The sequence below is a fragment of the Coffea eugenioides genome, chromosome 2 (assembly GCF_003713205.1).
Source record: "Coffea eugenioides isolate CCC68of chromosome 2, Ceug_1.0, whole genome shotgun sequence".
In the NCBI taxonomy this organism is placed as follows: Eukaryota; Viridiplantae; Streptophyta; class Magnoliopsida; order Gentianales; family Rubiaceae; genus Coffea; species Coffea eugenioides.
In genome coordinates, this window is record NC_040036.1 from 39382537 (window position 1) to 39454625 (window position 72089).

At 36.3% G+C, this 72089-nt stretch overlaps 1 protein-coding gene and 1 non-coding gene across 2 annotated transcripts; one reads left to right on the forward strand and one right to left on the reverse strand.

The window, feature by feature from the left end:
• The first annotated feature begins 3975 nt into the window (after window positions 1-3975).
• Window positions 3976-7403, forward strand: LOC113755682 (cytokinin dehydrogenase 6-like). Its single transcript, XM_027299620.1, has 5 exons — window positions 3976-5581; window positions 5876-6003; window positions 6090-6350; window positions 6438-6700; window positions 6785-7403. The coding sequence occupies exons 1-5, from the start codon at window positions 4963-4965 to the stop codon at window positions 7104-7106; spliced, it is 1593 nt and encodes a 530-aa protein (XP_027155421.1). The 5' UTR covers window positions 3976-4962; the 3' UTR covers window positions 7107-7403.
• A 12476-nt stretch (window positions 7404-19879) lies between these two features.
• On the reverse strand, window positions 19880-19985 carry LOC113764238. Its single transcript, XR_003467521.1, has one exon. It is a non-coding gene; the product is annotated as a small nucleolar RNA R71 (small nucleolar RNA).
• Between the last annotated feature and the right edge of the window lie 52104 nt (window positions 19986-72089).

The following is a 72089-nucleotide window of genomic DNA, read 5'->3' on the forward strand; positions in this document are numbered from 1 at the left end:
GATCAAATTTCTAACTAAAAATTGTATGCCCAAGTTATGTGATTAAACTTTGGATAAAATACGAGTAAGAATAATGTTTCTCTTAAAAAAACACACCCACAAACCCTTCCTCCTTCCCCCACCCTTCCCCATCATCAACACGCCACCCTCCTCTTTCTTCCTCTTCCTCCCGCCAACTTACCACACTCCTTTTCCCCACCAACCCATCCCTCTCCTTCATTTGGTCTTTGAAGATTAGACTGGATCTAATATTGGTCTTCAAAGACCCAATCTAAGAGGAGGATTTTTGTTTTTTTTTGGGGGTGGGGGAGAGGATGAGAGAAAGGCGAAGGTGCAAATTGGTAGGGGGAAAGAGGAGAAGAAGGAGAGAGGGGCTATGGGTGGTTGGGGTGAATGGAGGAAAGGATGCAGGTAGGTAGGGAAGAGAGGGAGAAGGAGGAATGTGGCAGGTTGGTAGTGTGGAAGGGGGATGAAGGAGTACTTTTTCGAGGAAAATATTATTCTTTTTTATATTTTTTACCTAGAAGTATGCGCACATAATTGGAAAGTGCATTTTTTCAGTTGAAAATAGGTTGTAGACCAAATTAGGATGTTTTTTATGTGTGAGAAACTATTTCTACCATTTTATATGTCAATGACCAAAAAAGGATATTTTGGAAATGTGAGAGACTATTTCCGTCATTTTCCCAATAGAAATAACCTTGTCTTTGGTTAGCTTTTGATGACTTGGTCTGTCAAGCTTGGTCAAGTTTAAGAGGTAAATTGTCTTCACATAAAAGTTGAAGGTTAAATCTCCAGCTCTTTGTGTGCTACATGTTTATTTGCAACTAATGTTAAAGTTAAAAAAAAGATTTTAAGTGATTAGTTTTTTCTAATTTTTTAATAAAGGAGGGATAAGATTTTAAGGAGTGATAAAGGAGAACAAGGGAATTGAACCCAAGACCTCTAATTTTTAAAAATTTTGAATGATTAGTTCTAGTGATGCAAGCATTGTAATTTAACTAGAACAGTTTTGGTGATTTCTTCTAGTAATTGTGCTTTTGCACTTGTGGAATCGCAAAAGCTAACCAATAGTTTGTTGTTCCATCTGCATGAACAAAATCCAATTACAACTGAAAGAGATGCACGGATTATAGCAAATAAATAAGTGCTTTTTTTTTTTTTTTGTTTTTGTTGACACGATATTTTTTCTTCTACACTTACTTCTAGTATAAAGGGGAAGGGATGGATCCAAAGGGGCCAAAGGAAAGCTCGGAGGGGGTTTAAATTGCCATTAGACTAGACGGATATCTTTATACTGCTGGTGAATTTTTCAGAAAATCTTAGAGAAGAATGCAAATCTCTTGACCTACACCCTAAAGAGTTTTAAACCTCACGTTGGTGGCCAATTACTCTAGAGATGGCAAAGCAAAATATGTGCTTCAATGGCATGAAATCTGTGATGTTCGATCCTCACCACGAGTAATTCTTCGGGTTCATTTACAAAGCATAAGCAGGGTTGGTCGGGTAGAACATATTTTGCAAGTGATCCATAATTTTGAAGGTTTGCCGATCAGCTACAATCATGCCATTATATTTCCTAAAGAAAAAGAATTACAAAATTTTTTTTTTGTAGAAGAGGAGAATTTAACTTAAGAGGAGAAATAGGGAAAGGAAGGAAAAATTTGAATCCAGAACCACTAATTCTTAAAACCTCAAGATTACATAATAAATTTCAAGTTTGCGTACATTGGACTCGTACAACTGACATGATCAAGAACTAGCTTTATGCAGCTGACATGACCAAGAACTATGCATTCATAACCTTATGTGACTTGTCGTTCTAAAGAAAATAAAATGGGATTAGAATCAAATCTCAGAATCTCAAAGCTTTTTTAACTCATTTCTCCATGAACAGACCAATGTCTTATCAACAAACTATCAATGTTATTTCAACCACATCCAGATCCTCATGATCTCTTTATTGCAAGCCAAGAGAATCTAAACAAGGCATGTGGCATGCCACCTTATATGATTCTTTCTAGGATCCTCTTTAATAGAATTTGAGAAAGAGAATGCCTGAGTTAAAAAAAATTTGTTACAACTAGGCTTTTTAACTCCACACAAAGGATAAGAAATGAGACAAGGGGACCCTGATTAAAGTGGAATGAAAGTGGGATGGGGAACAAGATAAGAAAATGTCGATTATCCCCTAATCAATAGGCTTAACCAGCTCATAAATCAGTTTGTGTCCTACTAACTTGTAAGACTTTTTATCTTCTTCTTCTTCCTTTTTTGTTTTTTTTTTTTATAATAAGACTTTTTATCTTCTTTAAAGTTTAATCTCAATGGCATGATGACAAGGATGTTGACCAGGTGGAGACGTGGCAAGCCACCCTATCATGGCCGGCTTAGTGGCAACTCAATCAATTTGTCTAGTTATCATTCGTTAATCTTTGATCTTTTAATGGACCAATAAGATTCTCAAATTACTTCATGACAATTGCCAACCCCCTTTATAACATCCGTGTCCTTTAATCATCAAATCTAAGTTCCACACACCCCAAGATAAAAAGAAAAATAAAAAGAAACTTTTGTTCGCTTACCATTTTTCTTGAAAGTTTTTGCATTACGAATTTTTACTTCGTTTATTATTGAAGAATCGAATTTCTTTCAAAAAAAATATAACACGTGATTTTTACAACGATCGGGATTTTTACACATGATTTTTTTTGGGTGGGGGGGGGGGGGGTTAACAAGTAAAGGGAAAGAGTCAAAGACAAAGAGAGAGGTCCATGAGCATATGGCTTCGTTGAATCGTGTTATGAGCTGCTTCTCATGTAATCAACACTTCAATCATCATTAATACATAGTAAACCTTTCATTTTATGCCCTAAGTCGGCATAAGCCTTGCTGATCTGTTCACTAATGGTCGGTCTCCTTCTAGAGAATAAATGTGGCATGAGGATTAGGTTGGGAACCACCAAGCGAAAAGAACTATTGCTTCTAGCCAGTTCCCATTTCACAGTAAGAATCCATAATCTGAGGAAAGTGGGTGCAATAATCTATTCCAAATTATTACAGTGTTATTTTAATATTCTTGGGTAATGCAAAGCTGGAATCCTGATTGGGACACTGATGAGGGTCACTTTTGGGTTTCCATATTTTGTTGTCCATTAGAATCCGCATAGATTTTACTTTTGTGGTCCCATGGGCGCAGGCGCAAATGGTTTGGAAAATGAAGGCTCTAAGGAATGTCACAAGAAATTTTCATTTGGCTTTTGCTCCAACAACAATACTTTGGCAGCTAGTTGATCTTCTGTTAGAAGAGAGCGCTAGGACAAGAAGGCCAAATATTAGGGGAAGAAAACGCACAAATAAATAAAGGGAGTGACATTTTTTTTTATCTCTAATGCATTTAGGAAACGATTATCGACGGTTCAAAAGAACTTTGAAACTTTTACTTTGACATAATTGCGAAAGAGATGACTCAATATGTAATGTAACATATCATTTTTCTGTTGTTATTATCAACGGTTCAAAAGAACTTTAAAAATTGATATAATTGTGATAAAGATGACTCAATATGTAACGTGACATGTCATTTTTCTGTTGTTATTATTGAGAAAAGGAAATAAGGTAAGTGTACGTGCGTGTATATATACACACACGTATCTATGATATCGTTGAGTTGGTGTCAGCGAAATAATAGAAAATCTATTTCGGAGCTTTCCATATAATACTGAAAATGATGCATCATGGACCTTGAAACAGTTCGATCTAGCTTTCAAAGACAAAATGATCCTCCAGCAAGAAGAGCCACATATGTGAATCTACCCCTGCTGCTGAACCCGTGTTCACAAAGAAAATACCGTCTCTGTGAAAGGCAGCATCTAAATTCTTATTATATTTACTGAATCTGATTTCAGGGCCTATCAGGAAATACTCTAATTTGAAGCAACAAAGAGGGTTCTATCAACATGCAAAAACGCAATACAAAAACAAAGGAAAATTTGTTAATGATGATACATAAGCACTAGCCGGTTTTCAAATTACAAATCAAACACTATCGTCCTGAACAGAGAAGGATTCCAGCTTTTGTTCTTTTGTTGGGAACAAAGGCACCAAAACAACAGTATACACATATCTTCAAAGATAGATCTTAAGATTTTCCTCCAAGATGTCCTTTCCGTGTCCAGTTTTCATCTTCTTAGGCTGAGGACAGTGGCAAAAAGAGGTCCCAAGCATAGCAAATCACAGCTCTTCCCCCAACCAAGCACAAAATTCTTTTGGAAATTCACGTGTCCCGTGGACCCGTTGAGGCCATGCCTGCAAAATGATCCAGGGCTGGTCACCCAGTCCTTCTCATCCAATCTGAAATTAGATACGCGATGTTTGCTTTTCAACAACAATGGCTTCAAGGAATAAAATGATCAAATCAGTGCAATTAAGACACAAACTTCAGCCAGCCATAGCCCATAGGAGGAAGTAAAAGGACCGGAGGAAAGAAGGGTGCACTTTCTGGTGAGGCCAGTACCTTTTGCTATAAATGGTACAGTGATCCTCAAACGTGGTAAATGAGATAGATCAGGACCATGACATCTTTGTCTTTGATGGAAAGGGTGAAAATATGGTTGAAATTGTGTAAAAAAGGGGCAAAGACCGGTGAAATGTTTCTTGCTTGTTAACTTTTCTCTTCAACTTGGCATGTGTGATGGCTTTTAGTTGGCAACTATAGAGTCAAGATTATAAAGAACTAAAAGTAAAACCATCAAACTCCTCCTATAACAAAGTAGGCAGTCTTCTTACGGATTCTTGACACTGAAGATAGGTTGACTCTGCCACCCAAATCTCTCTTTAAATTCCCTCCTCGGGCCTTTGAACCGTGTACCTCTACCTTCCCTCTTACATCCAGAGAACGTACACGGAAATTTAAAAACCTTCAATCCCTGCCTTTCAAGTCTCTGTAGAAGGATAGAAACAATGAACTTCCCATATGTTAGCTTTGCCAAACACAACAACATCCTGTTCATTAGAACTCTCATGATTTTGTTACTGAGTTGTGCAACTATTCGAGTCGATTTCTGTTTCTCTAGCGTCCCAACTTCATTGAGAGCACTTCCTCTTGAAGGAAATTTCACTTTTACAGAAAATGAATTTGCAGCTAGAGACTACGGAAATCAGTACCATTTCCTGCCTTTGGCAGTCCTACATCCGAAATCAGTTTCTGATATTGCAAACACCATAAAGCATATTTGGCATATGGGTCCCCTTTCAAAGCTGACAGTTGCAGCTAGAGGCCATGGCCACTCCACCCGCGGTCAGGCGCAAGCTGACCATGGTATCGTGATTAACATGGAGTCCCTTGGTGGACAAGTAATGCAGTTCAATACAGGACAACTGCCTTATGTGGATGTGTCCGCTGGTGACCTGTGGATCAATATTTTGCATGAAAGCTTAAAACATGGGCTAGCACCGAAGTCTTGGACAGACTACCTTCATCTCACGGTTGGTGGTACGCTGTCAAATGCAGGAATAAGCGGGCAAGCATTTCGCCATGGCCCCCAGATCAGTAATGTCCACCAGCTGGAGGTTGTTACAGGTTTGTATGGGAAAACAAGAACCTTTTGATGCTATAGTTTGTAGAACAAAAGACAGGGGGGTCAAAAGGTTAATTAAGAAGACCGTATAGGTGGTGGCTTTTCATTTGTCCCATCTTATTTTCTAGTAGCGGGTAACTACAGATGCAACTTACCACTTCTCCTAGTCTCATGAGCTGGAAATTGACAAATATTTCCCTAAAAAAAAAACTTTACTTTTTGGAAACAATTATCTAATCATTAAACAATCTTGTTTGAAGTAATACTTATTAAAAAGAGGATGGAACTGATTGCAGGAAAGGGAGACGTAGTCAATTGCTCAGAGAAGCAGAATGCTGACCTCTTTCACAGTGTTCTTGGAGGACTTGGGCAATTCGGGATAATAACCAAAGCAAGAATCTCCCTGGAGCCAGCACCAAAGATGGTAATTATATAATGCAATGATCCTATAAAGAAAGCATCTTAAAGGAAGCTTCAGTCTTATAAAGATTATTTTTCAATTATCACCAGGTCAAATGGATCAGGGTGCTCTACTCAGATTTCTCCACATTTTCCCGAGACCAGGAGCTTTTGATATCTGCAGAACACACATTTGATTACATTGAAGGACTTGTGATAATAAACAGGACTGATGTCTTAAATAGCTGGAGATCATCCTTCAGCCCTCAAGACCCAGCCCAAGCAAGTAAATTCATTTCAGATGGAAGAACACTGTTCTGCCTTGAGTTAACCAAAAATTTCAATCCTGACGAGGTTGACACAGCAAACAAGGTGAGCATACCGTGGCACTATGATCTACTTGATTCTACCTTCTCAGTATGTTAACCAAATGAGTCTCACAGCTTTTTCTCTATGCAGGAAGTTGAGAATTTACTATCAAAGCTAAGCTATATCCAATCAACACTTCTTATGACAGAAGTCTCATATGTCGAGTTCCTGGATAGAGTTCATACCTCAGAGTTAAAACTACGATCGAAAGGAATGTGGGATGTTCCGCACCCATGGCTAAATCTTCTCATCCCCAGAAGCAAAATAAAATATTTTGCTCAAGGAGTTTTCGGCAATATTCTGAAAGATACGAAGGGCGGGCCTGTGCTCATCTACCCAGTTAACAAATCAAAGTAAAAGTCTCATACAAACGTCAACTCAACAACTGAATTTTAAAGGGTCATATTTCTTAATAAAATAATTTGCATATTTTACAGGTGGGACAACAGAACTTCATTTGTTTTCCCAGAAGAAGATATTTTCTACATGGTGGCGTTCCTTTTCCATGCAGTTCCTTCATCCGCTGGAACTAATGGCTTAGAACACTTCTTAACTTTGAACAAAAGAATTTTAGACTTCTGTGCAGTGGCCCACCTTGGAGTTAAACAATATCTAGCTCATTATACCACGCAGGAACAATGGCAGGCCCATTTTGGTCAACGGTGGGAAGTCTTCACACAGAGGAAATCGACTTATGACCCTCTAGCCATCCTAGCTCCAGGGCAGAGAATTTTCCAAAAGCGCGTATCTATTTTATAACACAGATAACATTACGACAAAATGAAAGAAAGGTCTGCAGCAAGACCACCAATTGCTATGCAGCAGCAGGCCGCCGCAAATTATTATTGAAGCAACTAAAGGGTTCCATAAAGCAAACGACTCATCTGTAATTAGTGTAAATGGGTAATTACTAGTTCAATATTGATTATCCCTTCTCAGCAAATATAAGTATAATGCGAGGCTGCGGTAACTGGTTCGAAATTCAACTAGGAATACTACAGTATTATAACTTCAAATGAAAAATCTTATGTATTATATGGGTGTTTGTAGAAGGTATGGGATGATGTAGGCCCAGGACAAACATGTCATCAATTTTTTATACACCCCCCCCCCCCCCCTAAAAAGCAAAAAAAAAAAAGTCTCATAATGCTTTATTGCCTAAAAACTATTGATATTTATTGACACTGATAACACTAAAGAAACAGGGAACCTAACAAGGAGACAAATTGATCAAAGTATCTGGTAAATTGGAAAAACAAAATACACATACAGAGTTTATCCAATTTGCACCACCATGCACAGCGCTACTCGTGACTAAATGACACACACCAACGAAGATAATGATTAGATGCAATGTGGCATTAGGAACACATTTCCATATATAGAATGACAGACTATAAACTTGTATACAGAATATCAACAGTATGATTAGGATGCATGAAAACATTTTGGGCAAAATCATTAGCTGCAATATTTCTATGAAAATGAGAGACAATGTGATCACAACAGAGATGTACCATTTTCAACTAATCTCAAGTGAACAGACGATATTTCCCAAATTCATTTCCTTGATAACATACAAGTAAGACGCCCATGAAGCATGAAGCTAAGAACCTAGTCCAGGTAAAACTTCCAATCAGTACTAGTCTACTAATTATCTTGGCGGGCATATCTAATTATTGAAGCACTATGTTACTCCAGCTTGCTGACTTCACAAACTCAGTGCCCTTACTATTTAGACATTCTTTTATACATGATGATCCATCAATTACACAAGTAGAGAAAAAAAAATATTAGGAGTCCGCAATAAATATGAAAAGCTGATTATTAGCATGAGTAATCAGACACTGGTTAGCAACCTGAGACTAGAATTAAGCAAAGAATAGGTTGTGAGACTACATGTAACTCCATCTACCATTCAGTAGTTGACTTGATTACAAGTTTGTAGCTGCTTATTTTTCCTCAAAAGTTTAACTACACCATGCACTAATTTTACAAATGACAAAAATTGCAATAGACGAAACAAAATATTGCATGAAAAAAACAATATCCTAATGAATAAAGATAAGAAAATTTTCTGCTCGCTGAACAAACTTTCAACATAGGAGTCCCTTAAAAGGATAGTAAGCACATTACATATCTCCTGTTTTGAATAAGAGTTTGTCAATTTGCTATGCTCAGAATATCTATGTTCTTCAGACACCTGCCAGATAGAAAAGACCTAAAAGAAAGCAAAGTATTAGAATTGAGAAAAATAAAAGGAAGGATAAGACGCTAATGTCCTGCATGTATTCGTTTCAACTTCGGTTCAGATGCGATGTTGTAAGCTACAGAAGAACTGACTTTCCCTTAATACACTATATAAAATGAAATACATTTCACAATACATCCTTTATTGGTACTTCGTCCAGCTTCAAAAGAATTAGAGACTTCAAGCAATTGCCAAAAACTCCGAAGTTTAGAACCTCCCAAAGCGTGAAGCCACTTGTCACTCAAATTAAGACTGTTTCACAAAAAAGTTGAAAACGAAAAACCATTGTATAGGAATATGTGATATCACATAGACCCAAGTGAACACTTAATCAGGGCCATCCCAGCATTATTGCTTGTACACTAACTCCTTCCGAGTATTGACCTAAAGGAAGTTTTAATTGTGGTAGAGTACAAGATCATACAAACTGCAACATGATAGCCATCATTAACTAGAATATCCTAAAAAACTACTCGAGAATGTAAATTTCCAACATCTATAGATACCTCTAACAGCAGAAGCTTGCCCTGCCTCAGTACAATCTCACCTTCATGTTGCTTTAAGGGTGACCTTAACACACAATGTTGCTGAACAGGGCAGCAAGTAGAATTCCAGAATGTGTCAGCGTTCATGACAAAAAGGCCAGTATGTTACTGCACAACGAGTTCTGCTAATCAATGATTTCTTTCTTGAGTATATCAGTGTATCATTAGCTTTTTTCATCATGCTGAAACCGGAAAAGCACACTGTGTTTTGCAAGACAGAAAGCAGTCTAATTTATGGAAGCAACAAACACTCAAAACATTTTTAGGCTTTAGCCAGATCAAGTCACTTCCTTCAAAACAAATAAAGCCATTCTTTGCCACAAGACCTTACCAAAAAGAAAAAGGGAAACCTGAAAAAGAAATAGTCATGCAGCTTTGTTCAGAAACCGAGTGAAGGACCATAATCAATGAATAAAACTTTCCCATAGTAAATACATTCAAACACAGTAGTCAGCATAATATCAGCGGCCTAAAATGTTGGTCAGATCACATTAACAAAATGGTATGTGTAAAGTTGCCGCTTTCCAGATTCAAATTATCACCATATCGACTGGATATAGGTTATTTATGCATCTGTTAACAGAGATGGAGTGCATACACATTCTTGTTTGCATTGCATTTCTCAAAAGCTTATCTTCCCTGTATGTGGTGTTTAACAAATGATCGGCATTCTTGCCACAGTGAAATAACATAGAATATGAAAATTCATAGCCAAAATCCACTAATGATCAGAAGGAAATATCATCATCTTTGAATAATCAATAAAGTTATTTGTAGATATACACCCAGTTCAGTACCGATAAATTCTGAAACTTATTGAGCCACTCTCTATTCTCTTTGAGAAGTAAAACATCATTCTTTAAGATCGAAAGGCCAGTTCAATCTTTGGTTTCATAATTGCGACCATCCAAAACCACACAACAAGTAACGACAAAAACACTCTGTACCGGAAAATGGAAAGTCATTAAGAAACAAAAAACTGCAAAGGAAAAAGAAGGTAAACATAGCAGCAGAAAACCAAGAGAAACAAAAGATGACCATGGGATTTAACAAGATTTACAAAATCTGTATAATTTTACCTTCCAGTATACCACAACTGTTTTAATATGAAGATCACTGTGAGGAAAAAACCTCTTAAGAGAATAAACAGCTGAACACAATTATGGTATCTCACTTATCAAAGACAACCTACAACATATTCCAGCAGAAATCATATAATCAAGTTGGCAAAATATAAATTGATACTTCAACATCTCTGCTCAACTATTATTAAGTCAATTTTCTTATTGTAGAACTGTATCCAGGTAATCATTAATTAACTATGTGTTTGACTAAGAACGGGCTCAAGCATTACTTTCAGAGGATGTTCAAGCATTTCTTTAACCAAAAGAAGATGAAGGACAACAGACATAGCCAATTTCATAGTATCTTGACTGAAAAATAAACTAAGGCATGAAATAGACCTGAAGCAATGGCATTTTACAGGCAAAACATAAGTTCTGTTTGTGATATGGGAAAAAACTCAAGAGTTAGAAATTACTCCATTATTAAAATCTCTGAATTGTTAAACCACTGCATTCGGTTCAATTTAAGTATCTAAATGAGCATACGTGAAGGAACAATATAGTGGGTTAACTCGTAGAATATGTCACAAGACCTATACAAAGCAAATCCACCACTGTGTGAAACCTGAATAGCCTGCATGAGTTGATATCTGAAACAAAAGGGAAAAGTGCTGTCAAGTTGTTGAACATAGGAGTTAAACAATGACAAACAAACAATCAGAGCACAGGACATGCCTTTGAAGTAGCAGCATTTTAGAATATTTTTGCAGTTAAAACTCTAAGAACCAACAAAAGAAAAACAAAGTGATGCAGAAACTAATCATTTCACAAAGTTGTCACACTGGATTTAGTGTTACTGTCCTGAGCAATAAGATTGACTCATTCATTTCAAATAGCGAAGATCATTGACATTCTGTCTATGGAAAATTATCTTCAGAAATCAGGACCACAGTTGAGTTATCTCATAACAAAATTTAGGAAGAATATTAAGAACCTTTATCTCCTCTATAAGCAATTTACCCCAATAAGCTTCGCCTAGGGCTATACGGTTTCGAAGATTGTACAGCCTTGTGCATCAGTGCTTTAGTGGTTGTACAATGTCAGGAATGAAGTTCTACAAAAAGTGAGAACTCTGGAGCAAAGAATTAGTGTATCATGATTATCCGATATAATCTATGTAAACATTATAGAGACTTGTACAATGTCAAGTGAACATGATATAATCATGTAAACATGATAGAATGAAGAAGTTCTACAAAAAGTTGAGAACTTTGGAGCAAAGAATTAGTGTATCATAATTGTCCGACAAAATCTATGTAAACATGATAGAGGCTTGTATAATGTCAAGAATGAAGAGGTTCTACAAAACGTTGAGAACTTTGGAGCAAAGAAATAGTGTATCATAATTATCCGATATAATCTATGTAAACATGAAAGAGACTTTGACATGCGATGCCCCCCCCCCCCCCCCCCCACCAAAAAAAAAAGGGCTTTTACCTTAAAGGAATTATTTGGAAAAGTCAGCATCCAAGAATCAACTCAAAATTATTGTTTGATATATCTGTTTAGAAGCTCTATCAGAAGGGTGCTAGAATAAGTCTCAAAATCAAGATGGACAACAAATCAGTAATAAATCCAGCCTTATCAATGGAGAATGTAGTCATTTGCAACAGAGTATAACTGAAAAAGGCAACTCCTTTTAAATACGTTCTAGAAATCAATTCTCAAATAAGAGAACTGAACAAGAAAGTATCAAGTGTTTCCAGACCAGTTAATATAAATAGAGAAGATAGATATCACCACCAACGGCCATATATAATACAACCAAAAATTAAAAGCAAACCCATTAAATCAATCACTAATTCACACATCAACATCAGCTAGGCCTAGTGGTCAAGCAGAGGTAGTAATTAGTCATTGACAAAAGAGCGATATTTCTTAGGAGATGAACCTCCTGATTCTCCAAGTATATACTACTTTTCTTAATTCACACTTTCGAATTTCAAGATAGTTTTCAAGCAACATAAGCATGGAAATCTTTTGGCTACAAGAGAAACCAAAGATGCCATCCATGATCCATCAACCTCCGATACCAAATATGCTCTTATAGAGTTGATTGGACTAATTTCCACATTTTGAACTTTCGAATCAACACTAAATTTTCTCCAAGGGAGAAAAGGAAAAGGGCCCTTCAGGAGAAACATAAAAATAATTCTCAGCAAATCCAATTACACAGGCTCAAATCCAATTCCCGAGATTAACTATATACTGCTTTCCCAAAATTATATCAAAACAAAATAACTTGTAATCAGTAATATCAATAGACTATGACGACACGCAAAATAGTTAAAAGCAACAGAAACTAAATAATTTTAGGCACCATTTCACATAAAAATGCAATAATATGCAGCACTGGCAGTATTACCTCTATTCAAAGAAAAATGAGTCTATGCTTTACTGATGAAATACGAACATCCCAGTTGAACTGAGCCCATTTTGCTGCATGGGTTCAAGAGATTAACTTGCCTAAGGTCGTCTTTGAGATACTCGGAAATGGCAGGTCATCAGGGATTTAAGGGTTGAAAATTTGAAGGGAGATGTTTATATAGGAGTTCAGTTTTCTATTTCTAACGACTACAAAAGTTTGGATAATTTAATTACAAGTAAACCCCCAAAGTTGAGAAAAATAATTTTTGTACCATTCGAAGAAAAGAATTAAGCTTGCAAGTGGAAGACGGATTGAGGCCCTGATGATCTTAGGTTGTGTTTGGATCCGTGGATTTAATGAAGGATTCAAGTAGAGGATTTGAAACGAATGGGTTGGAAATTGTAATGTAATGCTCGCGTAACTGAAGTAATCTATTTGGCTAATAATTTAAATATTAGGGGAATTTACAATTTGCACTAGTTGTGGTAAAAAATAAAAACTCAAAAAGTTTCAGAATAAATATCAAAATTTTCCCATTTTTCCACGAGTTCGTGAAATAGATATTTATGCTGTCATTTATGTTTGTTGCTTTTCAAATCCTAAATTTTTGACATTATCTGTCCATATTTTTCGATACACAAAGAGATTTAGATTTTCTCTCAAGCATACATCTTACTTGCGCTAGTAGACCATGATGAGATTGTATAGATTGGATGATCTCAACTCCGTACACATTATAAAGTCGATAACCAAGGCGAAAATTAGAGAGATATGAAGGTAAAATCAGAAATGACATGTTGAATTAAGTGAACTTGAATTCCATTGATTTTATGTGACTCTTCTCTCTAACTTTTCCTACTATATAGTTTTTATATTTTTCAAGAAATTATTCTCTTCTGGTGGCTTTCTTTTGATTTGATGTGTAATGAAGTCTCTCATAGGTTCCTAATCTCTCTAAAAAATTAATGAGAGTTTTCTCCTTTCCTATGATTTTTTTTAGTTTGAATTTTCTCCTCTTCTAGGGTTTTCTAGTGAAACTTTTTATTTTCTTTGTTAAATCTGAGATTTTTTAGAATTTGTTTGTGAGAATTGAAAATTCTTACGTTTATTTGTCAAACTCAATTTGATATTGGATCTTGATGTAGTTAAATAGGAGATTTGACAATGCAAGACATGCACATATATTGTTGAATTACAAATGATTTTTATCTCAATGTGGATGATATTAGATGCTCAAAGTGTGGTCTTTCTTAATTTTCACATCTGTTGTATCTGTAGATCTTCAAATGTATTATATTTTCTGCACGTTTGATTTTTTTTTTTGTTTGTCACGAGTGCATATGTATTATATTTTCTGCACGTTTGATTTTTTTTTTGTTTGTCACGAGTGCATATATAATGCAATGAGACTGATGTTTAAAAAAATAATCACTAATTTTAATCATTTAAATTCCATCCACTGCTTGATGGATCTCAGTTCCAAACCAAATACTCAAAATTGTAGAATAAATTATGAGAGATTTGGAATTCAAATCCAAATCCCTAAGTCTCACCATCCAAGACCCTAATTTGGGAAAGTGACCAATTTAGTCATTTAAGCTTTTAGCCTAAACTAGTTTTGTTCCTCAATTTTTATTTTAGCCAATCTGTTCTTAGAGTTTAATCTTACATCCAATTTAATCCTTTTGTGATGGTACCACAAAGAAATTTTTTTGGCACAAAAATATCAAGCAATCAATGGAAATTTAGGAGCTACAAGTCAATCCTTTTACACTTAAATGAACAACTTTCATCATTTTTATTGAAATTTGAGACAATTATGAATGACAACAATTGGAGAGAAAAATACACGCATAGTTTAATAAAATAGTTGCTAGCATCTGCTTAATTCTTATTGGATAAAAGGATTGAAGGGTTTGGATTCTGCAAGGATTTCTAGAATTGTACTTTGGAATGCACCAAAAAATGATTTTAGAATGTTTCATCAACCACATATAATAAGTACAACTAATTTTCTTTAGATATTAGTTTTTCACTTGAATAAGTAGCTCTTTACTTGTGTTTTACTTGTAGAAAGTTCATTTGTTGGTTCTACCATCTAATGAGGTAGGAGTTTAATTCGAATTATTCCTACATATTGGCACAAATGTTGATTTCTAAATGTTAAATGAGAATTTTTTTGTGATATTGTTTTCCGTTGGTCCATAAATTGTAGTATTGTGGTTTCTTTTGTGATTCATAAAAAAAAATTGAAAATTTCATGATCTTGGTTGTTCAACTAAGTTGTTATTTGTTTCTTTGAAAGATTAAAATAGTTTGAAACTCTGATAACTACACTCAAATTTCATCATAGTAGGGTGCTTGCAGAATAACCAAACAGTATTATGTGGATGAAATTTTAAAGGATTTTGATAATATAATGTCAAAACATAAGTATCAATTGTGATGAAAGATGGAAATAGGTTTCGATATTTAAATATAGTTAAATTGATGTATAAACCCTCTGTGTAGATGGTAAGTAAAGAGTTTTGGCAAATAAAATAGTGAAGTTAAAGTATTCATTGTACATAAGTTTCAATTCATCAAGGGTCATGGAGTTAATATGCAAAGAATAGATGCAAAGGAAGATGGATTTTGTGTTGACATCACATTTTGATGATTTTGATAAAATACAATGAAGAAAAACTAGTTGTTGTGATAGAATAAGAAATTATTTGTTTTTAAGTTTTAACTGAAAAAATGAACCTCTATTTTTGCAAGTCTACATCCTAGGTTTCGTCCTTTTATTAATCAGTATTGAATTTTCAACTTCTATTTGTAATTCAACATTTTAGATAGTTAACAACTATCAATTAATGGCCAGTTGAATTATCAAATACAAAAAGTATGAAATAACTTACATGAAATATAATAACAATAACCAAGTTCAATTCATTAAACAAAAAGTAGTGAATCCATCCTACACCCATGAAAATAACAAACTTGATCTAAAACTAAATATTGACGTAAGATTATAAGAATTGAGAGTTTAAGGGGAAAGAACTTAGCCAAAAGTGGAAGAAAAGCTCAATTTTCTTCAATCTCTAACCTTCTTCCAAAGTTTAACTACAAAATACATAAACACAATAGTTTTACACTAAACATTAGAAAAATAAGTTATTGTTTAAGATCTACATTATTTTTTGCTTCATCAATAATACCTAGATGTCTCTTCTCCCTTGGTATTATATTTATAGAAAGACAAAAGGTGATGAGATATACGTGAGAAATATTCTAGCCGTCTTTCCAAACCGCTTTGAACAAGCGCCAACCGATTTTAGTACCCTTAATTTAACTAAAATCACTTGGCATGTCTAAGGAGCAATCATGTTAATGCATCCAAATCAAAATTTAAACCCCCTCCCTCTTAATTAATTTATCAGTAATTTTTCTAGAAAAAAGTTAAAATTTTTTTTTTTACAAAAAACTACAATCTAAAAGGACAAGTTCTCGTGTACAAAATTCCCTCGACACTTGTCCCTCCTATGTATTAAAATGATGCAAGTATTAGTACTATAACATCTTCCTTGCCCTTTATATTACTAACTAGATCTTCTGTCGTTTTTGTCTTATTTGTAATTTTTTGCTAGAAAGTATCAAATTTTCAAAATCAGTAATTGGGATGTGGTACAAAAATGTGTCCATTTAGGTAGACGGCCATGGCCGTAGTTTGATGTTGTACGCTTTCAAATGCATCTAGACTAATAATTTGTCGTCGTACGTTTCTGATTCAATCAACAAATTAGGAATAGCTAAAGTAATGCTAAAAGAAAGGATACTCGGCCAATTATGGGTCCAATGCGGACAGCCATGAATATCCTAATGCAACAAAACATGCTAATAGCCATGATACTCGGCCAATTATGGGTGCAAGTTTGACTCTACAATGCTTCACTTTTTTATGCTTTGGTTCGATTGCATATGTGTTTAATATTTGACACCCTTTGGGCGTTTTCTTGCACTCTTTTTTCTTGATCAAGTTGTCCAAAATACTTGATAGATCAACCAAATCTTTTAAATTGTTAAATCCTACTAAACAACCAAATCAAGTGTTCTTTTTTTCTTCCTTTTTTTTTAATAAAAAAAAGCTCAATAGTGGTTATCTACTCACCCCTTGATGAGTTGAACTCATAACCTAAAGGTTATAGGTGAAGCGTCTTACCATCGAAGCTACATTTCATTGTCAATTAAATCAAGTGTTGAAGTATAAGCAAATTCACCTTTATTCAACTTAATCAAAATGCACAGAAACAACAAAAAAAAACTTAGCCATTTGGCTCTTAAACAACTAAAAATACACAAACAAACATAAACACAAACACATTTAAAACATGTGCAAACTAATTACTAAATAGAATGAGAGATTTGAGAAGGTGGTCACCTGGAAGTACTTGCAAAGAGAGAAAGTAACAGTCTAAGAGCTTCTTGTAGTATTTCGACCCAACACTGGGTCCTTAAGTCCAATCATGGAAATGGATAATCCAAATCCAAACCAGAATGATGTGGAAGGGAAAGATGGAGAGACTTCTTGAAGAGAACCAAAGAAATTCAAATGCAAATTGATTGGAGAGGCAATCCAGATTGCAAACCCTGGCTCAGGTAATAGATTTGACCAAGGAATAAGAAGTGATAACACAGCAAAGGGGATAAATTTGGGTTAGATCTTTTGTATTTGATAAAGAGGAAGACTGTGATGAGGAAAACATGGAGCATAAAGAACTGAGGAAGAAGGATGAAGAGATTGCTGCATCCAAATTCCCGCATATTCTTCCTTACAGTTTAGAAAATGAAAGTTACTTGGACAACCCGAAGGAAAACTATATTTTTGAAAGTTTTGGGGAAGAATGGTCAGCTTCAAATACTAGAATAGAAATTAACGAAGATGTGGGGACTAGAAAGTGGTTTCGAATTAACAGCACCGGAACAAGGCTTTTATATTGTGAGATTTAAAACTAAGCTAAACTATCACCAAGTGATGCATGAACGTCCATGGCTGATGTAAGGTCACTATGTAACAGTCTCTAAGTGGAAGCCAGATTTCAAAGCGGAGAAGGCAGGAATCAACTCTACTTTAGTATGGATTCATCTTCGTAAGCTGCCAATGGAATATTACAATGAGGATTTGATAATGCATCTAGGAAACAAAATAGGCAAAGCTATTAAGATTGACAGATAGACGGCATTGGCAAGCATAGGGAAGTATGCGAGAATGTGTATGGACGTGGATCTAACAAAACCAATGGTGCCTTTTATTTGGGTAAACAAAGAACTTCAAGCAATTAAATATGAAGGACTATCATAAATTTGTTTCAATTGTAGCAAATATAGCCGTATTATTGGGAAGTATAGGGGAAAGGCAAGTGGTGAAGAGGAAATGAGGGCAAAGTCGAATGAAGTGGGTAAGGAGAAAGGAGCTGAAACAAATCCCTACGGGTCTTGGATAGTAGCAAACTCAAGAAAAGAGAGGAACTAGAACATAAGAGGTCAAATAGGAAGTGACTTGGTATTTGACGGAAGGCCCTTATGTGAGTGAGAATAGGATAAAGGAGAGGAATAACAAGTTGAACTGCTAAAGAAAAATAGGGATTTGGCAGAGGGAAGGCAGCATGATGGAAAAATGGGTATGGGGAAAAGGAGGGGGCATCCACGAGTAAGGGGAGAGAACCATATATATTTGGGGGATGAAAAGAATAGAATGAAAATTTGGGGTCAAGGTATAATGTAATCTAAGGATTGGAAAAAGAAAATAGGGACTCAAAGGCAGAGGATGATAGGTCTATAGTGAAGGGAAAAATATCTAAGATCCCAGAACCATCCCAAATAGTAAGCTTCAGAAGGAAGCAGTAGGGAATTCAAGTAAAGATGAGAGGAAGAAATGTGAGGAGATCATTAGGCCAAGCTAAAAGATCCAATCAAATCAGTAAGACTCTAAGTGTGAACAACTCACCTAAGTCAAAAGAAAGTAGTTTAGGTCTAAATGGAGGAAGACCAAGGAGTCTGAACAGATTTGGAAAGGGAAGTCAAATGAAGCATACTCATCAATTGTTTGATTTGAACAAGGAGAACTTTCTTATATTGAGCCCAAATATCCAAAACCCTCATCAAGGAAAAGTAAATTGGGGTGAGACAAAATGAGGAAAAAGGAAACAGGAGTTGGATCCAGAGGATAAGAGAAATAGACAAAAAGTGACATGTTTGAAAGATGATCAAGAGGAATGATAGGTTGATCTAGAAGTGCTTCAACGAATGGTGAGGAAATTCTACATGAGTTTGTACTATGCGGATGGAAAAATTAAAGGTGACTCACCGTGCATGGGAGGATTCCTAGGAGTAGAGAACTGGACACTGCAGAGCTTGTATAGACCCATGACAGCAATTGAAGTAAAAAAAGGTAGTGTTTGATATAAATGGAAATAAAGTTCTAGGTCCAGACGGAATTCATGCTCAACTATATCAGAAAGGCTGGGGAATCATAGGAAGGTCATTGGTGCAGTTTGTAGTAAGGGTGTTTCAGAATAAGAAGGTCCAAGTAGAAATAAATAATACAATTATTTCACTGATAGTAAAAGTGGAAGGCCCTGAGAAAGTAGCACACGTCAAGCCAATCTCATTGTGTAATGTCCTGTACAAGATTATCACTAAGATTATAGTGGCAACAATCAAATCTTTAATCAGAGAGTTGATCAGAGTAGCCTAATGTAGTTTTATACCAAGTAAACAAACTGCTGATAATATAGTGGTAGTCTAGAAATAATTCACATGGCCAGGAGACTATAGGAGAAGAAATGCATTATAATGGTTAAAGTGGACTTAGAAAAAGCATATGATAGGGTGAGTTGGGGATTCTTGGAACAAACACTGCAGCTAGCTGGCTAACTAGAGGGACTCATATCCTTAATAATTAGTTGTGTAAGGGTAGATTCCATTGAAGTGGTATGGAATTGTGAGAGGATAGTTCAACAATCTCAATTTGAAGGTAATGCCGTAAAAGACCCAAATGCACAATTTGCTACTTTCTTGGAAATATGTGATACTATCAAAATAAACGGAGTAAGTGAAGACACAACTAGACTTAGGTTGTTCCCTTTTCATTGTGTGATAAAGCCAAGGTATGGTTGCAATTTCATCCTCCCAATCCCTTTACCACTTGGGATGCCCTATCTAGAGCCTTTTTGAGTAAATATTTCCCACTGGATAAGACTGCCAATCTTAGGATGGACATTACTAGTTTTAGTCAATACGATATCGAGTCATTATATGAAGTATGGGAAAGATTTGGGACTTGCTTCAGAAGTGTCTTCACAATGGACTACCCGATTGACTTATCATCCAAACTTTTTATAACTGCTTAGCCTGTCAAACTAAAATTACCATTGATACAGCAGTAGGTGGAGCACTAACGGGAAAGTCGCTTGAAAAAGCTCAAATTTTAATAGAGGAGATGCCGACTAACAATTACCAGTGGATCAATGAGAGAAGAAACTCTAGACGGTATGTAGGTATACTAGAAACAGACACTCTTAACTTGCTTAATGCTCAAATGAACAATGTGATTAAATTGTTTAGCAAACAGGTTGGAGTTGGTTTGAGTTTTTCATCTAATGCAAGTGTTTCATGTTGTGCCATATATGGAGGAGAACATAATACTAATGAATGTGTTGATTTTGAGCAAGTTCAAATTGTGAACAATTACAATTGGATGTCTCAAAATAACCCTTACTTAAACACTTACAACCTGGGAGTGGAGTAATCATCCAAATTTTGGATGAAAAGACCAACATAATGTACAAAGACCAACTAATCCATTGGGATTCCAACCAAGGCAGCTACCAATTGAACACTAAATTGCGGTGAAAAAGCTAGCCAAGGGCATCTCAGAGAGATTTAACAGGTTGGAGGGGAGAATGAACTAACTCATGAGTTTGAATAGAAATGTAGAGTTCCAAATTGGGCAAATTGTTACTTCTATTACCAACAAAAACCAAAGGGAGTTACCAAGTAAAACGGAGCTGAACCCAAGGGAGTATGTGAAAGCCATTACCCTTCGTAGTGGTAGGCAACTAGAAGACCCTCCACTGTTAGAAAAAGAAAAGCAAGATGAGATTGAAGAAATAGAAATTGAGAGGAAGAAAAAGGAAACAGGTGTGGGGGAAAATAACGAGGGAAAACAAAGTGAAGATAAACCTTCATCCTCCACCACCATTCCTATACCTCTGGCGATTCCATTCCCTCAAAGGCTCAAATCGAACAAGCTTGATAAAGAATTTGAAATTTTGTGAAACTTTTTAAGCAATTGCATATTAATATTCCATTTGCTAATGCTATTTTGCAGATTCCCTCATATGCTAAGTTTCTCAAGCAGATCATGACTCTAAAGAGGAAATTGGAGGATTGCGAAATGATAGCATTAACCGAGAAGTATAGTGCTATTATTCAAAACAAGCTACTACCAAAGTTGAAGGATCTTGAGAGTTTTTCTATATCATGCACTATTGGCAACATTGAATTTTCAAACGCTTTATGTGACCTTGGTGCAAATTTATCTTTAATTCCTTTGGCTATGGCTAGACAATTAGGGTTGCACGAGTTAAAATGTACTAATATTATTTTGCAATTAGTCGATAGGTCTATTAGATATCCATTGGCGGTGTTGGAGAATGCATTAATTAAAATGTAAAAATTTATCATTTCTATAGATTTTATGGTGTTAGATATTGGGAGAGATATGTCTATACCTATCATTCTAGATAAACCATTTTTAGCAACTGCAGGTACTATTATTGATGTTAAAAATAGCAAGCTTAAGTTTCAAGTAGGTGAATAAGAAGTAGAGTTTAAATTGAATAATATGGAAAAGGGAAAATCGTTCAAAATGTCCATCACATTTTGTAAAATGACTTTTTTCGTCCCTCACTTTTAAAAGTGTAATTTTACGTCCCTTACAAATTCATATTAGTCAAATTTGGTCTCTACCTAAGTTTCTGACTAGTTTTTGGCCAAAATTTACCACGTGCCTTGCACGTGATTATTTTTTAAGGGCAAAATTATCAAATCAAATTTTATATAATTTGATTCATAATCCATTACATTTCACAAAATAAATTTTTTTCGTCCCTCACATTTCACAATATAAATGTTTTCATCCTTCACATTTTTCAAAATTAATTTTTTCATCCCTTATTGATCATGTGTGCTTATAGTTTTTTTAGATTCATGTATATATATATTTGATTTCACCTAAGCGCTACAAATAACATGTAATATATTTATGTTTTATTTCGCAATCAAATAAAGATATATTATATACTATTCACACTGTTCAAGTGAAATCAAATAGATATATCCATTGGTTTTTAAAAAATTGTTAGCTTTTTATTTATATTCATTTTTTATTCAAAAATTGAAAATAAAGAAAACATTTAATCCAAAATATTATCGAATTAAATTTGGAGAGAAAAAATAAACAAAGAAAAAGTATGATAAAAAAAAGTAAGTGATTAGCACTTTCAAATTTTAAAAAAATCATAAAACATGTAATTCAACTATTACTTTTAAAAGTGGCGAGTAGAAACTTCAGATTTAAACTGCAATTTGTTAGCACGAATTATAGAATTTGAGTTAGGATCCATTAATTAGATAGTCTTATTATACAACTCAATAAATAAATTATTACCAAAAGAGAAATGTCACAAATATTGAATAGGTTCACATGGTGAAATCAGATATATACATGGGTTTAAAATAAAATTATTAGTTTTAAACACCTGTATGTATCTATTGAATAGCATGTGTACAACTACAATTAACATGTTTAGGTGAAATTAAATAGAAATATATTACATGCTATTCATACTGTTCAAATGAGATCAAATAGATATATGCATAGGTTTAAAGAAAAAAAAGTTATTCGTACACATGATTAATAAGGAATGAAAAAATTCATTTTGAAAAATGTGAGAGATGAAAAAATTCATTTTGTGAAATGTGAGGGACAAAATAATTCATTTTGTAAACTATTGGAGATGAAAAAATTCATTTTCTGAAATATGAGAGACTATAAATTGGATTATATAAAATTTGATTTGACAATTTTGCTTTTAAAAAATGATCACGTGAAAGGTACGTAGTAGATTTTGACCAAAAATTAGTCGGAAACCTAGATAGGGACCAAATTTGATCAATATGAATTTGTAAGGGACATAAAATTACACTTTTAAAAGTGGGGAACGAAAAAAGTCATTTTGTAAAATATGAGAGATATTTTGAATGATTTTCCCTACAGAAAAATACATTTCTTTCGCCGATCATGCTTGTGCTATTGGCACTATCGATAAACTAACCCAAGAGAGAAGTCAAGTCAATCTTGGTTTAGATCCTCTTGAGTTTTGTTTGATGCATTTAGGATGGCAAGAAGGAGATAATGAGGGAATTGAAGAATTGGTCCAATATTTGGATGCTCAATCGCCTTATAGAAGAGGAAATATGTATGAGAGTTTTGAACAAGAAAAATAATTTCCATCATCTTCAGAGATAGAAGCTCCAAAGTTTAGGTTCAAATCACTTCCTAGTCATTTGAGGTATGAGTTTCTTGGACCTAATGAAACTTTACTGGTGATTGTTAGTGCTTACTTAGAGGGGGAACAACATGAAAAGTTATTAAGAGTTCTAAGAATCATAAAAAGGCTATTGGATGGACCATCTTGGACATTCAAGGAATATGTCCTTCTATTTGCATGCATCGCATTCTCTTGGAGGACAATTGCAAATCGGTGGTAAAATTGCAAAAAAGGCTCAACCCAAACACAAAAGAGTAGCAATATTAGAAATTATCAAGTGGCTTGATGCAGGTATAATCTTTCCTATCTCCGATAGTGTATGGATTAGTCCAATTCATGTTGTCCCAAAGAAAGGTGGAACTACCATAGTCAAGGGTAAAAATGATGAAATTATTCCGTCTAGACTTGTGGTAGAATGGAGAGTGTGTATTGATTATCGAACGCTCAACATGGTTACTAGAAAAGACCACTTTCCTTTATCCTTTCTTGATCAATTATTAGAGTATATAGTCAGATATAAATTTTATTATTTCCTTGATGAATTTTCAGGTTACAATCAAATAGCTATAGCTCCTAAGGATAAAGAGAAAACGACATTCACATGTCCCTATGGCACTTTTGCGTTTCGAAGGATGCCATTTGGCATTTGCAATGCCCCCACAATATTTCAATGTCATGATGGTAATTTTCTCCGATTATATTGATAAAATTATGGAGATATTTATGAATAATTTTTGTGTGTTTAGTTCTTCATTTGGCAATTATCTTCATAATTTGGAATTAATTTTGTAGTGATGTGAAGAATCCAATCTTGTTCTCAATTGGAAAAAGTGTCATTTCATGGTTCATGAAGAAATTATTTTTTAAGACACAAGATTTCCTCTAAAGGAATTGTGGTGGACAATGCAAAGATAGAAGTAATTGAGAAGATGTCACCTCCAAATAATGTCAAGGGGATTCGTAGCTTCCTTGGACATGTGGGATTTTATAGACAATTTATTAAGAATTTTTCCAAAATAGCTAAACCATTGTGTGATTTATTATATAAAGATAACTCTTTTCATTTTGATAATAAATGTTTGATTGCATTTGATAGGTTGAAGAAGGAATTAACTTTAGCCCATATTGTGACTTCATCAGAATTGCCACTACCATTCGAGTTAATGTGTAATGCAAGTGATTGCGCGGTAGGAGTCGTTCTAGGGCAAAGATGGGAAGGAAGGTTGCATGTGATTTATTGCGCTAGCAAATTGCTACATAAAGTACAACTCAATTATGCAACTATGGAAAAAAGCTATTGATGGTGATATTTGCTTTAGATCATATTTAATAGAATCTAAAGTTATCATCTATATAGATCATTCGACTCTTAAATATTTGCAACATAAGAAAGATGCAAAACCCCATATAATCCGATGGATTTTATTATTGCAGGAATTTGATGTGAAAATAAAAGATAAAAAGGGATTGGAGAACCTTGTGACGAATCATCTTGCGACTAAAATACATCTCTACTGATAACCAACTTTCAATTAAAGAGAATTTTCTGGATGAATTTGTCCTAACACTTGTTAATTCTCCATAGCATGCAGACTTTTCTAATTATTTGGTAAGTGGAGTAATACCAAAGGGTTTCAATTATCACCAAAAGAAAAAATTCTTGTATGATGTTAAAAGTTATTTTTGGAAGGAACCGTTGCTATATAAATATTGCCCTGATGGTATGGTACATAGATATATTCCCGAAAATGAGGTACGTAATATCTTATATCATTGTCATAATCTAGAAATGGGCAGTCATTTTAGTACTTCAAAAACTGTAACAAAGATATGGCAATCGAGGTTTTGTTGGCCAACTATGTAGCTAGATGTTAGGGAATATGTTAAAAGTTGTGATGTTTGTCAAAGAATCGGCAATATTCTAGAAAGAATGAGATGCCCCTCACTACTTTCTTAAAAATTGAATTATTTGATGTGTAGGGTATGGATTTTATGAGACCATTTTCTAGTTCTTTTAATAATAAGTACATTTTAGTAGCTGTAGATTATGTTTCTAAATGGATAAAGGCAATTGTTTGTTGTACTTAGATTTCTTAAAAAGAACATTTTTAGTAGGTTTGGTATATCTAGAGTCATAGTGAGTGATAAGGAAAAATAATTTTATAATAAATAACTTGATTCCTTATTACTCAAATATGGCTTTAGGTACAAGACATCACTTCCATACCACCCTCAAGCCAATGGACAAGCAAAATTAGCAAATTGGGAAATTAAGCTTATTTTGGAGAAAATGGTGAATAAATCACAAAAAGATTGGGCAAGTAATTAGATGATGCACTTTGGACTTATCAAACAGCATTTAAGACACGCTTAGGGTTGTTGCCGTATCGTTTAGTTTATGAAAAAGTTTGTCACTTACTTGTAGATATTAAACATAAGGCTTATTGGAACATTAAGCCGATTAATATGAATTTTAATCTTACAAATGGGAGAAAATTGCTTGACTTGAGCAAATTAGAAGAACATCAACTAAATGCTTATGAAATTGTCAAGATATATAAAGAAAAGATCAAATTTTAGCATGATAAGCTTATTATCCCGAAACAATTTGAGGTTGGAAAAAAGGTACTTTTATATAACTCATGCCTTAGATTGTTTTCGAGAAAACTCAAGTCAAAATGGTCGGGACCATTTGAAATATTTCAAGTATTTCCTTATGGAGCAGTCGAGATCATAAATGCAAGAAATAAAAGGTTCAAAGTCAATGGACAAAGGTTGAAACCCTATTTGGTGAGTGAAATCATCCCTAAGGGACTCACTTGTCCATTAGGCGATTCTTCTTCAAACTAAAAGAACTTTAAGACGAAAGTCGAGCTAACGATTATAAACAAAAGCACTAATGGTAAGGCAACCCAATGTTTTGGTGATTTATGTTAATTTGGTATAATTTTATATTTAAATCATGTGTTTAAGTTGTTTTGTTGTTTTTCATTTGTAGGAATTGGAAATAAAAGCAAAGATGGTCATTTGAGGTGAAAACGGTAAACTTTGATCAAGGAACTCAACCCTTCGATTTGAGTAATTGCTATTTTTAATTTGTTAAAGAGGGTTAGAATGCATGTTTTGATCATTTTACATGTGCGTGCATTGATCATTTTGACAAAAGAATGATCTAGACTACATTTTGAGCAATTGAGGTAAAGTGTGTAATTTTTGAAAAGTTAAAAATTTCTGCAGAAAAACTGCAGATTAGAAAATGCAAGCTCTAAAAACGTGGCATGAGCTCACAATTTCACAGCTCACGTTTTGTCTTCGGCAAAACTTACATAGAAAACGCAAGCTTAAAATGTGAGTTCAAGGTTACATTTTCAATAACTCGCGTATTGTCTTCTATAAAAATAAAGCAGAAAACATGAGCTTATGGTCATATTTTCATCAGCTCGTGTATTGGATTTTGTAATTTTATAGCAGAAAATGTGACCTGGAAAATGCGAGCTCTAGCTTGAGTTTTGAGTTCATGTTTTTAGGTCCTTGTTTTAAAGAAGAAAACACAACCTCTTTTCTTCTTGCTCTTCTTCTCTTTCACCTTACGTAATTCATACACACACACACACACACTCTTCACAACATCTCATTTTAACTCCATTTCCTTGTAAGAAATCATCAACTTAACACCTTTAACCTTCTTAGAGATTTTTTTAACCAATTGAAATCCAAGAAAAATATCCCAAAATTTGGTTTCAAGGAGATTGGAAGTTAGGGTTCATAGGTTCTAAATTCATCAATTGAGGGTCAATTGAGGTGATTTTAATAGGGTTTTTTACATAATTTTCATCACCAAACATCCTTCTACATGATTGAGATAAGTTTCTTCATTGAATTTTTGTATTTTAGAAGTTGGCATTTTTCAAGTTCCTGAATTTTCTGAAATCTTCTAATTTTGAATTTTTTATGATTATTATGGATGTTAATGGCCTCTAATCTGCTTATTAAGGATATTTAAGCAAGTTCTTCGGTTCAAATGTAGCAACTTGATGCTTCTTTAGTTGTTAAAATTTTAAATTTGCTATATTTGGATAAAATTGAAAAATTAGTTTGGATTGTTAGTGAGCTTCTTTCATTGATGTTCTTAACTAAAAGTTGATTGGTTGATGATGTTATTAGTATGTACATTGTTTGTAGAGAGTAATTTTGATGAATTTTGTAATTATTGGGTATAATTTTTCTTAATCATGTTTATGGTTAAATATAGATTATTTGTTGCTAGTTTAGGCTTGCTATAAACATGATTATTGTTAAAGTCACTCAATTGACCTTAATTGTTGTCCAGTTTAATAAATTGGTAATTTTAACAAAATTTTTCGCATTTTTAATGTCATGTCTTTAATGTTATAATTTCGGACATTTTTGAATGTTTAATTGATTCTTTATGACATAAGGATGTGTACTTGTGGTTATTTACGCCAATTTTAATCCCTATACATGAATGGTGATTTTATAAAATGTCTATGATTAATATATAAGTGAAAGGATTTTTCTTTAGGTGTTTTATAAGAATTACTTCTTGTATTATGTGTGAAGTATACTAATTTTAGCCTGATATATAAAGATATTTGTAATTTCTCTTTGTTTAGGCACTATGGTAAGAGGTTGAAGGGCTATTATTCGTGAATCATCTTCCTCTCATGAGAGTAAGGAGAGTGAAAGGAGTGAGGAGATGGAAATGAGTGAGACAATAGAGGAGAGTGAGGAAGAAAGGTTTCTGTCAACCCAACCAATGGTGAGGCGTCAAAGTGGGAGCATGTCCTGCTGCTCTGAAAATATAATTTTTGATAGTGCTAGGTTCACGACTCTTAAGAATCAGGAGTGGCATGAAGAGCATGCAAATTTACAGTTCATCTTTGAGAAGCACATCAATCCGGAGATCGAGACGGCTTATCATATCATGGAGGCATTCAACCAACTTTGATGGGCACAATTCTTTCTCTGCCTCCTCATTACTATTCGGATTTGATGCGTGAGTTTCATGCTAATATAGTCAACAAGGCAAGTCATAGTGGGGAGATGATGGGCTCTTGGATCCACGGTACTCGAATACTACTTACTCGTGATCTCCTATCTCGGATATTAGGTTGCAATGGTGATAGGCCGATTGTCAATTTGAAGAAAGGATTCACTGCACCCAATAAGAGATGGGATCCCTCACAAGCTATGTCTCGTTTCGGCATTGAGTACCAACCTTTTGGCTCCTCAAGAAAAAAGACTTTGGTTGCTAATGTCTTTGACACTTGTCCTTGCCTCATTATCTATATGATGACACATAATATGATCCCCAAGAAGAGTGGTCATATAGAGGTCCGAAAAAGTGACATTTACTTTTTGGACCACATGTTTCACATTCGGAAGTCCTTTTACCCCCACATTCCGCTCCCGAATATCATCATCAGTTATACGAGGACGACGACAAGGAGACATACTACCTCTTTTAAGCTTGGATTTCCCTGTCTCCTTTTCCTCATTTTTGAGTGCATGGGAGTTAATTTGACTGGAGTCGCTCGTGTAGTTATTCGGTCTGGTGAAGAGTTAATGGTCTCTACACTCCATGGGATAGGCATTTCCACAATCATATTGTTCCATCTCGGAGGGAGAGATGATGGAGTGCATGTCCTTGTCAAGATGAAACCAGACCTTCCACTTCAACTTGACCACCTCCATCCTCTTCCCTATGAAATTGGCAGAGGTTTTTTAGTTGACTTGATGACATAGAGACTCAGTTGGCCCAGATTGATGCTCGCACATGTCATATACAGGATCATTTGCGCTTAGATTGTGATGAGCAAGGAGAAGACTAGCCGACCTCTCGATGCTTTCTCAGTTTTGCTTCCATATTTCCTTGTAGTTTTCTTTTAAACTTTTTCATTGTAGGAGTTTAATTTGAACTTATGCTTTTGCATTTGGACTTGTGGCAGTATTAGTAGATGTTGGTTGTAGATTCATTGATGGCTCGTGAATCATGGTTGAACTGAATCTCAGCTATTGAACTGGAAAGTAAGTTGTTCTTACTTTTTGTTATTTTTTCCCTACACATTGAGGACAATGTGTATGTTAAGTGTGGGGGAGGAGATATGGTGTGAAGTAGGGGTTACTTTTATGCTTATATGGTTTGAAATGCTTAGACTTGATGCTGGAAATCTATCTTGTGCTTGGAATCGTTGATTTCTGGGTTTGCTGGCGGGGAGTTTTATCCAGTATTAAGGGAAAACTCTATCAAAATTTTTTCAACATCTTGTCCAAATTTTCAAATTTGCCTTTAGTTTTTCATATTTTGCCACAAGTGCATTAAGTTCATGTCCTTTTTGTCAAACTCTCCTATGTCGGTGAGATGATTTAGGTAATTTGAAAATTCAATTTTCATTTGACTTGAAAGCAATTACTATGTGATTAGGACTATTGCATGCGAGAAAGTATACCTTGTAAAATAGAAAAAATTATGTCTAAAATTTTGCTTGATAAATGAGATCACTCATCTTACTTACTTTTAAAAGTAATTGATTTATATAGTTGCTAGAGTTATTTTCTTCTTAATGTTTACTTTATTGAGGGAAATTTGCCCAAAAAAAAAAAGAGAAAGCTTTGTACTGAGTAATCGGGAATCTTCATCTACAAATGTCGACTTTCGCGTAAAAAGGTATTTGAATTAGGAGTGTTGAGTAACCGGGATTTTCATCTAAAAATGTTGATCTTCACATCAAAAGACATTTTCACAATTTAGGAATAAATAAAGTCAAAAGAAAGTGAATAAATTCCCTTTTTAAGGTTTGTGAAGTTAAACATCTCATTTTGAAGGAAGAAAATCTCCAAAGTGACTATATAATTTGGTAATTTGAGAAATTAGGTGAGATAGAGAGTTTAAATTTGTTTGGTTGAATTTTGGGTATAATTATCTCTTTTTAATATGATATGATAAATATTGTAGGTAATATGAAAGGTTGCATAATGAAAACTTGCCAAGTTGAGAGAGATTGAATTTCAAGTTCACTTGATTCATTTCATTTCTTAAATCATTGTTTGATGATTTTTCTTATTGTCTGAGAACAAGTAATGATTTAAGTGTGGAAAAATTTGATAAGTGTTTATTATATATGTTTATTAGTGGCATTATATGTTTATTTTTTTTGTATAAATTAGGGTTTTTAAGGTGTAACTTGCTCTCTAAGTCTCTAATTGTTGCGAGTTTCGTTTGAGCAGAGTAACGTGCAAATGTGGTTATATTTGCAGGATTTGAGTCACGATTTAAACATTGGATCGAGACGAATTCATTTAAGCGTCACTAGTGCCTGATTTAACGATGAATTGGAAGGGAAATAGAGCATCTAATGCAAGTATAATTGGTGAAATGCATGAAAACAATATGGACATCTTGTTTGCGGTCTTAGTGGTGAATTGGAGTAGAAAAGGAGTAAGGAAATGTGACTAAACTGAAAATGCGAGCTCATGTTGCGTATTCATAAGTCACGTATTCTTGCTATTTTTCTGCAACTTGTTCTGCAACTTACCCTGCATTCACACTTCTTTCCAGCTCAATTCCAGCACAGAATTTTGGCTGCACATGCTCAAGAATCTTTAGGGAAGTGCAAAGGAGGTTTTATGTTATTTCATTTTGGCACTTTTTGACTCTCTTAACATTATATATGTAAGAATCATTGAGGAGAGAAGAGAGGGAGAGTTACTATTAGTTATTAGGAAGAGAGTTTACTTATAGCTTTTTCTAACTCTCTTTAGTTAGGAACTTAAAAGAAACACTTGGAGAATTCATTGTACAACTCATTTGTTGAAAAAATAGAAGATCTTGGCTAAACTTTTTCTATATGTCTCTTTCCTTGTGATTCAATATGTGTTCATGCAATGAAATTATGTTCTTTTAACGTGAGTAGCTAAATTTCTAGATCTAGGGAGTAGATGAAGTTTGTGGTTACTTAATATGAGTTAAATATGATTTACACTTATTATCTATTGTATTAACTTGTCCATTTATGCGTGCTTATCACTTGTCGTTGCTTGATCACCATTAGAAAGTTTTTAATTGTTGTTACTCAATGAAAATTAGTAATAATGAAGAAACAACATAAATGGAACTTAAGGACTAGACTCATGAGAATATAGGTGCACTTACGTGGATTATCTTTGCATTTCATGAAGAACAAAAGGGTAAATCTAATTATTCACTATGAGAACAGAGAAAACTAGGCTAGTCTAAGCCACTACATCATCAGAGTGAGTTTTGATAAATATGGAAATAAATCCCTAATTAAACAAAAGTAGTAACAAGAGGTAAATCTATTCATTTGTATCATTTGTGCCATAAGTGGATTCTACACCATAGCTTCAAGTATTTAGTCAGTTTTCTCTATTGCTATCTTGCAAGTTATCTAGTTAAATTAGTGAGTAATTGTGATTTCTTTTGTTTTCGTTGATAAGGACCTAGTACTTGCAATATTTGTTTCTCCTGAGATCGACCCGATATATACTCTAAACTACTATTTGACCTGTATACTTGCAGTAAAAAAGATGTATTTTGAAATTAAACTTGTACTTATATCAAAAACCCGTCAGTGACCAAGTTTGTATTATGGGTCCCATAACTTTAGTTTAAGAACTCTTCTCTCTCTCTCTCTCTCTCTCTCTCTCTCTCTCTCTCTCTCTCTCTTCCAACTTTTGCTGGTGGATTGTTAGCCATTAAGGCTCTAAAGTACAAGTATCAAATGAGAGTCTGTATCAATTGGAATTCAAATCATGTGGAGGGAGAACATTCACAAGATTAAAGAAGAAAAAGATGAAGTAGAAGTATATCACTCCATCCTCCATATACCTTCCAAATTTTATCTTCCAAACTTGATTTTTACATGATCTTTAGTAATATAATCATAACTTTAGTTTAAGAACTCTTCTTAATGTAAACACTTTCTTTCTCTCTCTCTCTCTCTTCCAACTTTTGCTGGTGGACTGTTAGCTATTGAAGCTCTAAAATACAAGTATTCAAATGAGAGTCTATATCAATAGGAATTCAAATCACGTAGAGGAAGATTCATGAGATTAAAGAAGAAAAAAATGAAGTAGAAGGATATCACATCTTCATCCTCCATATACTATCTAGGTTTTATCTTCCAAACTTGATTTTTATGTCATTTTTAGTAATATAACATATTGTTGTATCTTATCTACATTGCAACTTCTAAACTTTAATTTAATAACTTTGCAAATAATCAAGATTTGACAATCAAAATTCAAGAGTTAAAAAACTACTTATTATGACATCATGTAATTATATATTAATAGTTTGGGCGTCATGACAATTATAAATTGATAGTGCATACAAGAGTGTGTTAGAATAGTTTGGTATACATCTTCGCATGTAAATTAGTTTCTTTCTGGTTGAAGAACATGTGATGTTGTGGAAACCTTCTAATCATTTTGCCTATTACTAGATTGAAAAATATGATCTATTGAAAACTCTAAATTTCAATAAATAACAAATCATTTGCAAAAACTAACTTTTGTAACAACTAAGGCTTTTCAATTAATGTATGTAGGATATAGATAATTCATCAAACTTTTAACTTTTTTGTATAACCAACTTATATTTTTTAGCATGATGAAAATCGTATGAAAATCATATATACAGCAAGTTTTATGACTTTTACTATAAAACCAAAAACATGACAATGAAATCATTTTTTAAAAATACAAGCCTTATGACTTTTTACTAGAAGAACTAAAGAACATGACAACGAGAAGATTTCAATGGTGTTGTAATGTCCAAGACTGTTACTATTAAAAGTAAGGTTATACTTGATTACAAGTTATTCTGACAGTATGCAATAAAACATTTAGAAATGGGCATAAGTGCATGTAGGATCTAAATTATATATTAAAAGCAAAGAGTCAAGAAGAAAGCAGAAACAATCCAAGATGAAAATAGTGAATCTCCACATGCTCTATCATGATTAAAAATGGAAGCTTTCTATGTTGTCTACTATTCTAATTGATTTTTCTTCTAAATACTAAAAAAAATTCCTAAATTTGGTATATAATCCTCTCAAAGAATTAGTTGTATGTGAGCTTTCTTGATTGCACAATGTATTTAGGATAAATTTTATGATAACTAGGGGTTTGTTTGGATAGAGTATTATTTGGAATATTATTTGAAATAATTACTGTAACACTTTTTGCGATCTGATGTATGTGAGATAAAAAAATAATTGAGAATATGAAAAGGTGGGTTGGAAAATGTGTTTATGATGCAAGCAAAATATTATTTGAAAAAATTTGGTATATATAAATAAAAAATTGAAAAGAGATAAATCTTCCTTAGCTTTTGGACTTTTCGAATCTTCTATTAGCGTTTGGCTTGGAAAATATTGGAGTTTCTGCACTGATTATTAGGTGTCAAGTCATTGAGATTTTCAAACTTTTTAATTCATCTTTGTTTCTTGGTAAATTTTTAGTTTTCAATCCTTTTAAAATGTTTTACCAATGGAAGGAGAAAAAAAAGTGCAAGGGGATAGTGAGAATGAAAATTCAAAGTTATATATGAAAATTCAAAATGCTTATTCTTTGTATAATAAAAACCAAAAGCACACAAGCAATATTATCAGAATTAGCAATTAGTGAAAAGTTGAAAGTTATATTAATTTCCGGTCTCAAGACTAAACAACATAGCCCCAACAATTACCAAAGTAAATCTTTAATAAATGTAAAAAGGATTTTTTTTTGCATAGGTAGTAGAGTTTTTTTTTAATCATTTCTATAAGTCAAATGGAGACTCAAAACCTTATAAGGGGGAATTGGTTGGGTTTGAAAATCAAACTAGAAATCTCATAGTCAATCTGGAAGAGTTGTCTGTAAATTGAAAAACCAAAGAATGAATGAGTCCATAAATCACAAATGCTATTCGTGTCAACTACCTCAACGTCAAGACTAAGAAGAAAATAAAGATTTTAATATCTACTAATAGGTTAATATCCTATTAGGTTTTTTCATGTTCAATCCTCCTGGGACTTATTATTAAGCTCCTTTATTTAGATAATAAGAATCATCGTTATAATTCCTCAAGTACGTATTCATTTTTCACAAATTCTACTCAACTATGTATTCATAGTGTAATAAAAATCATACCTAAATAATATTGAAATTATAAATTATATGAACTTGTGAAATTATATACTTTAATACAAATTTGACCCTTTTCAGATACGAAATAAACTGAGAATTCATTTGAAATTTATCCATTATACTATTTCAAATATTCTCAAAAAAAGAGAAAGATCATTTTGCTAATTTGAAAAGGATGTTACTTTATGTGTTACACACTAGGTTAGACAATAATTTAAAGCATGGATATAAGAAATCAGAAAATCTAAATAAAATATCTTGAACAAAAAAGAAAGCAAAAAAAAAAGATCAAAGTAAAAACAACTAAAGATGTCTATATGAAAAAGGAAAGGGTAAAAAACAAAAAAGCCTCATGTGGTAAACCAAATATACAGAAAAGCCCCCTCATGGTTTCAAAACATACAACACAATATCTCATACTTTGAACTAAATTGTAAAGGTGACGAAATCCATTAAAATTAAAGGAGATGGACGAAATGACAAAAATGTCCTAATATAACTAAGCAAAAGGCAGTTCAACAAAATCATTTGTTTCATTCTCTAGAGAGAGAGAGAATTGGAGCCTAAGGGGTAGAACAAGTATATTTGTTAAAAATTAGGTAAAAAAAATTTATTTTTAGGTTCCAATAAGTCATTTCCGTTAATTTTAATAGATTCTGTCACCTTTACAATATAGTTCAAAGCATGAAGTGTCGTTTTGTATATTTTGAAACCACGGGAGGTTTTTTTGTAAATTAGATTTACCACAAGGGGTTTTTTATTTTTTATCCAAAAGGAAATTTATAAAGTTTGTATACCATATAAGTCTTCACTATTTTTACCAATACTAATATAAGTGGAATAAGACTTTTAAAGAATTTCATTGGTCTTCTTTGCTTAGAATTTAGGTTTAGTGGTGCAATATACATGTTTCCAACTTAATGAATTGCATCTTTTCTCCATGGCCATGGTCTACTTGACTATTAATTCCTTTTTTTTAATTTGTTCTTAGAACTATAACATGGAAATGACCCAACTTTAAGCATCCATTGAATCATTGATGTTTATGGATAATGCTATAGTGTCTATAGTTATGGTAACGATATTAGGATAACCTACTATTGTAGGTTTCTATTAACTTTAGTGACACATCAAGTTTTTTAGCATCTTTTTAAATATTGTATTAAAATAATTAATATTAACATTAGTAAGTTTTTAATTAAAATTAGTAAGTATATGTCTGAAATAGTAAGTTTTAGTCAGAAATAAAAATTTACACTTTGAGTAATGTAATTTACTTATAATTTGACAAAAGTTATTTTTGTTTAAATTAAACTTAGTAATACTAAAAGTAAAAAATTTGCATCTTTAAGTAAAGGGTTAAAAACAGAAAAGCTCCCTGTGGTATAGCTATCATACAAAAAACACCCCTAATGATTTCATATCATACGCGTCGGTACATCATGGTTTAAAAAAGGTGAATCATCGACAGAAATTGTCAAATGTAACGTGTTTGTATTACATCCATGGGAAAGGCGAGTGTTTCTTTTGGAAAATAAGTTTTTAATACAAACTTTTACCAAATATACCTGTTGTGCCCTTCACACCTTAATAAAAATGCCATGCTGTTGTGGGTATTCGGCCAAAATTGCAAGAAACATAGCAACAAGAAGCTGACGAAGATAGGAGACAAATCAAATGAGGTTGCAAGCCGGCAAAGGTAAAATTTTAACCATTTGCAATTTGCAGATGCAATATATTCTTATAGGGTCTATTGCAAGGATTTAAAGTAAAAATGTGAACTCTACATTTTTTTGTGTAAATATTGAAGGGAAATTAAGGAACCATATGATGATGTCTTCCTCAAGCTCTTGACCAGCCAACGGGGGAAATGGAGCTAGAGATCTTCGATACCAGTACAAGATGTATAATTATTGAAGGTAGGCGAAGGTAAATATTGTTGAGTCAAAAAGGCCATCTAAGGGAATGTTATATTTTGTGTGTGAAAAAGATGAATGTGGGTTCTTTTCATGATGTAATCCCATTTACAGAGATGAACCAGATCGAGATAACTATTTGTGAGCCAACCCATTCAAGAATATTCATATTTGGATGTTGTGCTCTCAAAACTGGAAAATTTTGATAATGAGATGAAGAACTTGAAGTTGCTAGTTGGAGGTTGTGTTGTGGTATCTATTTTTTCGGTTTTACTATTGTTGATGTCTACCAAATAAGACAATGGAAATTGGTAGGCTGTTGTATGGAGTTTTGTTACAATGAAATGGAACAAAATTGGTAATCAGCATTTTCATAAATGTTAGTTGAAAATACCCACAGATACATGTCTATTCATGCAAATCTATTACTACACATTTTCTTTGTATTTGCAAAAGATGGGAATTTTGTTCCTGCATCATTGCATCCTACAAAACTTCTTTGTATTTGCTCTAGCATCTGTGCAACTGAGGCTAGCAGAGTGAAAAATGATTTAAAAAATTAGGTAAAGGAGTGTGTACTTCTGATCATTCTTCTCCCCACTATATCCATAACTTAATTTCATATCAAAGGTGGAACTATCTGATCTTGCCTTCCTTCATAGAGCTACTAGTTTTTAATCAACTTAGAGTAGCTTTTAGATGATAGAATTTCTTCTCAAAACCACAATAACATTAACTGATCTTTCCCCCGAAAAAGGGTAGAAAGGGCACCCAGTTTAGCTAACCCCCTTGGGTGGTAACCATGAGAGTTTCCTTCCCCTTTGAGGTGACTTTGCTTATTAAATAGTTGTCAGGGATTTTCATTAACCAGACTAGCAAGGACTGAAATGAATCACATCCATTAACTGGCTATAATTCTAAGCCTCCAATCAGACCTCCGTTGAGCAGTGTTAAGAACCTTGTTATGCTAGTACAGAACGACAATTAGTTAGAAAATCCGCCAAAGTTTTGAAACTTTCAATATGACTTCTGGGATAACGAAGAACAATTTGGAAATTGCTAAATCCCCTATAATGAACTTTAACAACATTCATGAAAAGTCAGGAAAAAAAATCTGTTAGTGATTATAATTATTGAAAAATAAGGAAAACAGTTAAAATGATGAATTTTACAAATAAAAAATCAAGTTAAACAGTTCAACTCATAGTTGTTTGAAACTCTCATTTCTCAAAGTAAATTAGCCAATTATAGGATTTAAAATCTTTCATTATAATAAGATCCCAACAAATTGACATCACCTCTCATTCAAAGGAGCACAGGAGCTGAAAAGAATGTGAGGTAGTGGGGTTTGTTCTGAGAAGTGTTGCTCCTCTTCATTTATTTAGTCTGTTCTCTTTTTGGGTTTTTTTTTTTAAATTCAATTTGTTAAATGGAGTTACATAAATAAAAGAAAGAAAAACTTAAAAAGAAAATAAAATAAAGCTAGGGAACATGCATTTTTGTTTATGAATAGTTCCTACAATGGATCCGACTAATGACGTATGCACGTGAAAAGTCAGAAAACCCAAAAATGTGGGCCTACACTATGCACAGCGATTCAACTGGTCGGTCGGCGTGGTTCAGCAGTTTTGACTTAGTTTGACTGTTTTTCTTTTTCTGTTTTGTATTTTCTTGCTGTAACATATATTCACACTGCCTGGTCATCCAGTTCTTGAACTAACCAGTTGGAATGACCTGCCTATTCTGGATTTCAAAACACTGGTAACTGTAGTTATCTTCCCAAGTTCCAACCTATTAAGAAATCATTTTTATGACATCCATATGCAACTTTTCTTCTTCAGATGCATCTTGTATGTATGGGTTTTGTTAGTGACTTGCGGGTTATGGTTGTTTTCACAATTGATTATTTTGTACCTATATATATGTGTCCTGATCGATCTCTCTCTCTATCTCTCTCAGGTGGATATACCCATTAAGTATCTTGAGTTTTTTCTTGATGATGATGCTGAACTGGAACGCATTAAGAGGGTAAGCAGCCATCTATTACTGTTCTTCTGGCCAAAGCTTAATTTTGAAATTGCATTTTCAGAAACCATAGGCGATGGATGTTTAGCTTCACCTTAAAACTTGTGTTTTTTTCTCTTCAGGAATATGGAGCTGGGCGTTTGCTAATAGGTGAAGTTAAAAAGCGGATTATTGAAGTTCTAACTGAATTGGTAGAAAGACATCGCCGAGCCCGTGCTGCAGCGATTGATGAGGTAACAGACTATTGCCTTTTTCATCATGAATTCCTCATGTTGGTTCAAGTATTGACAAAATAATTCTTAAATGACCCTATAAAAAGCTGAGTTCGAATCCTTTGATTCATAATATGGACAACAACAAGATTATTTTTTCAAATTTTGTTGTTGTTGTAAAACCCAAGTGTAGCTAATTGTCTTTCCTCTTTGATAGCTCCTTGGAATGGAGAATGTTCAAGAGAAGCTTTGATTTTTTTTTTTAACTATTAAGCAAGAGCAGCTTTCATTTGATCTTAGTGGATGTTTATTTCTTTCAACGTGTACCTTTGGCCATCTATAATGTGAAGGAGTTAGGACCTGAAGTTAAGGGTTGCAATCTTCTACGGTAGAGTAATGGAACATTTGAGCGTTTAAAGCAACTATCTCAGTAGTACCTATAACCACACATGCAAAAATGATTTAGCAATTAGTTATATGATTTGTGAATTAATGTAATATGAGTGAGTGGTTAATTAGATTGGCTAATCATAATACATATAATGTGCTTAATTTGTCTTAGTATTCAAAGTAATTTCTTGCATTATTCATGTTGCTCGAACGAAAGTAAATTTGGCATCTTAAGTTTTATAGCAATTAGCTGCATCATGATTACTAGTATTACACAAATTAATTTGTAATCGGTCACCTATTGAATTGTAAACTGTTTAATAAATAAATAAGATATACAATCAAAAATCGTCCAAGTAAAACTTAGTTGCTAATTGACCAAACTAAAATAATGATAAGGGGTAGGAGTAATTCAAATTAAAAAAAAAAGACAAAGAAATATCTTAAGTGCATTTTGTTACACAGTATCCAAGTCTTTTCTCTCTGTCCATTTACTCTTCTCCATATAACTAGCTTGTTTCTTTCTTAAAGGCATCAGTTATATTCATCTATGCGTTCCTTAATTATTGCTCCTACTCCATCATGGTGGGTTGATATTTTATGCCTAAATTATCTGTTTTTTTAATTACTATTTTTTCTTGACTTTTTTCTTGTGATACATTGGATTTCAATATATCTAACTCTTAGTGGCTGCCCCTCACTTTTTGTTTGAGAGGTTACAATATATAATTTTTGTGGTTTTGAGGATGTAAAAACAACTAATCATATCTAATTTAAAGCATAATTAAAATAATTATAGGACACCAAAAGATTAGGATTTTTCCAAAATTTGAAGGGGGGTGGGTCAATTGCGCACCCTCATGATAACATGGCTTCGCTGGCCATCTTGCAAGCTGTCAAACTGCACTAAAATGTGTATATAGCTAATATAAATGCATCTATAGATATGCATGTATATATACAACTAACATGTATCCAGTCCTGCAGGCATATTCGTGTGTGTCTACATGTGCAGCTAGCATGTATACTTGTATAGATTTGTATATATGTGTATATACAGCTAACATGCATACCTTGGCATGGTGGTTCTGCTCAATTTGATTATGTCTTTATAATTGTCCTTGCAATAATCATGTCTTGAGCTTCCAAGAGTAAGAAAAATACTATGTAGTGAGTATGTATCGTATTACGAACTGGTGCACATTTCTTGTAATGAGTATGTATCATATTACGAATTGGTGCTCATTTCTTTTCCTAATAAGATGTTTGCGTTATCTAATTTAAAAGTTACACACCATTGCAAGTGCATATCTTTAGTGTCGGAACCTCTCATTGATGTGAGCTTGAACATTGGATTTAAACCTGCTGGCTAACAAAGATTCAAAGACCAAAGGAAAGTTATGTTATAGCAGTGTGTCTAGAACAAACCATCTAAGAAACTTGTGGAATGTTTATACTGAGAAATGTCCTGCTTTTGTTCGTCACTTCCTCCATTATTCCTTTCCGTTCCCCCTTCATTGTATGTGGGAAAGGCTTCAATTAGTATATATTTTCCAACTGGTTGTAATTTTAGTCGACACTTTTTGCCTTCTATCATCCATTATGCTAGTACTAGAGCTGGTTATTTTTCCCCTAAAACAGCAGGTTTTTTAATTGTTAGTTTGTGGAGCATTTCTAAATGCCATCAATGTTGTATATGCTGGGTTTTGTCAAACCATGTGCTTCCACTTGTTTTAAGTTTTTTAAGTTTCTCTTTTCTTATCTGACTCAAGTGATTGGCTGAAATATTTGTAGTTGTTCTCAGTTATTTCAAATAGTTTACTTTCTTGTCTTTATCAGATGGTTGATGCATTTATGGCAGTACGACCTCTTCCAAACATGTTCAGCTAAAACTAGCTATCTAGGTCTCAAGGTGTTGGTTCTGAAAGACCCTTGAGGTCATTTCGAACTTTTTGATAGATAGAGATTTTCATTATCTACCTTGTGCTTTGTCATTCACACACTATATTTTGTTATGCACATTCTCATCCATGCAACCATCAAAAGTGATTATATGTCTACGTGTTTGTGACAGATTAGAAGCTAAGGTCCAAGAAATTGACCAGATTTTTTTAACATCTCTTCACCAATTTGAAATTTATTACTCAGATTGGTAATACTTTCTCTTGGTTAAGCGGGCATCTCCTTTCTCTCCTCTTTCTGTGCTATTTTTTTCTAATGATTCTTTTGAACACATTTCTGTTATTTCTCTTGTAGAAAAGTGCTTTTCATTGCATATGTGGACGTCACTGTCCTTTACGCTTATTATATTTCTATTTTGAGGAAAGCTTTAGCTTCTATTTTTGCAAACAGTTTGCAAAGACTCACTTCCTATACTGTATGCTAATGAACTAGCTTGGGGGATTTTAAGCAAACATCTGTTTTTAAGAGAATTTGTAAGCTGTTGAATATGCTCTAGATAGCATGGATTTGGAATATGTTATGGTATGCTAATTTCTATTGATGAGTAGTGAATTTCGAGATCAAGCAAATTATTTAGAAGTAATATTGTGGTGTGGAACATGCCTACTAACTTGAATACTCTCTGTGTTTTATCAACCGAAAAAGTTTCGTTCATTTACTGTATATGTGTTACAGTCAAAGGTTAAATGACTCTGGTAATAACGGCTAAACTATGAGCTTTTATGGAGCTATGTTTATCAACTTCGATGAATAGTATGCATAATATTGTACGCAAAATATGCATCAACAATTCGATGTTCCTAAAATCAAATGAGTCCGTGTATGTATGCTTCAAATCTCCCCATTCAGTCATGTTACCCAAACAATTGCTTATCATAGTGAATGAACTGAATGATGATATACAATGCTTCGAGCATCTTCAAGAACAGATAAATAACTAAGAGTTGACATGAATAGCTAAACTTAAAAACATATTGACATTGTCTCCTAAGCTATTAAACAATCTTGAATCTTCAAGAATGCGTCCAAAGGCTGCTTTTGTAGCGGAGTTTCCCATCAAAGATCTAACTAAATGTGTTTCATGGTGGTAAATCTAGTTTAGGAGGCTAATTCCTCAGATTATAAGTAAAAAAAAAACGGTCATATGTAGCTTTGACATAGAGGATGTACTAATCTATATCTGCCATGTTGACGTACCACGGTAAGTTAGTTAAAAAAAAAAAGCTTGATGCTACAAAGCACAGTCAGCATGGTAGCTATTCGGTCAAGTCAAAAAAAGAGGCGGTCACGTGGAGAATCTGTCTGGCAAAGACTGTCACAGTGACAGCCTTTCACTATTTTTTTTTTCAAAAAAGCTGTCCCTTGCCGTGTTGACTCAACACGGCAGGGGGTTTACATATATATATATATATAAAGTTTGATTTTAGTTGTTTAGATGAACAGCTAGATTTGATAGAAAATTCACTTTCATGACTATAAAAAGGGTCGAAGCATCAGAAGACGTCCATCCCTCCCTCATTTCTCGTTTCATTCCTATTTTGCTCACGCTCTCTTTATACTGCCAAGCTCTTGGGAGAGCAATTCAATAGCCAGCAGGAACAATTCCATGAAGCAGCACTCGAAAGCAGCAAGGACAAGGCCTTGACGAGTCAAACAGCACCTAAAAGCAGCAGGGATAAGGCATTGAGGAGTAGAATGTTTTTTGCAAGCAAAAATGAAGAAGCGCGGCAACTCTTTCAGACACACCAGTTGCTGCGTCTCGCGGCAACGCTGGGTCGCCCTCTCCGTGTGGATGCGGCGACCAGTGACCTTCGACAACCCTCGGTGGCTCGGGTGTTGGTTGAGGTGGATCTCGCAACGACACCAGTGAAGCGGGTGTGGATAGGAGATGATGAATACGGCTTCTGGCAATCGGTAGAGTGGGAAAACTTACCTGTGTATTGCAATTTCTGCAGCACCTTTGGTCATGAGGAAGCGGGCTGCTTCAGGAAAAATCCCTCACTGCGTCGGGCGAAGAAACCTCAGAAACCTCGTGTGCAATCGCGCACATATGTGCCAAAGATTGCCAGGACCCAAACTCTGGACGGCCCAGCGGAGGAAGAGCTGGCTGGCAGGCATGCGCTGGTGGGAAACAGCCAGGCGGAGGGACAAACGAACTCGAATGCGGCTAGGTCTGCCCAGGCTCTGGGGCAGCCGCGACTGGGTGCTGCATCTAGCTCTGGAATTTTGTTGGAAGCCAGCCGGGCAGTGGTGGCGGAGAGCCATGACAGGGACCAACTGTCAACACCTGTGGGGGAAGAAGACCAGCTCAGGGAATGCCATCCGGTGCTGCTGGCCGCACCACAAAGGGAGGAACAGGACAGCCCGCCAGGTGTGGATACCGCGTTTCAAGGAATAGAGATTGGGATATCACAGAATGTTGCCGTCGAGCAGGCCAACACTTTTGCTACACTGGAACTGTTGGAGACGTCGGATGAGGAGGACTGGCAGGCAAGTGCCACGGCCTCCCCGGCCCGCGGGAGGGGTCCCCGGCTACTGCGCAGCAGATCAGCAGGGCATGAGGGAGCAAATGCCGGGTCATGGAGCCAGCTACGTGAATTCCAGATGGTGTTGAATCGACGCTTTTCTGAGGCGGAGGAACAAGACAATGGCCTGGGCCAAAAGCAGCTGGGGACGGGGATGGAGATCAAGGAGGCGACCTTGGTCATACAGCTGGACGGTACGGGTGAACCTAAAAGGAAACGGGGCAGACCTCGCAAGGAGGGCACAATGCAGGTACCAGAGCCTCAAACTTCTTATACATTACGGTCCCATGTTAGATCCGATTAATTTGTTAGTGTGGAACATAAGAGGGGCCTCTCGCCGAGATTCCTTGCGGTACTTACATAAGTTGTGTCGCGAAAACACTATTCGTTTGGTATTTTTGTTGGAGCCTATGTCGGAACTGGCTCAATTAGACAGGGTACGTAGACAGTTGCAATTTGACCACGCCGGTAGCTTTGTCAGTGGGAAGATTTGGGTATTTTGGGGGAACATGTTGAGCGTGGATTGGGTGGAATACACGGACCAAATGGTTCACTCCCGCGTTGTGCTTGTCTCTGGAGCGGCATTTTGTGTGACTGGAGTCTATGCGAAATGTACTAGGGTAGGGCGAAGACCACTGTGGGAAGCCATGGAAGAGGTGGCTGAGCGTGTCTCGACTAGCGGACCATGGATGGCAGCAGGGGACTTTAACGTGGTTTCGGCAATGGAGAAGCGGGAAGGAGGGTCACCGGCGAATGCACGGAACATGGAGGAGTTCAACGACTCCATGTTTAAGTGTGGGCTCTCTGCCCTCGAGTTTGTTGGCCCAAAATTCACCTGGACAAACGGCTCTGTCTGGCAGCGGCTGGATCGCGCATTAGTGAATGGCAAGTGGATGGATGCCTATCCAGTCTCGAAGGTCTCGCACTTGGCAAGGGGCCGTTCAGACCACGCCCCCCTCCTTATCAAATGCATGACTGCCAGACTAGCACCGGCCAAGTTTCGATTTCTAAACGTTTGGCGGCGACATCCTCTCTTTCAAGAGGTGGTGAATGAGGCATGGGGGTCGGAGGTGCGAGGGGTAGGAATGGTCAAATTCTTTAACAAACTGATGAATGTGCGCCATCATCTAAAGCAATGGAACCGGGAGGTCTTTGGTAATGTCACCTCCAACGTGGCACAGGCGGAACAGGAGCTTAAACAACGGGAGGGTGACTATGATTCACATAGGACTGATGAGTACAAACTTCGACTTCACGAAGCACGGGTGCGATATAATAGGGAGTTGACGGTGGAGTGTGCATTTTGGAGACAGAAAGCAGGTATTAAGTGGATCCAGGAGGGAGATGCAAATACTGCCTTCTTCCATGCGACGGTCAGACAGCGGCGTAACTCCAATTTCGTATCGCGCATCAGGGGGGAGGACGGGGGGTGGCATGAGGCGGCAGACGAGATAAAGGAATCAGCAATCAAGTTCTACTCCGAACTATTTTCTTCCGCCAGCAGGCAAGGCCCTCTGCCAGACCTCCCCTTTGGGGTTCCCAAGGTGGCGACGGTGGAAAACGAAATGCTAAAGTGTCTGCCTTCAGAGGAAGAGATCCATACGGTGGTGTTCGGCATGGATGTGGACAGTGCACCAGGGCCGGATGGGTTTGGGGCAGGCTTCTATCAAAGTTGTTGGAGCATTATTAAGGAGGACCTCGTGATGGCCGTCCAAGATTTTTTTCAAGGCATACAACAGCCAAGGGGATGGTCACGGTCGCTCGTGGTCCTCGTCCCAAAGAGAGAGGGAGCTTCACATTGGCGGGAGTTCCGTCCGATCAGTCTATGCAATGTGAGTTCCAAGATTGTATCCAAGGTGCTCGCTAACAGGATTAACCGGGTACTGCCTCAGCTGATCTCCCCTTGGCAAGCGGGTTTTGTGCCTGGGAGGGGAATAGTGGACAACATCCTACTGGCACAAGAGCTGATGGGAGAGCTCGATAGGCACCTAGTGGAGCCCAACTTAATTTTAAAACTAGATATGGAAAAGGCATACGATCGAGTGGAATGGCCCTTTCTGCTTTTTATGCTCAGACAGTTTGGCTTTGACGAAGTGGTGGTGGACCTGCTGTTCAGAACGTTCTCTAATTCCTGGTTCTCCGTGTTAATTAATGGGGAGCCATCAGGCCTCTTCAAATCCACCCGAGGGGTGCGACAGGGGGACCCCCTTTCCCCTGCCTTATTTTTGTTTGTTGCTGAATTCCTTGGCAGGGGACTCCAGCAGTTGTTTGAGGAAAAGACAAGTAGATTTTTTATGGCAGCTGGGTCTCGGGTTCCGTATTTAGCCTTTGCAGACGACACGATTATCTTCACACGTTGCTCCTCAGATGCATTAACGGCAATCAGAGACTTCCTCCAATCATACCAGTCATATTCGGGCCAAGCGGTGAATGTCAGCAAGAGTTCATTTTCTCCATCCCCAAGGCTGGGAGAGGCACATCTGGGGTTAGTAAGGTCCATCCTTGGTTTCAACGAGCAGAGACCTCCTTTCACTTACCTAGGCATCCCTCTAACTCGTGGCAGGATTACGTGTGGGATCTTTGATGGCCTCTTGGCCAAGATGCGGCAGAGACTATTTCATTGGAGCTCGAAACTGCTGTCTATGGGTGGCAAGATCGTGCTCATACGGCACGTGCTGAGTTCGATACCTTTATACTGGCTTCAAGTCCTCCAACCTCCACAGGCGGTGCTGGGGGCAATGGCGCGACTCTGTAACGCCTTCCTTTGGGATAGCTCGGATTCCCGGCGCATTCATTGGGCGGCTTGGGAGAAAGTGTGTTACCCGGTTGAAGAAGGGGGCCTGGGGTTTCGCTCGCTCGAGACACTATCGAAGGCGTTTGCCTGCAAGCTGTGGTGGAAACTGAGAGAGAACGAGTCGCCGTGGTCAAACTTCATGCATTGCAAGTATGTGAAAGGAGTACACCCAGAGCTGGTTACAATACCACGGCCGTCGGCTATGTGGCGTCGTCTATTGGAGGTTCGGGAATTCGCGCAAGGAAACATTCGATGGTGTCTGAGCGATGGACTCGTAGACTTTTGGCTTGACAGGTGGTGCGCTGACGTCCCGCTTGCCTAGCTGGTGCCTGGGGCAAGCCATTCGCACCTCTTGGTGGGGGAGCTCTTCATAGACACTGGGTGGGATAGGCAGCGCCTGCGCGACATGGTTCCAGGGTATATTTTGGAAAAGATTCTAAGCTTACGAATCTTCCCTGGCATGCGGGATCGGATGATTTGGGCGCCATCTCAGACAGGTGAGTTCTCCATCACATCAGGCTGGGAGCAGCTCCGCAAAAATAGGAACATCTCCTCTGTTGACTCCCTAGTATGGAGTCCGGTGATTCCCAGGAAGATCTCCTTCTTTGGGTGGCATGTCCTGAGGCAGTGGGTGCCATTGGATGGAATCTTACAACAAAGGGGAAGGCCCTTGGTATCTCGGTGTTCTTGTTGTGGGAGTGCGACAGAGTCAGTTGAGCACCTTTTAGTTACCGGACCAGTGGCAACAGAGGTGTGGGGTTATTTCGCTAGTCGGTTTGGTATTTTGACGCAAGGCGGAGAGGTGCATGCGCGACTCGCCAGTTGGTTTTTTTCCCACGGTTGGGTGAGGAGTAACCACATTAGGGTTCTCCTCAGTCTGGTGATTCTCTGGTTTATATGGAAGTTTCGAAATGCAGCTCGATTTGAGGGTGCAGTCATGGCCCCTAACCAGATTATCGTACAGGTGTCCTCATTTATTGGGCAAATGGGTAGAGGAGGACGGTTAAGGCGGGACAATTTCAAGGGGGACGTTGACTGTGAGTGGGCAGCTTTGGGAAGGGCCAAGAGGAGGCACGTTGTGCCCCGAGCAATCGTGTGGTCAAAACCAGTAGGGCACGCGTTCAAGTTGAACACAGATGCGAGCGTCGCCGTGGCCGGCGCATCGGGGGGAGGGATAGTGCGACCCACAGATGGTAGCTTGGTATTTGCCTTCTACAAAGAATTCGGGGAGGCCGATGTGATCACGGCAGAAGCGAAGGCTCTGCTAACAGGTTTGCAACTGTGCCATGAGCGGCATGTAACACAGGTGGTGGCGGAGGTGGACTTAAGTACTTTGGTGAGCCTGGTGTCGTCTTGCGGAGCTGCTCGTTGGCCTTTGGTCAACACCCTTCGTCATATACAGTGGTTGGTGGCGCAACTGGGAGTTAAGATGGCCCATATATTTCGGGAAGCAAATACAGTGGCGGATGCCCTAGCATCATCGGGGCTACGGCGAGATGTTATCTTTACAACTAGGGCAAATCTCCCACGGAAGGCGCGGTCTGCGCTACAGTTAGATAGGCTAGCAGTTCCTTCGGTCCGTTTTGTGGTAACCGGGGGTAGTCCTACCAGGGTTAGTTAGACGAACAACGCTGGCTCTCTGTACCGTGGTTTTGTTTGCAATAAAATAAAATAAATTTAAAAAAAAAGGTTAGTTTAATTAGATTATTTTAAATACTAATTTAATGGATTAAGTTTAGGATTATGATTAAATGAATAAAGATGTAATTAATGTACTCATTACTTGTAATAAGATAGCCAATTACACAAGCAATATAAATAACTAAAATAATTAATGCACTTAAATATTAAATTATGTATAATTAGTGTAATTAGTAAGGTTTAAGAGCTCCATATGAAAAACCTACGTGTTTTTAGTTTTTTATATGGTATTGATTTATGTTATTTGCTATGTGTTTATTTTGATTTATTAAAATTGTGTAATTAAGCAGCATTTAATGCATAACAATAATTTTACCATCAAGAATATATTATAGCCAAGCATTTAAATATATTTTCATGATTAAAAAAGTTGTAACATGTTGTCCATTACGCCTAAATTAGAGATAATATGTTGAACGATAATTGTTTCGTACTTCAACTATATTAGGGTGAAAAAATTGTATATGCTAGAGGGCCAATTTTTCATGACCTACTTATACCAAAAAAAAAGTTCTCTTCCGGATAGAAATGGTGGGATATAATGAATTAGTAAACAGAAGAGACAACATAATGGGTCTAGATCGGAATAGGGAAAAGATTAGTTTGATATTTCGAAATTGCCTCCAACATGATGTGTTTGGTGCAATGCCTTTGATGGATGATAACGGAGTTGTTGGTATGTACTACCTAAAATCTAGTAGTTGATAAGCCACTGAGATTTATGTGAAAATGGAGGACATATTCAATTGTGATCACAATGATAGCCAGACTCTTGAAATCAGAAATAAGAATCCTGAACGATGCAATATTGGATTAGATCATATTACTTTATTTGATACTGCCGGACTCCTTCAAAATCAGCTTACCCAATTAGAGACGATCAGTGATCTCCCACCCCAAAGAGGGCAAAGACCAGGCAATATTCACTAGAGAGATATTGACCGTCCAAGTACCAGTAGTCGGTCGACTATGCATGAGTTAACTATTAAAACTCATGGTGCAGCCAATCCTATTTCCTCATTGTTTGAACCTCTTCCATATACTGATATTGACTTAGTTGATATCGAACTTGATTCGGAACCAGAGCCGAATGCTAATGATTCTGGTAGTGATGACAACCATGATAATGCATAACCGGATGGCCTGACCCAAATACAGCATCTCACGACATTTAGCAAACCCTGGCTAGGAAGTGTGGGTCCCACATTACTTTACGAAATCGGTGTGGATGTTGTAATATTGTTTGACCCTCTCGATACTCGAGAGGTCGAAAAACTGAAGTTTTGGAATAACCACACGAAGGATTTGAAGCTGGGCCAACTGTTCGAGAGAAAGAAGCATGTGAAGCGAGTAGTTAAGTTGTGATCCATAAAGGAGAATAGGGAGTTTAAAGTTTGGGCGAGCATACCTACAACTTGGTATGTGCGCTGTAGAGTCCAGAACTTCATACCTCCATATAATTGGCAGTTTCGTGTAACCTTACGTAGATCCCACAAAATATGGATGATTGTTACACTTGCGGATAAGCATACGTGCTTCCGTGCATGCAATAGCAAAGACCATCGGGGGTTGAGTGCATACTTAATTGCCCGCTGTACAAAATTAAAAATTCAGACTTCTATAAAGAAGAAGTTTCATGTCGATGTCTCATACAAAAAAACTTAGTACGCTAGACATCGGATGATTGACATTATCTATGGCGATTGGTCGACATCTATATCCCAGCTACCGATATACGTTTAGGAGGTACAGCTGTTCAATCCTAAACGATTGTTATTTGGGACCATCATCCATTAAGTACAGTTTCTATTACGATATTTGACTACATTTTTGGATATTTGCTCCTGCTATCCAAGCATTTCATTACCTGAAACCGGTCATTTGCGTGGATGGTGCATTTTTAAAGAAACTATATGAGGTAAATTGCTAGTAGCCGTTGGGTTTGATGCTTGCAACAATTATTTTCTCTGGCATTCGCACTAGTTGATAATAGAACAATCAAAGTTAGAGTTGGTTCATGAGATTATTGCGGAAACACATGTGTGGAGATGTACAAAATATATTCATAATTTCACACTGTCACTACGGGATCATCCATGCCATACGAGAACTAAAGGAGTCGAAGGAGCCATTGGAGGTCCATCGATTTTGTTTGGTTCATGTTTGAAGTAATTTCACTCAAAAGTTTAGGAATGAAGGGTAATTTTCATTTGGGATAACTATATTAAACCCTAAGAGGTTGAACTTAATTTTTTTTTAGTTTGGCTGATCCCACTGTGACCTTTTCCTACATGTTTTGTAGACTTAAGAGTCTCATGTGAGTTACGAAAAAAGCAAATCAAGTTTCAAAGTACGAGAAATTCACGAATGTCATTTGTAACTTAAATACCGAGGCATATGCATGATTAATCGGTAAATTTGTTAGACTGGAACAGTGAGATTATGTAAGGATGATAGGTATCATTGGAGTCATACATCGATAAATATGGCTAAATTTTTCAATAATTTGTGAGGAATGTCATTTGCATCCAATCACTGCATTAGTCCGATACACCTTCAACCAAACAGTTGATCTATTTGTTAAAAATCACAAAATGATGTAGGATAAAGTAGACCATTTGTCACTGTACGGGTGGGGCAAATACATAGAAAATGATCAAAAAGACAAAGTGCACTCGATACAAGTGTTCGATCATAGGCGGAGAATTTATTGCATAACTATTGCATATCGCCAAACTCATGTGGGTGGCAATGCCCAAACCATTAATATTGAAAATTGAACGTAGACATGCAAAAAGTGGAGAGAACTACAATTTGTATATTTACATGCAATTGCTTTAGATGTGGTATTAATTCAATGCCACTTGTTGTACCGGAATATATATTTAAAGCATATCAAGATATGTTTGATGGCTCTTTCAACTTGTTTATGGACTCAAAATATTGGCCCGTGGCAGAATTGAGATTGAGTCTTTTAACTGATCGGTTGAAGTCGAAAATAGCCGATCCATTGAAAACTAGTAGAATCAGGAATGGGATGGATCGAAGATGTCTTGATGCACCGTGTTGTTGTAGCAACTGTTTACAACTCGGTCACACTACCCCCAATTGTCCATTTGCGAGCTACTTTTATTAGAGTTTGTAGGAATTACAATTGACATGCATTCGATACTACCATTAGACTTTCATATTGTATGTTGGGATTAATTAATGTCAATTACATGCTCTTAATCAATGTCACTATATACGTTACTCGTTCTATTTAATTAAAGATCCTATCTTACGTCATGTTTTATGAACCTTTTCATGTATTACAGGCATGCTCATGGAGCGCTAGAATATTGACGCCTCAGCACCTCCGTATCAGGAATCGATTGACGATACTGTATTATATCTATAACCGAAGCATAGGTCTGCTACAGTTTTCAATGGCATGTGTGCAGATCTTAATATTAGGAGATGCGACAAAAAATTTTTTTAACCCCTACGACATTTGGATCCACAAGTAGCGCAATATATTGATCAGGTTGAATTTCGTGGTGTTCGAATGGTGAATTATCTCGCTATAGATCATGGACTTATCACAGCGGTTGTTGAGCACTGGAGACAGGAGATGCACACCTTCCACATCTCTGTTATGGGCGAGGTGATTGTAACTCTGTAGGTTGTCGAGGTTCTATGGAGGTTTATGCATGGATGGTCTACTCGTTACATGGATCCACACTAAATGAAGTCTACTAGAGTGCAAATAGTTGGCAGAAGACATTTTAGAATTTTGGCTAAAAAGATATCATGTTGAATCATGAGTACCTGAAGATGTCATTTATGTACAGACGGTGGAGTGTGCTACTGCCCCCGATGAGTTGGCTTACCATTATGCTCACATGTACTTATTGATTTTGTTGGGTGAACTACTATTTACATATTTATGCCAGAATCTTGTTAGTCTCAACTGGTTATATTATACTCGAGATTTGGCTGCGATGAGGGAGTTCAGTTAGGGGTTAGTAACACTAGTATGTCTATATTCACACATATATAATGTCTCGCGTGCTGCTACTATTACCACATATAGTTCTTACTTATTGTTTTAAATATGGGTGTGGGAGCGAATACTGATTATTTGTTCAAAAATATTTTCAACGCAAGAGTTCGGTGAATTTTCTATAGGTGGGAGATGGACGGCCGAGCGTGCAAAAATGGACCTGCCTGATCAGTCCAATAGTTACTATCGCGAGCAGATTGCATTGGCACATATGGATGAGGTAATTTATATATTTAATGTGATAACTTTTTGTTAATACGTCGACCGTGAATGTCACTAATTAGATTTTTGTTATGACAGTTTATATGGATGCCATACAATAATGAAAGTTTGACAATCCCACCTTCCATTAGGGTGTACCCCAAAGATTAGCGGACTACCTGCCCAACTTTCGTTAGAACTATTGAGTCAAAATTCACAGTTACCACACCAAAATGCGCAATTTAATTTCGATTAATCAATCTATACTATATACAGTGGAGTATTTAACAATTCAATTTAAAGTACAAGTCAGAGTATTCAAACTTATATAAATACATGTGAGATTTACTAATACAGAGGAGTTTAAACAAAACAAACTATAACTAGCTCAACTCTTTTCCCAAAATTCACGCTCCCAAAATTTCGCCCCCTGTAAGGAAAACAAAGGTAACAGGATGAGTTTTCATCCAATAAGGTTCCAAAAAGGTCACGTAGTCAAGAATCATACACACTTACAATATTAATCGATCAAATATAAAAATTAATTAAATATATAAGTAAACACCACAGTTTAAACAGAGTAGTTCATGTAAAATGATACAGATGGCTCTCAAGAGCATGTTCCCCGTTGCATTAACTTGATCCAAACCCGTTGACACTCCGTCAATGTTTAAAAAAGCCAAATCATAACCTTAGATCCCCACTTTACACCAGTTTTCCATCCACCAAACATACCCCTACTCGGACCCGAATACCAAACACAAATAGTGGTGGTAATACTAGAGTATACTAGATATCAAAAGTTTTCGGTGAAGTAGCAACAGCTTCCTCATGGTTCATCATTCTACCTCGACTAAACCCTTGCCGGCTCGATTCGATTGACTATCAATGAGTTTTGAACTCAAATTTCACAGTAAGGCTGTTGGATATTAGCCTCCAAATGACATTAACTCATGCACAAGTAACATATCCAAATTGCACTGTAAACCAGGCAAATAGTCAAGGGAACAAGTGTGATAAAGTATGTGACAGCCCCACCTCCCCCTAAGGCGAACCAGAGGGTTCGGCGGACCGCCTGCCCAGCTCTCGCCGGGACTCAAAATTCAAAACAATAAAACTAGATAAACCCACAAGCGTACTATTCACAATATATCTAACGCCAAAAGAGTTCTAATTACATCTTCAAAAGTATCAAGTCAATCACTCTAATATACTATAACCACAACCAGCAGAAGATAGACCCTAAGGAGGGTTCTTATACAAACCACCAAAACAAAAACAAACAAACATCCCAACTGTCCGACTGTTACAATCAAACCTAACTATGCTAGTGTATGTGCCAAAAGTCCCCGCGTCGGCCCCTGCTAAGGAAAACAAAAGGAAAGGGGTAAGCTATATGCTTAGTAAGTAAACAGGGGCAAAAGCGTAAATCTCACATATTAACAATTACACAATAAGAGTAAAGCAAAAGCAGAAAAGTAACATGACATAATAAGGATACAGGTGGCTCCAAAGCCAGATCGTTTGCCATGTGTGACCTCCTGCCGACACTCCGTCGACCTCAAATAATGGTCCGTAGAACTTCACTTGTACTCCCACCGTACACCTTATCACCCTCTCTGGCCAGTCACCTCACAAACTTGCCCGGGCGAACGAAATCACAAACTTGAGCTTGAGTCACAAGCTCGGGTCACAAACTTGGTCCACATTCTCGGTGAACCGGATTCACAAACTTGGTGACCTCAGACTAAGTTGGACTGGCTTCGACCAAGCCCTGACCGGCTCGAATAGTCCATCTAGGTCGGAAGATCAACCCCAAACTCACAAACTTCACAAAATTTATTCAAAAGTCACCCCGAGCCACGAGCTCAAGGGTTTTAGTTCCAAAATTGCTCATATACACAAGCCATGTACAAATATGTGCGCAAGTTAGGGTTTAGGTCGAGTGCGATAAAGTACACCTTCGCCTAGGTACCCTCTTCATACATATCGAAACACATAAGCAACTAACACACAAGAGCGGCCTGAATACTTACACAACGAACAAAAGAGAAAAAGTACGAAATTCGTGCCGCGAGGAGTAGCTAGTAGGCCCCACTGGCTCCACCTAACTCACCAACGTCTGAAATTGAAGATTGTGTCACAATATATCACAAACGGCTGCTAACATACTTAAAACAAGCAAAATGGCAAAATCGGCACATGTAAGTGCGGAAACGGCAAAATGGGCACACGCGCCCGCGCGGAACGGCAAACGGAAATGGCCAAATCTGCCTTCTCAAACCGTTTTGATCAAAAGTTAGGCTAGGAATGTCGGATCAAGGTACATGAGATACCGTTGCGAAGCTAAGAAGAAGGGCTACAATTCTCATGAAGACACCTAAGTCCGGATCTGAAAAGAAATAGGTCAAAAGTATGGAAAATCGTTCCAGAAATTTGCACTTTAGAGTGACGAACAGGGTATGTTTGCTGGACCATAACTCCCAGCTCACAAATCCAAATCAGGAAATTCCAAAGGCATTAGAAAGCTGAGACATAAGGATAAAACTTTGATGTTTTGGCCGAGACCTGAATCCACTCAGAACAGAACGAAAATTGAGTGGCAAAGTACCCGTCAGAACTGTCCAGATCAAAGGCAGTTCTGACGATCAATCTTGTTTTGGTCATAACGGAAGCTACGGAACTCGGATTTCGACGCACTTTATACCGTTTCGAAGCTAAAACCAAGATCTATATTTATTATGAAGGAGTCAACACCCAGATCTCATGTTATCAAAACGGATAAAACATGGGCAGAAGCAAAAATCAAAACGGAACACAATCCAGGGTACCAAAACAGGTGCTAGTGTTTTGTCTATAACTCGGGCTACACTGATCCGTTTAACCTGAAATTTTGCAGACATATTTAGGACATAAGAGGTTACAACGTCACAGAAGGTCACTCAACCCAGTTTTGAGTGCAAACAGGTCAAAAATGCAAGATACTTCATCAACAACGTAAAACAGATTCACCAAAATGTATTCTAGCGGAAACATCATAACTCAGGCTCTACAAGTCCAAATCCAGAAATTCCAAAACCAGTTGAAAGCTAAGAAACAGGGCTAAATTTCATCAGAAGGCCTCAACAACCAATTCGGAATAAATTCCAGCCAAAACAACCAATTACAGTCGCAAATCCCAATTTCGGGTAAACCAGAACAGCAATAGTAATTTTGACTTTTCTCATTCCACACTACTCCGATTGACCTGAAATTTTGTAGGCACCTCTAAAATGTAATTCTCTACACCTTTCATGTTTTGAGCTAAGGCCAATTCGGCCTCTATATATGACCTAAAAATTCGGACAGAATGTTCATCACAAAACCCTCACTTTTCAATTTTTGGTCCAAAACAGAAATTGGTTGCAATTAATCACTTTTCCCACCTCCTAGAGTCATTATAGACCATTTCCAATCATCATAGATAGCCACACAATCATGCTTATCTTAAAACAGAAAATTCCCCAAAAATAATAAAACTTCATTATTTCAACCACAAATCAAGAATTAATCCATAAACTTGCATCTTATACTACCACTAAGCATGATTTAAGCATCAATTAAAGGAGGAGGGTGGTTCTTCACAACTTACCTTGAAAACAAGAGAGAGAGAGCAATTGGTCACCTTAGCTTTCCAAATAACTTCACCAATCACCTCAAAATCATTAAATGGAGGAGTTTTATGGAGCAATTACAAATTTAACCGGTTGAAGTGGAAGATTGAGCAAGGTTGGAGCAAAGAAATTGGAGAGCTTTTCTTTTCCTTTTTTGCTTGAAGTGAATCGGCCAAGGGGAGAAGAAAATAAGGAATTTTGGTCAATTTTTTTGGTATTTATTTGGTAAAAGTGGTAAGATGGTCTTATGGTCAAATTCCAAGTCCAATCACAAAGTGACACTTGTCACTCTTATTAATGCATAGCTATCCTTTTGTCTCTCCAACTCTCATCCATTTGATAACCTCTAATTATCTCTTAACCCCCGGTAAATTAATCCCAGTATCCAAAACTTAACCTAGTTGGCCGAATTTTTCCGAACTTTTCGCACTAGTGGGTCCCACGTCCGGTATACGCTCTTAATTTCTCAAAATCTATTCGATACTAGAAAAATCATCTAAAAATTATATCTGCTCCTTAAAAATATCTAGAAATTTTTCTAATCACGAAAATGCAGAAAACAAGCCATGAAAAATACGAAAACCTAGAAAATAGGAAATTACGGGTTCTCACAAAGTACACCTTCATTCCATCCAGGATAAACTAAAGTCACAGTCATTCAAGTTATAAGTTGCAAGTACAAGTAAATCAATTAAGTATCAAGTCATACGAGTGGTACACTCACCAGTTCAAGCAAAAATAGCGTCAAAAGTTTCCTCCTAAATTACGCCATTGATCACCGACAAGCCTCAAGATCAACCAAGATAAAATAATTATAGTCCCCAAATCCAATGCCAAGTGAACGGAATTTACAATTTAGACTCGACTATGAGTCGTATGCCTATCCAAATTAACTTTCCAAGACCCAACATACACGGATAGATTTAGAGTGTAAATTAAGGAAAAATCTAAGTATATGTTAGGGCAAAAACTCAAGTAAGGTTTTGGAGTGATTGAGAGCATTTTGGACTCAAGAAAGCACGAATAACCAACAAATTTCTTATTCGCTTCATGGCTGGAAATTTTCCAGCGGCAAAACAGTGAAAGAAACAAGATGTTTCACCACTTTATACTTATGATATTCACTTGAATTCTACATACACTTGTTATTCAAGGTTTTAGCAAGTGAAATCAGCAAGATTATGTCCAAAAGTTCCAAAACTAAAGACTTTGAGGCTAAAAGGCAGCAAAGTACAAATCTGTCATTCCCATCAAAATTTTTTTCCAGCCATGACACAAGCAAAATCCTTAGAATTTTTCACCTTCCAACCTTCATGGTTTTCACTCAAATTCACCCACAAAAGTCCCAACAAATATTTGGAACAAGTTTTGGCCAAAATCAATTTTGAAAATGTTGGAAAACAACAAGATAACAGGCTGCACTATCACTTGACCAACAACTTCAGCCAGCAATTTGGAAGAAAATCCCAATGAAAACCCTTTCATTTCAATCAAAATGCAACACATAAGCAAAGTTTAAAGGTTCACTAAGCATATTAGGCAAGTACATCACCAAATCAGCCCACAATAAAAGGTAGTAAGCTACCCCAAAATTTGGACAGTATAACCCCTGTTTTATCCTATATTTTCTCTCCAAATTCAACACAAAATTTCATGGCCAAACCATCCAAATCAAAATCACAAATAATAGGCTATACATGCTACTAATTTCAAGTGATAAAGTCACAAAAAATAGATAAGTGTTCATGTGAGGACTCGCAAAATTTTTGTTATTTTTAAATTCCTATTGCTAGCTCATTTAAATATTTAATTGTCCGTTTATTTTGAATATTTTATTTCAACCTTTTAGACCTAATTACATGGAACTATGACTTATTTATATTTTTAAAATGACTCGTTTCAAAATTTAATTTTTTGAAAACTCGTTAAGTGAGAATAGTGGATACGCGTTTGGAGACAATAATCGATTCGAGAATACAATAAGTTTGGAAAATCGGAAACTTGTACATTAGTTTTGAAATAGGTATTCTTATGTTTAAGTGTTCAATTATTAGTTAGCGATACTATCGTTATAAGAATTTCTTGGAAATTCCACTTTATCGCTCACAAATCGGATGTACGTGTTTTCATGCGCGCGATTAATTGAGGGACTTTAGACCTTTATTTTTTAGACCATTAAGAATGAATAATAATAGTATGAATGGAAGTGCATTAGAGGTTTAGTGCACAAGTGAAATAAACTCGAAAGGAATCGAGCACGAAACGTGTGCGTGTGTGCACGGGGAGAGAGTTGACTGTTGAGGCATTCTTAGCCACACGTTTTAGCTTCTCAAGGAAGCTTCATTTTTCATCAAACACTCTCTCTCTCTTGCTCTAAGCTGGCCGGCCATCCAAGGGAGAAAAGAACCAAATTTCTTCATTAAGTTCTTCTTCATTTCATCACTAAATCTTCACCAAATCACCTCAAAATTTACATACACTTTGCTAACCACTTGGAGATCACCTCAAGCTAGGAAAAGAGCTTCATTTCACGATTTTCTTTTGCTCCAAGGGACCAAAATTTTCTGCCTTGCTCATCCAAAGAGGTAATGAACGATCAACCTCTAAAATCTTAGTTTATGGAAGTTATCTTGCACTTGTGAGCTTATAAATTCATATGGGTAGCTTTATATTATTGAAAATTTTGTGTGTGAGTTCTATGAAATCCCACTATAGCTTGATGGACTGATTTGATGAGATTTGATGTTATTTAAGTTGGATTAGTGTTTAATTTAGTGGAAATGAGTTGGGTTGTTGAAGAAAGTTCAAAGGAAGTGAAGAGGAAAATTTTACCCGTTCTGCCCTTGCCATTGCCATGACCCTTAGTGCATTTTTTTGTGGATTAAATGATTGGATTTTGATTTAAATGTGTAATATAGGTTGTGTAGAAAGTTTCATCAAAAAATTACTTGATTTGGTTGGGCAAATGTTGAGATTTCAAAATTCTACCCAAACTGGAATTTTGTCCCGTATTGCTCTAGTAGTGATTTTCAAACAGCTATAACTCCTTGCTCTGATGTCAAAATCGAGTGCCGTTTATGGTATTAGAAACTAGATATTCCCAGTTTTCCAACAGTATAAAATGCATGTTCTGATTCTACCTGAGTGATCTGTACCAACCTTGTAAATTTGCTTGTTCTGTTTCTCGTCTATACTGGAAGCTTTATTTTAAGCAGTGACTTGATGCTCAAATATTAGCTAGTTGTGGACAGAATTTTAAAATGATTCTTTCTAAGAAATTGTAGCCTTATGAATGTAGTTTTCAACACCACTGACCGCGCTCAATTCCGAGTTGAATTGAGTGAGATGGGGCCGAATTTCAAAACTGTCTTCATGAAAGAAAACCCTAATTCTGGACTGATCTATAGCTAATCTTGATTTGGGACTTGTTATTCAAAATCCTTGGTGTTAATCACCTATCTAGATGTTTCCTAGACTGTGTCCTCATATATGAATCGTGTTCGAGGAATTTTCATTGGCCAAATGTTTGAGAAAAGGAAAACTAAAGTACAAGGCAGATTTGCCTTGGAAATTCTTAGAACTTCGATGATTTTGTTAACTGACTTCCAGTGCGAGTTTTTTCATGAAAATTTACAGAAGAATAGCCCTTAGATGGTAGTATAATACTGCTAACTTTGGTGCCATTCCAAGTTCATTTAGATGCTCAACTAAAGTACCAAAACTTAAGCTTTAAACCTGGAAAACCCCTGTTTGAGGAGGAAACTTCAGTGATTTTGAGCCACTATATCTTGGTGCTCAAAACTCCAATTCTTGTTCCGCTTGTTGTGTTGAAAACTTTGATTGTAACTCTAATTGAGTTCCAAATTTTAGAGGCTAATTCGCCTTGTGTGAATTTTTCTGAATTTTCAAATTTTGCCTAAAATCAACCCAAATCTGTCTTGGCATTTCAAAACAGCCACTTTGAGCCAAATTTTGAATATTTTTCATTTGGAATCATGAAAAGATGTCTTCTAGGAACTTTTATTACTTTAGAAGTAGTTTCCAACGGTACCAAATTTTCCAATTTTGAACTTGTAAAGAGTGAGATACGATTTTTCAAATCACGTGCAACAAATCTGAAAATTCCTAACTTAAAGGAAATGGAATTTTTCAAACTCTCTCTTTTCCTTTGACATCACTTGATCATTTTACACTTGATTTCAAAAATGAAAACTAGATTTTTTTGTGTTCTTGAACCCCACTTTAAAGCCTTGATTTACAAGAAATTTTAGGTTCGTATTCATGATATTTTCTAAATTGTACATGTGTACGATCTTCCATAATAAATGGGATTTATAAGTGATAGTTTATTATCAATTACTCAGGCACCCAAAAGGACATTCAAGAGGATCCCACGGTGGACGCCTGAATCTTCAAGTGGACACATTTCCTTGTTTTCTTGTATTGGTGAGTGTCAAGTGTATGAATACTTGATAAATGATTAATTGTTATAATTGATTGGAGATTTTGAAAATGGAGGCGAGTGTGTACTTTACCGCACTCGTTCTTATTTGAAATGAATGACTCATGATTGAAATGAAACGAATGAATTATGAATGACTTGATTGAATGAAACGAAATGATTGAATACTTGAGTGAAATGAAATGGTATGCTATGGCTGCATACGTCGATGGAGTGAATCTCCTCGACTCTCAAATGTACATGGGGCACGCCCAAACTCATAGGCCGACTTTGGGACTCGAGCCGGCATGAGTTTGGTCGGGAACCTCGTTGAGTCATAAGAATTACATGATAAGATTGATCTGTTGGAGAGATCTCGCTTGGCATACTCGTGGAGTATCGCCTTATAAATGTCGTGCGGGCCCGGTGCGGTGTACGGTGTACGGTGGATGGACATGAGAAGTAAGCGGAGTTCTACGGAATGGAAATATCGACCTGGTTGACGGAGAGTCATCACGGGGAGATATACGAATGAGATTTGCAAAGCAAGTAGAAATTAGCTCCTGAGAGCTACCATATTCTTGAACTGTTTCTGTTTATATTTCACTGAATTGTTAATTACTCAAATGTTATTATTTCACTTATTGATTTGGAATTGTTATTTGGACAACGTGCTTGCATATGTGTTTCTTGGACTCACGAGCGATTGCTCACCCCGTAGATTTGTTTTTCTTAACAGAAATAGTCATGGAGTAAGACTCGAAAAAATCCTTGGGATGTACTTTTATATTAGGGTTTCAATGTAATTGACTAGACATCTTGACTGTTGTATATTTTAGGAAATGATGTATCTTTTGAGAACTGATGTAAGGATTGGATGATTGTTGTATATTGTTAAGTTCGATCGTTTCTGCACTTTCTTACTTTACTCCGTGGTAATGTCTAGTATTGTATTAAATTTGAATGAAAATTGTACCGAGTCCTGGCGAGAGTTGGGCAGGCGTCCCGCGGATACCCTTTGGTTCGCCTTAGGGAGAAGTGGGGGCGTCACAATTCAGCCATAGTTGTCAAAATCGCGATCCGGATCGTAGGATCGTACGATCCTACGATCCGGATAACTAAAATCGATCCGGATCGTATGCAGAGTCGCAAATCATATTAATCTTTGTAGGATCGCATAGAATCGTAGCAGGATCGGTAGGATCGTAGGATCGTACGATCCTACAATTTTTTTGTAAATTTGTGAAATACGAAGCTCCATTTTGCAAGTAAATGAAAATATTTGTGGTATATTTGTAATTTATCAAAGAATTGCAACCTTTAATTGCAATTAAGAGCTTTTGGTAGGATCTTACGATTCTACGATCCGATCCTACGATCCGATCCTGTGAAACTAAAATCGATCCTATGTAGGATCCCGATTTTACAAACCTTGAATTCAGCTCACATGTCTCCATATCAAAGCTGACCATAAAGTAAGAATTCAACTCTACAAGCTGTAATTTCCATAAGCAAGCTAATAAAACATGTACAAACTAGAAAAATCACATGGCATTGCTAAAAATTCATAGTAAATCTGATATTAACATATTAACACTGATTTTCCTCAACTAAAGTTGGAAATTTTGATTCCCTATACTAATCATGAATTTTGTCACATAACAACCCATAATCAAGCTTTAAATCTGCTTACAAGCAAGATAAAATAAATCTAATGGGTTGTAGGCATGATTATCTTAAAATCCTATGAAAAGTGACTGCCAAGACCTTGTTCCTCCTAAATCTTTTCACCAAAACCCTTAGTCTTCCTTAGGTATCACCTTTTATGGAGTAGTTTGCAAGATTAATGGTTAAACTCAAGATTCAAACAAGAAATTCGAGGTTGAAGATGAAGTTTTCTTTCTTTTTGTTTTTCCTCTCAATGGTTCGGCCACAAGAAGGAGAAGAACGAAGGATTTTTGCTTCAAATTTTCAAGAATAGTCATAGTCAAAGAACTAACTAGAAGGTCAACAAGTGTCGGTCTAAGGTTTGAAACTTGATTTTTTTTTCTTTCCTTTGTCTCCAAGGTCTTATCTAAATTGGTTTCCTCTATCTCACTCTTAGCACTTCTAATCACACAAATTTTCTTAAATAATTACCCGTTTTATTCACTAAATTTATTACGCAACTTACTAGTGTGTCCCGCTTCTATAATGCGCTACGTACTTAACAAGAACTAACTTATACAAGAAAAATGATTTAAAAACTTGACTCACTTATAAAAATATTTAGAAAATTAAGGTAATAAAGTAAAATAAAGAAAATGTATTCAAAGAAATAAAATAATATAAAATAAGAAATTTTTTCTCAGGTTCTCACATTCTCTCCCTCTTAAAAAATTTCGTCCTCGAAATTTCTCACATTGATTAACAAACAGTTCAGGATATTTCTTTTGCATTTTCTCTTCCATTTTCCAGGTTGCCTCTTCTAACTGATGATTTCTCTACAAGATCTTCACCAAGGAAATTTATTTGTTTCTCAGTTCCTTAACCTTTCGGTCGAGCAACTGCACGGGTTTCTCATCATAAGTTAGAGACTCATCTATTTCAATTTTTTTTATTGTAAGATGTGAGTCGGATCAGAATGGTACTTCTTTAGCATCGAGATATGGAAGATGTCATGAATCCTAGACAAATTCGATGGTAATTCGAGTCGGTATGCTACCTTTCCAACTCTTGGAGAATTTTGAAGGGTCCCACAAATCTGAGTTGAAGATCTTTCCTTTTCTCGCTTTGACACTTCGCAATAGAGTGATCTTAAGAAATACAAGATCTCCAATTTCGAATTCCAAATCTTTCCTTCAATTGTTCACGTAACTCTTTTGCCGATTTTGAACTGTTTGAAGTTGGCGTATTAGTTTGACATTTTCATGTGCATCCTCCATCTATGGAACAGTTGTTGGATTTAAAATCTTCTTTTCTCCCATTTCATCCTAGTAAATCGATGATCAACACTTCCTTCCGTAAAGAGTTTCATATGGTGCCATTTGAATAGATGAATGGTAGTTGTTATTGTAGGAAAAATCTACCAACGTTATATGCTGGCCCCAACTACCTTCATAATCCAAAATACATGTCCTTAACATATTTTTGAGAGTTTGAATGGTTCTTTCTGATTGTCCATCTGTCTGGAGGTGATATATAGTATTAAGGTTTAGTTTGGTCCCTAAAATTTTTTGCAACTTTTGTCAAAATCGAGACACGAATCGAGAATCCCTGTCTGAAATTATACTCATTGCGACTCCATGCAATCTCACGATTTCATCTATAAACAGTTGAGCCAACTTCTTCATAGAATACTTTATGTTTACTGGCAAGAAATAGGCCGATTTAGTTAATCGGTTGACGATTATCAAATGGCATCATGACTTCTCGGCATCCGTGGCAAACTTGAGACAAAATCCATCATAATATTTTTTCACTTCCATTCGAGTATCTCGAGGGGTTATAACAAATCAGAGGATTTTTGATGTTCGATTTTAACTTGTTGGCAGACGAGACAAGTTTAAATATATTGAGCAATTTCTTCATGTTATCCCATCAGTATAATCCCCTTAAATTCTGATACATTTTACTACTATTCGGATGGATCGTATACTTGGACCAATGAATTTCCTCCAAAATTTTCTTTCTCAACATTTCATCCTTTGGCATCACTACTCGGTTCCAATATCTCAAAATTTCATCGGGACTCAAATTGAAATCAGGCAATTTTTCTCTTTGCACCTTTTCCATCCACTTCGTACCACCGAATCTTTCTTCTGAGTCTCTTTGATTCGATCTAGTAGAGTGGATTTCATCGTAATATTTCTAAATATCACCTTCTGGCGTTCCAGACGAGGGTTCCATTCACTAACTTTTTCTAACATATTCCATTCCTTAATCATTAATCCAGCCACTTGACCCTTTCGACTTAGGACATCTACTACTACATTGGCCTTTCCAGAATGGTAATTAATCGTACAGTCATAATCTTCTGAAAATTCGATCCATCGACATTGCCTCATGGTGAACTCTTTCTGAGAAAATAAGTATTTAAGACTCTTATGATCCGTATAAATCTCAAAAGTTATCCCATACAAATAATGTCTCCACTTTTTCAAGACAAAGACAACAGCTGCTAATTCCAAGCAATGGGTCGGATAATTTTACTCATGAGGTTTCAACTTCCTACAGGCAAAGGCAATCGCATTATTATTTTGCATTAATACGCACCTCAATCCTTCTCTCGAGGCATCGGTATACACAATGAAACTGTCCCTTCCATTAGGTAGAGATAGAACTGGTGCCTTAGTCAATATTTTTTTCAATTCTTGAAAATTAGTTTCACATCTAGTATCTCACACAAAACTATCATGCTTCTTCATCAAATCGATTAAAGGACCGACAAGTTTTGAGAAATTCTAAATAAACCGACGATAATACCATGTCAACCCTAAGAAGCTACGAATTTCAGTGAAATTTTCTAACCTCTTCCATTCAGTTACTGTTTCTACTATTGTCGGATCTACAGTAATACCATCTTTTGAAATTACATGCCCTAGAAAAGAAATTTTCTTCAACCAAAACTCGCATTTGCTAAAATTAGCACATAACTGATTTCTCTTAAAGTCTGCAATACAATCTTCAAATACTGCTCATGCTCCTCTCGAATTTTCGAGTAGACAATGATGTCATCGATAAACACGACTACAAATCGATCCACGTAGAATTTGAAATCCGATGCATCAAATCTATAAATACGTCAGGGGCATTGGTTAATCCAAATGGCCTGACTGCAAACTCAAAATGTCTATATCTAGAGTTAAATGAAGTATTTGGTACATCTTCCTTCCTAATTCACAGTTGATAGTACCCCGGTTGGAGGTCTAATTTCGAAAATACCACTGCTCCTTGCAGCTGGTCAAACAATTCATCAATATGCGACAAAGGGTATTTATTCTTAATTGTCACATTATTTAATCCACGGTAGTCTATACACAATTTTAAACTTTCATTTTTTTTTCTTAACAAAGAATATCGGAACTCCCCATGAATATTCGTTCTCTCGTATAAACCCTTGCTCCAATAAATCTTTTAACTGTAATTTCAATTTTTAAGTTCAGTAGGAGCCATCCGATATGGAGTTTTAGAGATAGGTGACGTCCCCGGTAACAAGTCAATCTTAAATTCGATCTCTCTTTCCGGAGGTAAAGTCACTAACTCATCAGAAAACACATCCGATATTCCTTCACCACCGATACATCTTCTACCTTCAACTTATCGGTCCGAGTATTTATTAGAAAAATTAGGAAACCTTGCGCTCCTTTACTCAGTAATTTCGTATCCTGAATATCCGAAATAAGTGCAAATGAAGCTAATCTATCTCTTACATCTAACCTTAAGGTTGTCTCCCCAGGTATGCGAAATTCTACCACTTTCCTTTTACAATCCAGTTAAGTATCATATCGAACTAACCAATCTATACCCAAAATGACATCGTACCCTTTAATGGCTAAACTTATTAGATCCCCCAACAGTTTTTTTCTCCAATCCAAATTTCGTAATTCTTATAAACCATACTAGTGATTAAATATTGGTCACTCGTAGGAGTACTAACTTCTAGGTCATATAGTAATCTACCAGGTTTTACATCAATTCCACACATAAAATTGGAGTTGACAAAGAAATTGGTAGCACCGAGATCTATTAAAATCTTAGCTAAACGGTGAAATATAGGGATCGTACCTTCTACGACCTCAGATGAATCAGGGACCTGATGTTACTCTAGCGCGTACACTCGAGTCGACACCTTTGGTCTATTCCCTTCCACTTTCGACTGTTCAGGGTTTGTCTTGATCGACTGCTGGTTCTCACTCTCTTCTCGAGGTGGAACTAGACAATTGGTAATTTGATGTTTGGCACTTTCACAGCGCAAGTATTTTCTTTCTTTCCTCCAACAATTATCCTCTGTGTGATTCGGCTTTCTCAATATTCGTAGGAAACACGGGGAGTTGATGCCGAGCCTCCTTGTGAGGCACCTCTCTGTTGTCTTCGCCCGACTTGGCCTCCTCGTGACGGGGTTCCTCATGGCGTCCCCGAAATTCTTATTCCGCCAGTCTCCCTTCCAAACTTAAGAGGTGCAGTCATGCCCCTTTGTCTCGAACTACTACCAAGCATACCCCGTTTCTTTGTTTGAAAAGTTCTAACTTGTAGTCTCGCACTCTCGATCCGTTGGACTTTCTCCACCGCATCACTAAATGTATTGATTTGGGTTACCGCTAAATCCTTTTGAATCTCAACATTCAGCCATTGAACAAATCGACTTATTCGTCTTTGCTTGATCACGATTAGTTCGGGAGCAAATTTAGATAATCTAGTAAATTGAATTTCATACTCAGCTACAGTTTGAACTCCCTAGCGAAACCTAATAAACTCATCCTCCTTTTTTTCCTGAATCAGATGCAAAAAATACTTTGCATTAAACTCCCTCATGAAATTTACCAAAGTTCTCGGGATTTGCTCTCTTTTCCACTTCATTGTTATCACATTCCACCAGGAATGGGTTATTTTCTCAAACTGGAAGATAGTAAAGATCAGTTGTCTCTCCTCAGTATAATGCAAAGTTGCGAAAATATCAATCATTTTCTCCACCCACCTCTCGACTACGTCAGGGTCTGGTCCTCCAAGGAATTTTGGTGTGGAGAATTTTTTAAATCGTTCGAGGGCTCTAACCTCACCCTCCACATGATTCTCAGGGTTTTCGAGTTGGTTAATAGGGTTTTGGCCCTAACGATCCACTATTTAAGTTAAAAGATCGGTCATGCGCTGGATAGCTGTGGCTACTTGGGCATTAGGATCGACCCCCAGTTTACGATTCTGTTCAGGCACTGGTTTGTGATTATTCTCTTCATTCAAGGGTTGTCTAAATTCGTACCCATGGCCTCGTCCACTACGTCTATCCTCCATTTGTTTTTAACCAATTTAAAGTCGAAGTGCAAATACAATATTAAAGATATATAAATGCATGGACAAGTCACAAGAAGTATACACAAGTCAAAAGTCAAATATATTTAACACAACTTTATCATACATGTCACACAGTAACAATCAGATACAAGCAAAAACAATCCTATTAAAAGTAGCGGGATCATAACAAAAACACAATGTACAAAAATTATGCCCAAAAGTACAAAAACATGCAACTAGGAGCTTTCCTAATTACTCCTCACATGGGATCAAAACATGGTTCATAGGAGTTCTAACCTAATTCTCAACCGAACTAACGGACTCTCTCTCATGAGTAGAATTAGGTGCATCTCCCTCTCTAAGAGCTCCGTCACCCCGAACCTCCACAGGTGCGTTAACGCCAATCACTCCCTGGATTAGCGCCTTACACTCATCAATGATACCTCCAGACTTATCCCTAACCTCTCTGACCACCCTAGTAAGATGGTCATTAACTACCTGTAACTGCTCTCTAAGAGCATTCGTCCTCTCCTACTCCGTCATTATGTCCTACCGGAGCTCCCGAATCCTATCCGCTTGTATTCTCATGATACTCATCATCCTTACTATCTCAGTTTGATCCCTAGCATTGGTACTCCTAAGCGTCCTCCTCTCATCTAGTACCGCTAAGACCACATGATCAGTATAAGAGTAGTTCTGGTAACGACTACAGCGTTTAATCTGACTAGCTGTAATCTAACGTCAGATTGGTTCTCCTGGCCTCTCCTTATAATCGATGACTCGAAAACGCCTCCGAAACGGCTCATTTCCACCCTCTCCATTAACTTCATCCATAACCTATAAGGATAAACATAATTTATAATTTAGGTAGGTTTAATTATACTTAATGACACCCTAACACGTCACACTAAGTTCCTTAGAATCAAATTTTTATTTCACCCAAGCCATTTCTAGTCTAGACTCTGATACCAACTGTGACAGCCCGCCTTCCATTAAGGCGTACCCCAAAGGTTAACGGATTGCCTGTCCAACTCTCGCCAAGAATATTGAGCCAAAATTCACATTTACCACACCAAAATGCGCAATTTAATTTCGATTAATCAATCCATACTATATACAATGGAGTCTCTAACAATTCAATTTAAAGTACAAGTCAGAGTATCCAAACTTATACAAATACATGTGAGGTTTACTAATACAGAAGAGTTTAAACAAAACAAACTATAACTAACTCAACTCTTTTCCCAAATTTCACACTCCCAAAATTTAGCCCCCTGTAAGGAAAACAAAGGTAACAAGATGAGTTTTCGCCCAACGAAGTACCAAAAAGATCATGCAGTCAAGAATCACACACTTCCAATATTAATCGATCAAATATAAATATCAATTAAAGATATAAGTAAACACCATAATTTAAACAAAGTAGTTCAAATAAAAGGATATAGATAGTTCTCAAGAGCCATGTTTCCCGTTGCATTAACTTGATCCAAATCCGTTAACACTCCGTCAACGTTTAAAGAAGCCAAATCATGACCATAGATCCCCACTTTACACCAGTTTTTCATCCACCAAACATACCCCTTACCGGCTCTGAATACCAAACAAAAATAGTGATGGTAATACTCGAACATACCAGATATCAGAAGTATTCAATGAAGCAGTAGTAGTTTCCTTATGATTCGTCATTCTATCTCGACCAAATCCTTACTGGCTCGATTCGATTGACTACCTATGAGGTTTGAACTCAAATTTTACAGTAAGGTCGTTAGATATTAGCTTCCAAACAACATCAATTCATACACAAGTAATAGATCCAAATTGCATAGTAAACCAAGCAAATAGTCAAGGGAACGAGTGTGATAAAGTACACCTTCGTCCCATCTAGGATAAACTAAAGTTACAATTATTCAAGTCATAAGTTGCAAGCACAAGTAAATCAGTTAAGTATCAAGTCATACGAGTGGTACACTCACCAGTTCAAGCAAAAATAGAGCCAAAAGTTTCCTCCTGGATTACACCCTTGATCACCGACAAGCCCTAAGATCAACCAAGGTAAAATAATTTTGGTCCCCACATCCAATGCCAAGTGAACGGAATTCACAATTTAGGCTCGATTATAAGTCGTATGCTTATCCAGGTTAACTTTCCAAAACCCAATATACACTGATAGATTTAGAGTGCAAATCAAAGAAAAATCCAAATATATATTAGGGCAAGAACTCAAGTAAGGTTTTGGAGTGAATGAGAGCATTTTGGACTCAAGAAAACATGAATGACCAACAAGTTTCTTATTCGCTTTATGGCTGGAAATTTTCCAGCGGCAAAACAGTGAAAGAAACAAGATGTTTCACCACTTTATACTTATGATATTCACTCCAATTCAACATACATTTGTTATTCAAGGTTTTAGCAAGTGAAGTCAGCAAGATTATGTCCAAAAGTTCCAAAACTAAAGACTTTGAGGCTAAAATGCAGCAAAGTACAAATCTGCCATTCCTACCAAAATTTGTTTTCAGCCATGACACAAGCAAAATCCTTAGGATTTTTCACCTTCCAACCTTTATGGTTTTTACTCAAATTCACCCACAAAAGTCCCAACCAATGTTTGGAACAAGGTTTGGCCAAAATCAATTTTAAAAATGTTGGAAAAACAACAAGATAACAGGTTGCACTATCACTCGACTAACAAGCCCAACTTCAGTCTGCAATTTGGAAGAAAATCCAAATGAAAACCCTTTCATTTCAACCAAAATGCAACACATAAGCAAAGCTTAAAGGTTCACTAAGCATATTAGGCAAGTACATCACCAAATCAGCCCATAATCAAAGGTAGTAAGTTGCCTCAAAATTTGGACAGCGTAACCCCTGTTTTATCCCATATTTCCTCTCCAAATTCAGCACAAAATTTCATGGCCAAACCATCCAAATCAAGACCACAAATAATAGATTATACAAGCTACTAATTTCAAACCATAAAGCCACCAAAAATAGACAAGGATTCAGCTCACATGTCTCCATATCAAAGCTGGCCATCAAGCAAAAATTCAACACTATAAGCTGGAATTTTCATAAGCAAGGTAATAAAACATGTACAATTGGAAAAATCACATGGCATGGCTAAAATTTCATAGTAAACCTGAAATTAACATATTAATACTGATTTTCCTCAACTAAAACTGGAAATTTTGATTCGCTACACTAATCATGAATTTTTTTCACATAATCAAGTCTTAAATCTCCTCACAAGCAAGATAAAAGAAATCTAATGGGTTGTAGGCATGATTACCTTAAAACCATATGAAAAGAGGCTGCCAAGATCTTGTTCCTCCTAAATCTTTCCACCAAAGCCCTTAGTCTTCCTTAGGTATCATTTTTATGGAGTAGTTTACAAGATTAATGGTTAAACTCAAGATTCAAGCAAGAAATTTGAGGTTGAAGATGGAGTTTTCTTTCTTGTTTTTTTCTCTCAATGGTTTAGCCACAAGAAAGAGAAGAATGAAGGATTTTTGCTTCAAATTTTCAAGATAAAGCCAAGAATAGTCTTGGTCAAAGGACTAACTAGATGGCCGACAAGTGTCGGCCTAGGGTTTGAAACTTGATTTTTTTTTCTTTCCTTTGTCTCCAAGGTCTTATCTAAATTGGTTTCCTCTACTTTACTCTTAACACTTCTTGTCACACAAACCTTCTTAAATAATTACCCGTTTTGTCCACTAAATTTATTACGCAACTCACTAGTAAATCTCGCTTTTGTAATGCGCTACGAATTTAACATGAACTAACTTATACAAGAAAAATGATTTAAAAACTTGACTCACTTATAAAAATATCTAGAAAATTAAGGTAATAAAGTAAAATAAAGAAAATATATTCAAAGAAATAAAATAAAATAATATAAAATAAGAAATTTTTTTCGGGTCCTCACAGAAAGATTGACCGCCCTACCGGTATACTGCATACACAGCAAGCGCATTTGGCGCGCAAAAGTTCCCTCATATTTTGACATATAATTGAGTTTTATTGTTTGAATCGTATTATGCATCAATTTGGACTAATTCAAAATGTTTTTGATCCCACTAATGCTAATCGTATTGGGGTTCATCAGCTAAATCTAACTGATTATCTTAAAAGAAATTGGGCCCAATTTCATAAGGGGTGGATAGGATATTGGAAAGCTCGCACTAATATGGAAGTTCCAGACTAAATTGCTAATACATGCAATTCATTAATTAATTATCTCCAGTGGTACCACAAGCACACAATCTTGTATATTTCCAACCCTATCCACCAAAATCCGTTGTCCGGGCAAATGCTCTATGGTGTTTTTGGGTAGTTCAAATATTTGGTATGTATTTCTTCTCTATTTTCATTTTTTATGTGTTCATCCTATATATTAAACAACGATTTTTTATAACTTATCTAATTTTTGTTATTGCAGATGGGTAGTATGCAGTGCATTGGTTACTATACACATGACGCCATCGATCTTGATGACTTAGGGGCTCAAACATATCTATGTCTATTGATCATTATGGATAGGGCATACGGATCCATACTACCTCTAGTGTTTTGATCGTATGATTGTAACAGAGTACGACCCATTCGAAACTAATCAACTTTCGCCATCGAATGACCCGTTTCAGAGACTAGTGTAATATTTTTCATCTCAAACAGACCCATCATCTAGTCGAAATAGACATAACAGGTATGACTTGCATGATGAAGTTGTGGCGAACCTAGCGTACAAACCACGGAGATGGATACTCAGCATCCACGCATGCCATTAAGTTAATAGTTTAGTCGATTCATATCTTCACTAGTTTCAGATTTGAATGCAG

Bases quoted from the DNA above. Each gene is read 5' to 3' on its own strand.
- LOC113755682 (XM_027299620.1), top strand. From the start codon at position 4,963: ATGAACTTCCCATATGTTAGCTTTGCCAAACACAACAACATCCTGTTC. The intron at 6,004-6,089 runs GTAATTATATAA...AATTATCACCAG, and splicing joins TGGAGCCAGCACCAAAGATG to GTCAAATGGATCAGGGTGCT. The intron at 6,701-6,784 runs GTAAAAGTCTCA...CATATTTTACAG, and splicing joins TACCCAGTTAACAAATCAAA to GTGGGACAACAGAACTTCAT.